General features: G+C 42.0%; 1 protein-coding gene across 4 annotated transcripts; it reads right to left on the bottom strand.

Annotated features, from left to right (window-relative positions):
• Positions 1-8,396: 8,396 nt before the first annotated feature.
• On the bottom strand, positions 8,397-37,190 carry C2H15orf39 (chromosome 2 C15orf39 homolog). Of its 4 annotated transcripts, XR_006387814.1 has the most exons (5): positions 37,009-37,190; positions 22,222-26,039; positions 13,991-14,024; positions 11,831-13,127; positions 9,329-9,459 (listed from the first exon to the last, which is right to left on the bottom strand). XR_006387814.1 is itself a non-coding variant. In XM_044279779.1 (4 exons), exons 2-4 carry the CDS (start codon positions 25,982-25,984, stop codon positions 13,100-13,102), a joined length of 3,825 nt encoding a protein of 1,274 aa, XP_044135714.1. In that variant the 5' UTR covers positions 25,985-26,039; positions 37,009-37,190; the 3' UTR covers positions 9,318-13,099. The 4 variants fall into 4 exon arrangements, 3 of the variants coding, with proteins under 3 accessions (XP_044135713.1, XP_044135714.1, XP_044135715.1); XM_044279779.1 differs by having other exon boundaries at positions 9,318-13,127; XM_044279780.1 differs by lacking the exon at positions 11,831-13,127 and having other exon boundaries at positions 9,327-9,459.
• Between the last annotated feature and the right edge of the window lie 34,899 nt (positions 37,191-72,089).

Here is a 72,089-nt window from a genome sequence, read left to right on the forward strand (position 1 = left end):
TTTTCTTGTTCACACCGATGCTTCTATGTTTGGATTGGGGGCAGTGCTGAGCCAAGTTGGGGCCGATGGCGGAGAACACCCTGTGGCTTACATCAGTCGCAAACTGTTACCCAGAGAAGTAAGCTACGCCGCCATCGAGAAGGAATGCCTGGCTGTGGTGTGGGCCCTAAAGAAGTTACAGCCGTATTTATATGGACAGGCTTTTTCCCTGCTCACGGATCACAACCCGTTAGTATGGCTGAACCGGGTGGCTGGGGACAATGCCAGGCTGCTGCGCTGGAGTTTGGCGCTGCAGCCTTTTGACTTTAATATTCAGTACCGCCCGGGCAAACAAAATGGAAACGCTGACGGGTTGTCGAGACAAACTGATTTGGAGAAATGATCCGTGAGCACCCCGGACATCCCCAAGCCGATCCGTGCTGGATCAGACTGTGTATGCCGGCTTGTGGGCAAGGGGGAGCAGTGTAGCGGATTGTATTTAGCCTGGCCTGTTTGGATCATGTAGGACGACATTCGGTTGATTGTATGGCTATGTATTGTAAACTGTAATGTTTACTGTGTTGGATGCATTGCTTTTCTGTGCCTCCTCCCCTCCCCCTTTATTTTTCCTGTCCCATTCTTTTCTCAGCAGGGTGTGGTCTCAGGGACACTGGGAGACCAGTAATCTAGCTGTTCTGTCCCTCCTCCATCTCCCATCAGCCCTTGCTATTGTCTGTCCCCACCCTTCCTTGTACCATGGTCATCTATGTGCCCCATTGTATGTAAATAAGGCTGTTGGGGGGTTTAAAGTGTGTGCCATGTCCAAATAAAGTTAGTTCTGCTCCTGATGCTGTGTGTCGTCCAGTCATTGGGATTGCTGTTGGGATATTATTGGACTATTTTGCCTGCTGGAATTACTACTCTATGGATTTATGATACTTGTTCCTGAGCCTCACTGGGATCTTAGGTGGAGATTGGCTGTGGAATATCAGCTCTCCGCTACAGTAACCAAAGGAGCAGGGGTCAGAGGAAAGGTTGTTAGGTTTAAGGGGTTGCATAAATTTGTAGAAGATTTGTACTGGGACATGGAGGTGATAATGGGGATTTGTTGAGGGGGGCCTGGATTTGGAGAGATAATCATCAGCAATAAGGAGAAGCAGAAAAAGTGTTAGTAGGTGAGAAAAAGAGAGGGGGTGAGGTATCTGTGCGTTTGGTAAGGAAGTGTTTTACGTTGCCAAACAGGTTTGTGCAAACGGTCAGATGAGTAGGTAAGATGGAGGCAGAGATTAATAGTTCCTTGCTGGGTGAATGGATGTGAGGGTATTTCAGGAGGTTGTGGAAAAGTGGGAAGAGTAAGATGAAAAAGTGAAACATTGTTTGCATTAACTATTTCTGTAATTACCTGTGGTATAAATTGGTATGTGCACTTAAAGAGTTGCACTTGAAAGATGTTGTATTGAAAAGACCTAAGGACTAAGATTTATACCACTCCGAGTTCAATCAGGTGTGAACAGAAGGGGAGGGGGCTACATATGGCCTAATCAAGGGAGGACCAGATACAGGGGTGAAAGTCAATGTAAACAAATACTCCAGCAGGGAAAAATACATTAATGGTCCAATGTAGACATACCAGGGAATGAGGAGCAATGAGGTGTGAAAAATAAAAAACTGTGGAAAAGCTGGGTGCAGCAGTTAGCTTCAATGTAGACATACCAGGGAATGAGAATGAGAGATGAGAGGTGTTGAAAATATCAGATTTATTGGAACAACCCCTGACCTCAGGCACCATTTTCAGGTACCAACAAGGAACTGCAGGCCCCCTATCCAATCTTACTGGACAGCTTTATACACTGCAACTTCTCACGTCGTCCTCTAGGATAAATCCGTCAACCTGCTCCACCTTCAGAGACAGGGACCAGACAAGCCAGTCAGAAATCTCTAGACTTTTAGCTTGGCTCAGGGGAAGCAGGGTCAGACCCCTCCTAGATTCAGCTCATCTCAGCCACTTACACATTCGTGCATTCATACGCCTAGAGACAGTTTTGCACATATAGTTGAAATTAAGAGAAACATTCACCAGAACACGGTGTAGGCGCCACGTTCACATACCACACTGAAGAACAGCGAGCAGAGCTCAGGAGACAGGCAGTAACACAATGGGTTACTTAACTGGGTCTTCTTGGGTCCTAGTCTCTGTATCGGGGTCTGCAGCTAAGAGCGTTTTTGTGGTGCCCCCATTCTCCACCAGGAAATCTTGTGGCAGACCATGGGTCAGTCACATGAGGATCGATGCCACGTGTTCAGGTGAATGACTTTGACGAAGAAAATGACAGACGTCAGCGCATAGTTCAAAACAAAAAGTGAGTCTCCTGGGCCCTTTATTTATACCCCATTCCAAGGGTGTAACCCCTTAAAGGGAACCTGTCACCGGGATTTTGGGTATAGAGCTGAGGACATGGGATGCTAGATGGCCGCTAGCACATCCGCAATACCCAGTCCCCATAGCTCTGTGTGCTTTTATTGTGTCAAAAAACTGATTTGATACATATGCAAATTAACCTGAGATGAGTCCTGTCCCTGACTCATCTCACGTACAGGACTCATCTCAGGTTAATTTGCATATGTATCAAATCGTTTTTTTGACACAATAAAAGCACACAGAGCTATGGGGACTGGGTATTCCCGAAGTGCTAGCGGCCATCTAGCAACCCATGTCCTCAGCTCTATACCCAAAGTCCCAGTGACAGGTTCCCTTTAAAGTATTGACACGACTGGTTCACAAAATACTTCTTATTGGTCAGAGCTGAATTAGGGCTGAAACGATTCAATCAAGTAATCGAGTAATTAGACACAAAAATCCTCAATGAAAATTTTTTGCTTCGAAGATTCATTTGTGTCACGTAACTACGGAGCAGGAGTGAAGTGCTTGCTATTACTCCTGCTCCGTGGTCACCTGCTAGCCTGCAATACTCACCTTTCCAGCAGGGGGCCTCCGGATACTCCACAGCACATTCATGGTCCCGGCGCTGCACTACTGACGTACACACGCCGTGACCCGACACGCTGTGTGACGTCAGACACAGAGCAGCGCGGAACAATGGGAGTGTTGGTGGCGCCCCTGCTGGAAAGGCAAGTTGGTGCAACTAAGGCTGGGCGCCTGGAGTGCACTGCGTCATAGCAACCAATGACGCTGTGTACTCCGGGTGACAGAGGGAGCGGGTGGGAGAGCTGCTGGCACTGGGGGATAGTGGAGCCGATGGCACTGGGGGGAACTGAAGCACTTGGGCTAATCACACAGGGGGGCAACGAAGGGTGTTGGGGACTGTTGGCAGGGGGTCTGATGAGTTTTAATAAAGTAAAACAGTCTATGAATTAATTTTTTCTTATTAGAATACTCGATTAATCGTAAAAATAATCGATAGAATACTCCATTTCTAAAATAATTGTTTACTGCAGCCCTAAACTGAATCCATCTATTGATTGGTTAGTATTCTATATTCTACTAACGGGTTATTGCGGAGACCATTTTTTCCTTTAGCAAGAAATGCATATTGGCTACTTAGCGCTTACAAACCTCATCTTATCTCAACACACATGGCTAACCTCTTTAGTTTTTAGCTTACACATCATTTTCTTATGGTGCACACATAAATTAAACAGTATTTTTATAATATCCAGTTTTCAGGAAAGCTGGATGATTTCCTTAACAGTACCAAATATTAATTTAATGTATGTAAACCATGTTGATGCACCTTGATGTACTATTATGTCAATGCGGATGCACAGATCCTGCCAAGTCAACTTTCACACTTGCGGCTGAGTGATCTGGCAAGCAGATCCGTCGCCGGAACTGCCAAAACGTATGCCAACTGATGGCATTAGTAAGACTGATCAGGATCCTGATCATTTTTAAAAATGCCTGATCAGTCAAAAAAAAAATGCATTGAAATGCCAGATCCGTCTTTCCGGTGTCATTCCACCTTTTTTTCAGTCTGCGCATGCAAAGGACCGGAAGGACGGATCCGGCACTAATACATGCCTATGGAAAAAAATGCCGGATCTGGCATTCAGGCAAGTCTTCAGTTTTTTTCACCGGAGATAAAACCGTAGCATGCTGCAGTTTTCTCTTTGGCCTGATCAGTCAAAATAACTGAACTGAAGACATCCTGAATGGATTACTCTCCATTCAGAATGCATAGGGATATACCTGATCAGTTATTTTCCGGCATTGAGCCCTTTTGACGGAACTCAGTGCCGGAAAAGAAAAACACTAGTGTGAACGTACCCTAACCAAGCCAACGGAATGATCTGTATTCAGTTGAATAGTCGTTTTCCCAAACTATATTGTGTGGGAAATAGAAAAAAAGCTCACAATAAGGTAGTATGTCCCAGATAATGAGACTATAAACAGAGCAAATAGAGGTTCACCTTGTAGGGTTTTGATAGAATAGGCACAACCCTATTGTAGACTTTTATATGGATCTATATTGAAACGCTGGGTATGCTGCCACAGTATGAACCCTTCAGAACGAGATGCCCAATCTTAAGTCATGTGCAACTGGAACACTGCTAGGCGCAAACAACTCCGGCCAGGACAGATAAAGAACAAATCAACTCTTTATCTTGCCTCAAGGGGAAAAAAAAGCGTTTCAGGGATGCTAAGGTCCCCTTCGTCAGGTTACAAAGCTTGATATTGAGTAACAGGGTGATTACAGGTATATATACACCAAAAAAAAAGTAAAAAAAAAAAAAACCTATCTGGGGGCTCTCCCAGCATAATAGGAACACCCACAGGTGTCTTCACATTTGCATTTGACATTTTATAGGTTAGCAAGGAAAAATTAGCAACGGGCCACGTGGGCACGCTCCCTGCGATCACGTGACCCAAAAGAAAGAGGAGAAATACGGGACAAATGTCCCACTACATTTACATAGATTTATGATTATTTTTTAGGTTTAGCACTAGCGTTTACACTATAGTCCATGATCCTACCCCAGTGATTATCTTTAATATTTTTTTTTGCTAACCTATAAAATGTATTGTCAAATGCAAATGTGAAGACACCTGTGGGCTTTTTAGATGCGTCTTTTTGGCATTTGTTTGTGTGTGTCTGTATATATGTATATACTGTAATCACCCTGTTACTCATTATCAAGCTTTGTAACCTGACGAAGGGGTCCTTGGCATCCCTGAAACGCGTAGTTTTTTCCTTGACTCATCCTATTTCATAAAAAGAAGAATTGATTTGTTCTTCATCTGTCCTGGCAGGAGTTCTTTGCGCCTAGCAGTGTTCCAGTTGCACATGACTTAAGATTGGGCATCTCGTTCTGAAGGGTTCATACTGTGGCAGCATACCCGGCGTTTCAATATAGATCCATATAAAAGTCTACAATAGGGTTGTGCCTATTCTATCAAAACCCTACAAGGTGAACCTCTATTTGCTCTGTTTATAGTCTCATTATCTGGGACATACTACCTTATTGTGAGCTTTTTTTCTATTTCCCACACAATATAGTTTGGGAAAACGACTATTCAACTGAATACAGATCATTCCGTTGGCTTGGTTAGGGTACGTTCACACCAGATCCGGCGTTCAGTCAAAGTGTTCCGGATTTTTGGCCGGAGGTAAAAATACAACATGCTACGGTTTTCTGAAAAGCCTGATCAGTAAAAAAGACTGAACTGGATGCATCCTGAACGGATTTGCTCTCCATTTAGAATGGATGGGGATAAAACTGATCAGTTCTTTTCCAGATTTGAGCCCCTAGGACAGAACACAGCGCCGGAAAAGAAAAACGCTACCCTAAACCCCATACACATTACAGACATGGCTGGAAAATATTGAAAAAGTTTATCGATCCATATAAATTCAGACAAGGGTAGGTCCAATTTTATCCTTTAATGCAATATGCACCATTATTTGACCAGGTATATAAATACAATTGTGAAAAAACAACCCTAACCATTAAAACCACATATAGCCCAAAAGAAAAATGAAAAAAATCAATTTTGTTTAAAAAAATTAAAATTATAACAAATGTGAATCTCTAGGTAGGATAAAGGGGTTTTCTGGATTTTGAAAAAATAAAATAGGTAACAGGGAAATAAACAGCATAAAAAAATAATAATAATAAAAAAAAACATTACTCAGCTCAAGCCAATTACTGGCCTTATCATAATGTCATGTACAGCACACAACTGGTGAGATCAAGAATCGCCTGCTGTGATCATACCAACCACGTGACGGGATGGGGATTTAATGAGTAATGATCCTTCTAGCTGATTTTTTTCTAATCCCTGAAAACCCCTTTAAATTGAATGGAGAGTTTATTCAATTCTAGGATTATCCACATTGAGTGTGGCAAGTTAATTTAGATAAGCTTACAGATCACAAGAAGTTGTTCCCAGCAATGAGATTACAGATGCCGTATTTTCTAACACAAGCCACCAAAATGAAAGCAATGAGCTAACCGAATACTATAGCAGTTCCTTCTTTTGGGTTTCTATTTTTAAAGGCACAATCATTGGGCAGAGTCCACTGTTTGGCTGCTTATAGATACTCAGCATCACATATAAAAAACTACAACATAACGTACAATCCATAAAGTTAGTAAGAATAAATTACCCTGATCATAGTGAAATTGGTCTAAAAACTTTATAATGCCACCAACAAATCTAAACTTTAATATCCCACCTTATAAGTTATGTTCTAAATCTTTGCCCGTCTAGAATAAAAAAGCATTGAGCCGGCATGCACAGTGACTTCGCTAGGTCACCACAGTATGCAGTGGCTGACTCAGTCACATGAAATGACATCCCAGTCAATGTAACATGACTGCTTTTCAAACATAGACAGCAGTAGATAATTAGACAGTAAGGCATATTTGAAAACATTATTTTTTTGTTTTTCAGAGTGCTGGTAACATTCCCATTTTTGTAAACTGGTCTCAGAATTGGGTTCTCACACTTACAAGCTACAACTCCATTTTAAAGGGGTTGTCTGGGTTCTAGATAGAGACGTCCAAACTCACCCATAGATTAGCTTCCAAAAGCAGAAAGCTCAGTCTACTGTGTAGGGGCTGTGCCGGGATACTGTAGCTCAGGAACACGGCACGTCACCATACAGTGGGCAGAGCCTTCTGCTTCCAGCTCCATCCACTGGTGTTATTTCTGGTGACTGCTGAAAACATGGTGAAGGCGATATTGATCTGATACTGATGATCTATTCGGAGGATAGGTGATCAATTTTTAAAGAGGACCTGTCACCACAAAATGCAATACAATCTGACAGCACCATGTTATAGAGCAGATTGATTTATAGTTTTATGGGAGTCAGTTCATTTTTCAATTTCATATCTCTGCTTTTTTTCCCCTTCTGTGAATACCTATCGGTACAGGAGGATGGGGTTATCAGCGATTCATAGGTATTCGCAGGAAGTGGAAAAAGCAAAGATATAAAACGTATAAATTATAAGTTTTACGGAATCCATACCAACAAAAATATATATAAATCTGCTCAGCTTCTCCTGCTCTAAAGCATGGTGCTTTCAGATAGAAACATTTTGTGGTAACGGCTCCTTTAAAACCTGGACAACCCTTTTAAAAGAAGTGTGAAATCCTTTTAAAACAGACCCCACTTTTAAAAACTTTTTAAAATTATAGGTCCAATACAGGAAGTTATAATGTACTGTGTATATGCCTAGTGAATGATGGACCGCCCCTCAGAACATGCACTAGGCCCAACAGAGTTCCTTTTATTCACAACTATTTTGTCACATGATTTTCTCTTCTGTGCATATTTACAGCCAAACTCTGTTGGAATATTACTATACTGCAATGCATTGTGGGAGCTCAAATGACTAATGTGGCCATACACCTTATTTAGCCGTTGTGCGATTCTTGACTCCACCATACACATGCCGACTTGGCTTGGGCGAGCATGCAGGGGTTCTCAACAGGGAAAGGAGAATTGGCCACTACGCGATACCTCTGCTAGTGCCTTATCTCCTGTGAGAACACAAGATTGGGCATACTGAAATGCAAAATGCCCGATCCTTCTTTCCCTAGACATCTGCCGTTAAGGGGAGAGTCAGGGCTTGCACATGCATAGAAGTTCAGCTAGTCCCATGAAAAGTGGCAGGTTCGGCCGACATTCACTTAAAAGGGATTCTGCACTTTGTTTAAACTGATGATCTAGCCTCTGGCTAGATCATCAGCATCTGATCGGCGGGGGTCCGACACCCGGGACCCCCGCCTATCAGCTGTTTGAGAAGGCCCAGTGATGTCAAGACTAGTATCAACTCGCCTGGGCGGGGCTAAGCTCCATTCAAGTGAACAGAGCTTAGCCCCGCCCAAGTCATTAATACTAGTCGTAATGTCACTGGGCCAGTGGTAAACAGTGAGAAGGCCACGGCGCTACTGCTTTCTCAAACAGCTGATAGGCAGGGGTCCTGGGTGTCGGACCCCCGCCGATCAGATGCTGATGATCTATCAGTTTAAAAAAAAAACGCAGAACCCCTTTAACACTTCATGCACATTTAAACATTTTGTAATTTTCTACAACGTGGGGTTATGCTTTAATATGACTGGAAATTATAGGCTATGCAACTTTTTCCACATTATCCTCTTCTAACAAAACCAATGACCTATCATCATATAATGCATATGGGAATACTAAAACATGAGGGCATTAAGGCACATTTGCATATCCAAGAGATACTTGTTCTCAGGACAAACTTTTCTATCACAGTACACTGGAATTCAGGATAGTTGGCTAAAACATACATTAAAAGTAACCCTTGAAAGTGGCACGGTGGTTACCGGAAATGTAAAGGAGGCACAATTTTTTCAATAATCCTCACAAAACGAGAATTTTACATAAAAAAATAAAAACAACAAAAAAAGCATTCAAATAAAGATTAAGCTAATCACTATGCACCAGGCCTGCCTGGGCTACAGTGTGACCACTGTTTTAAATGGACCACTTTAACCATCCAGCTGTAGCCAGCCTTTTTCGTAGTCCTGCAGTAGTTCTAAGAAATAGCGAGTGCCAGGCTCACCATCGTACCACACCTCATACTGTGTGTCACGGGGGTTACGAGAACGTTGGTGCACTCGTAGCACTCTGCCAGGGAACCAAACTTCTTGGTCACCATCATCAAACAAGTGTAGGATACGCCTCCCTACTAGATTTGGAAAGCTTTTACTCGTACGTCTACGCCTCCTTTTTGTGTAGTTTAACACTTGGCGCGCTCTGTATTGTTTCTTGTGACAAACTGGACTTTTCTGCAACATATCCTTTTTCTGGGGAGTCTTTGGTTTTTGAGTCTTATACACATGGATGCCGGAGTGTTTCCGAACTCTCTGCAGCTTTAGAATTAAGGCACTTTTAAATTTCCTGGGGGAGGCACCGAGTGGTTCCTTCTTTGACGAATCAGATAATTTGAGCTCCTCTTTTTCTAGACTTCGTGACCGTTTACCTGTGAAAATATATCAAAAGTTAGTCAGCAAAAAAATAAAAATAAAAGGAATACAGTATATGAAAATTATATTATTGCATGCTATAATAAAAGGACAACTGTGCATCTGAAGTAAAGAGAATGTAAAAGGATGAAAATGTGGATAACAATGGGTGCAGGGATAGGCAGCAGCAATGGCATGGTCTTCTCCCTCAGACCCCTTTAAAATGATCGGCTGAACAATTGTTTATAAAGAGACAAGAGTTCAGTCAAGAAACGTGCAAACTGTCAGGTGACTGGATCTTTTATGCAAGCAAAAAAAAAAAAACACTCACATTTGCCCCTGCTGACAATATGCACACTGAGTGCAGACAAATGATCAAACCAACAGTCATGAGGGGGCGGGCGGGGGATGATTGAACACCCAATAGCAGCCCGCAACAGTCACCCACAATGCTACGAAGGCTGGTCTCCGTCACGGACTGATATTGGGATCCCATGCCGGAAGAGCCAGCCGGACAAGCCTAAAGCCAGTGTGAATCGTCTATAAGAGAGCCCGGGCATTGGGGGAAGGGGGTATTTGTACTATTGGATAACACCTTTAAAGGGATCCTGTCACATTGATCATGGTATCTGAGCTACAGGCAGCATGTTTATAGAGCAGAAGGAGCTGAGCAAATTGATATATAGTTTTATGGGATAATTTTATATACATTTAATTTCCTGCTCATTTTAGGCTTTGAAGTCAAGGAGACGGTCCTAGCAGTGATTGACAGCCATCCCTCTATGACTGTGTATACAGAGATAGCTGTCAATCACCAACAGGACAGCCTTTTTTACTTCAAACCCCAGAATGAGCTGAATTTTAAATTAATAAAATCAAGTTTTACTTTTCCCACAAAAATAAATATCAGTCTGTTCAGCTCCTGCTGCCTATAGCTTTCTTTGTATTTTCATGGTGACAGGTTCCCTCTAAATACTGGAACCTAGACAACCCCATCAAAAGGACAAAAGGCTGAATGGTAAGAGATATATAGTAATATACAGGCAAGGACATTCTGTATTAAAAGCTGAAGAATTTATTGAATGAACGTCTGCAAGTCCACGTGTTCTATTATATCTAATGACCATCTGTGAAACTCAGATACTTGGGTCTCATTGTTGCAGCAGTACTTTGCATCAGTATTGGTAAGCCAAGACCAATTTTCATTATTCCACTCTTGGTTCGGTCTTTCAGATATTGATATGCAATACTGACCAAAATACTACTGTGCCAAATGCTATTTTTCAACTGGTGGCCAGAAATATGGGCGAGAAAAATGTTTTCCTTCGATTTAAGAATTATGGCAAAATATTTATAGTTTCCAAGAGAGAATGTGAAGCTGTATAATGAGATCGCACTGTGGCGTTTCTGACCACCCTCATCATTGGGTAGAGGGAGGTGGGTGGCCCCAGCTAAGGATGATAGCAGGGGTAAATACATTTAAAAAAAAAAAGAGCACGTACATTTCTTCAGTACAGCAAGCCTGGTATCTATAGTTAAAATGTATTAAATGCTCAGGGTACATGTAGGAATACGGTAGAAGAGGAAAGCAACGCACTTCAATGTGCAAAAATAGTTTGGCTCTGCTTTTAACTTGGTATAGAGAGGAATGAGCTTCTACTTCATACCTTGTCAAGTAAGCTTTCAGAGCTTGAAAGGGCATGACGTATATTGTTACTGTTTTTTCAAGATGCCGCTGTACTGAAAAGCAAAGTCAACCCTGCTTTTCAATTCGGTTAAAAAAAATAAAAAATATAAAAAATAAAAGTAGGACAGAATAGGATCTGCTGTCCTTAGTTACATCTAAAAAGACTTTTAAACTTCATATTAAGTAGGGACAACCAAAGAATCAGATATGTCGGCTTCTCAAGATGTTAGTCTATAAAGTAGCAAAAAGGACCCACTGAACGCAATGGACGTTTTCATTCATTTCATACAGGTGAAATACAACTACACTAGATTACCTTTGGGGGAAGGGTCATAAGTATATAGCAGGAGAATTCATTTCACCCCACCTACATCTTCTGTTTTGTTTGTAAATGTGCACATTTGGTAAGATTTAATTCATCACCCACTTTATAAAAAGAAAAGTGAATGGACCCTGTGAGCAGTCCCACTTAGGTGACTCAGGATGTACTGTGCCTAGAGAAGATTTATGGTTCTTTTTAAAGTGAATCCAACAATAGTTGTATATAATGCATGTATGTAATATAAAGTGTGCCTCCTAGTTTCTCCCTATGTAGGCAGACAGCCAGTAATCAACATCCTCAGATCAATTAGTCAAAATGACTGAAGACATGATATTCTAGACAACATACACTATATGGATAAAAGTTGTGGAAAACCTACACATTACACCTACAGCTTTTCTAACATCCCATTCTCAATCCATATACATTAATATGGAGTCGGTGCCCTATTTTCAGCTAAAACAGTTTCCAATCTTCTGGGAAGGCTTTCTGCAAGATTCCAGAGTGCAGCTGTGTGAACCATTCGTCCAGAGGAGCATTTGTGGGGTCAGACAGACGTTAGATGAGCACTTGGGTCACAATCTTGTTTTAGTTCATCCCAAAGGTGTTTGAGGAGAGATTGAGGTCAGGGCTCTGTGCAGGCTTGTCAAGTTCTTCCACACCAAACTCATCCAACTATGTCTTTACTCCCCCAACTGCGCCTTTAAGGACCTTGCTTTGTGCATTGGGGCACAGTCAAGCTGGAACAGAAAAGGGCCCTTCACCAACCTGTTCCCACAAAATTGGAACATATCAGAATGTCTTGCTATGCTACAGGGGTTTTCCACCTTTCAACAGAGACCTTTGGAGGGAAGCACTTACCTGCTATCCGCTGTCTGGTTCTGGCTCTTTGTTTGTGGCTCCCAGTCCATACTTATCAACATCCAAGATGGATGGGGTCACGTATGCTGCTGCAGCGGCACATGCGACTCCCATTCATACCCGACATTGTCAAGCAGGCACCGGAGTGGCGCAAACAGAAGTAGCCAGAATAGAGCAGCAAGGAGTAAGTAAGAATGCTTCCCTTTAGGGGTCTGTTGGAGTGGGGGGAGCCACTTGGAGCACCTCAGCTCCTCAACTTTCCACCCTTAGCCAATCCTCCTGCCCTTGACTGACCGGGCCAGGTGCTGTAATGCCACACATGAATTGCTTAATCTTCAGCTGGTGTATGTGTGGGGTATGTAGTTTGCATTTCAGCATCTGGGAAAGCCAAGAAATGTACTGCACATGGGCTGACTGACTATGCATAGGCACATTCAAGGGTATACAGGGCCAGACAAGAGGACTGTGACCATGCCTGCCCGTGCCAGTCAAATAATAGGGGCAGTGTCTAAGGGTGGAGAGTGGAGTAGTTGAGGTGCTCTCAGGGGCTAGAACCCACCCCTCAGTAAACTGAAGCTCTCATTAGCATAATTGATAAAAACAGCATATTATATTTTGCATAAACAGGGCCACGGATTTTAACAAGAAGTATTGTTTTAATGAGCAGGATTGACCCTACTAGGCAGTATGCCTAGTTTTATATGGTTGATCCAAATAAAAGATGTCCTTAATCAATTCTGGAGCCTGTTTTCTTAGATTTCTGGGTTATGTCATTCCTCAGTTGTTCCTATTTCACACAGTCAAGGCCAATGAAGCTGTAAGAATTATGAATAATACGTGTTAGTGTCAAGGTCCAAGAAGTATAAAAGACCGAAAGTACCATTATTATTGTATTTTTCGCCCCATAAGGGAAAAAAAAAAAAAAAAAAGGCATTGCATCTTATGGGGCAAATACTAATGAGCTCCTCTATTATGGAAGTGCTTATTAGTACTCGAGGACCAGGAAGCGGTGAAGGCTCTAAGCACCGCTTCCCGGTCCTCGGCTGTGCTGTGCTGTCACAGTACAGCCGCGGCATAAAGAAGAGCAAGAGCGCGCTGGAAGTGAGGAGCGGCAGCATCTGAAGCAAGAGAGGTAAGTGGATTTTTTATTTTGTAATCAGAGGCTGGGGGCTGCTCAAACATGGCTGGGGGCTGATATGAGGCATGGAAGGTCTCATCTGATGTCTGATTGGGGGGGGTAGATGTCTTTATATTGGGCTCTGATCTAATGTCTTATTAACATTGGGGGTCTGATCTGAGGTCTAATGAAAAATATTTTTTCTTACTGTCCTCTTAAACCGGTGGGTCTTATAGGGCGAAAAATACGGTACATAGAAATGCCAATAATACATCTAGACACATATGTACCAGTAGTATTGTTTCGATCTTTTATACATGCTTGAACTTTTTTTCTAAGAAAAGATGCTTCCAAAATAGATTACTAGAATGGACATTCATGGAGAGCAGACAGATCTTCAAAACTTTGTATTTGTAAAGAAACACAAATGATTTAATAAAATAACAGGTCAGCCAACCAAGAGGAACATGCAGATATACACATAGATGTGTACACAATGGCACACACAAACACTCTTCTACAATCCCCAAGTAGTGTGATTGGCAAAGATCGCATACGTACTTGAGTGTATGCAGCCCAGACTGTGTGCGGGAACCTGGAAGATATAAAGTTTAGGGACATGAGCCCAAAGGGAATAGGAAAGACAGGAAAACCCCTGTGGTCAGTCACAGGGCACACAACTCCAGGCATTTATATTCTTCTTTAGCCAAATGTGTAGGGTTAAGAATGATTGATAGGTCTGTTAGTAATTAAAAGATTGAGATAAAGATTTCATGCAGAAAGTTAAACGCTGGAGTTGTACACCCAGATCCCCTATTACCAAGTGTACCAGAAAGATACAGCAGTGTCATGCAGCGGTCTGCCTGGGAACTATATGGAGGACTAGCCATAGATGTAGATGGAAGCAAGAGCAGACAAGAGACTGAGCGCACGTGAATGAAGGTCACAAATCTATAAGAGCACTAAAGCTAAATTAAACGCCATCTATATGCTACGAGGCTCAAGTAGTGCAAGCAAAATTACATGACCAAGAAAGGTTTACAAATGTTCAAAAAAAAAAAAATGCTATTAAAATTAGTTACACCCCTAATTCCACAAATGTATGGATACAGAGTATTAAAAGAGGCCCTGCCACCTGCACGGACATCTTTTCATTACTCTATTATTCCTGAATTGCCAGCAGTCTGCAATAAAGGTCCAACTAGGCGTTATCAGTTGTGGGTGTGTCCCTTCATAGATTGGCACTATCCACTCAGTGTTTTCAAGGGCAAACTATGCACTGACACGCACCGAACGGGTAACACCCAGCTGGATCTTTCTTGCAGAACGCTGGCAAGGCTTTCATAAACTTCTAATTGGTACAACTGAGGGTTGGCACATGGGGAACAAATCACTTACTAAAACATTCATTGGAAAATTATCTGCAGATGGAAACTTGCGAAAGCAGAAATAAAAGTTGTTTTAGATGTAGCAGGTCCAGTCAAATAAAAATGACTCCCATTTAGTAGATCATGGGTCATGTAATATTCCCACCAACATAAAGCAGTTATACTGAATATTTCTCCACAAAACTACATGTTGTGCTCGGCTTCTCCTGCTCCACAACATGCTGCCTTCTGGCAGGTTATTCTGGCATAAAATGCAGTGAATTGGCAGGACAAACCAGTGCACACATTTGCCGGGTTTCTGACGGATTCTATTATAGTTAATCCAGCAGTAACAGAACAGCCTGCCGTATCTGTAAACGCTAGTCCGCAGTAATGGCTAACCTCTGGCACTCCAGCTGTGGTGAAACTACGACTCCCAGCATGCTCCATTCATTTCTGTTAAGTAAGAAGAACAGCCAAGCAACTGTGCATCTAGTGTGGAACCAGCCTTAGCCTCCATTTACAGTCATCCCCAGAGGAATACGAAATCTGAGGATTTTACAACTGAGGACATAAAGCATATGCTCTGGGGTTCATATTTTGAGACCATTATTTTATTGTTTTTGGAATATCAATTTTCTTTGGAGCCGATCTAAAGTTGCTCTACTCTACAAACCACTGTAATAACCATAGACTATTATTGCAGCCATAGAAGAAGGGCAAAGATATGTGACACATTATGTTCATCAATGCAATACTTTTCTGTGGACATCTTTATCTAGGCCTATCAATAAACCAAACAATAGAGCTGTCACACTGTAATACCCATTCTACACCTGATATTACAATAATATTACCTTGCAGATAACATCCTCCCCACAGGGCAGCAAACCGACATTGGACTGCCTATCAATATATCTATCTACGAAGGCTAATCATTACTGTTAAGTGCTACAGAAGAACAATATTTTGTATTTAAAGGGGTTGTGCCAAGTTTATAAGTTATCCCCTATCCACAGTATGGAGGATAACTAGCCGATCACTGGGGGTCCCGTTCTGATGGAGCAGCAGGTTGTGCATGCACACCACCACCATCCACTCTATGGGAGCGCTGGAGATAGCCAAGTACGGAGCTCAACTATCTATAGCCCTCCCACAGAGAATGAGTAGAGTAGCAGGGCACAAGCTTGACCTGTTGGTTCATCAGATTGATACAACAGGACCCCTGTTCTCAGAATCGGTGGGGGTCTCAGTGTTCAAACCCTAGCAATCAGCAGGTTATACCCTATCCTGTGGTCAAGAGTTTCATTTTCACAAAGTTTGCCGCTTTAGTTTTTATGATGACGATCTGCATTAGCTTTAGATGAATTTCAGCCCTGCCACAAAATGCCCTGCTAACACCATTTCAGAGATCTGCTAGTTAGCTCAGGAGAAAGTGTTAATGAGGAGAAGGCAGCTAATATCACTCTGTCATTCTGACTAAATTGGAATAGCAAATTGGTTCCTTTAAAAGGAGGTGCTTGAAATAGTCTTTTTCTGGTTACCTCCAACAAAACAAGTGCTTTGCATCAAAAGGACTTCATAGGCAAGGATGTTGCTGCTTGTAAGATGGCACCTAAATCAATCAGGTCATCAAGAACTTCAAGAATAGAGATTCAATTGCAATGAAGAAGGCTCCAGGCCCCCCTAGAAAGTTGAGCAGGTTCCAGGACAGTCTCCTAAAGAGGATTCAGCTACTAGATTGGTTTGCCACCAGTGCAGAACCTGTTCAGGAATGGGAGCGGGCAGGTGTGACTGCATCCACATGCACAGTGAGGCAAAGGCTTTTGGAGGGTGGTCTGGTGTTAAGGGCAGCAAAGAAACGATTTATCTCCAAGAACAACCTCAAGGACAGACTGGCATTCTGCAACAAATACAGGGATTGGACTGCAGAGGACTGGGGTAAAGTTATTCTCTTTGATAAAGCCCTTTCAGACTGTTTGGGACATATGGAAAGATGAATGTCTGGAGAAGAAAAGGTGAGCACTACCATGAGTCCTGTATCATGCCAACAGTAAAGCACTCTGAGAATAATCATGTGTGGGGTTACTTTTCATCCAAGGGAGTGGGCTCACTCACAATTTTGTCCAAGAACGTTATAAAAAAAAATCGTCCAAGAGCAACTTTTCCCGATGGACAAGGAGCAATTTATTGAAGAATAATGCTTTCTCCAACATGATGTAGCACCATGCCACAAGGCAAAAGTGGTAACTAAGAGGCTTGGTGAACTAAACATTGACATTTTGGGTCCAAAGTCAGGACACTCCCCAGATCTTTTTCCTATTGAGAACTTGTGGCCAGTCCTCAAAATATGAGTGGACAAACAAAAACATAGAAATTGCCTTAAACTCCAAGCACTAATTAGGCAAGAATGGTTGAGCATCAGTCAAGATGTGGCCCAGAAGCTGATATCCAGCATGCCAGGGAAAATAAAGAAGTCTTGAAAAAGAAGGGTCAACACTAAGTACTGAGACTTTTATTAACATATACATTAAATGTATAAAATGTTAAAAACCTCCTGAAATGCTTACAAAATTGTAAGTCAAAAAATCTAAAACGCTGAAGCAAACTTTGTGAAAGCCAACATTTGCGTCATTTCTGTGACCTTGATTCTGAAATAACCTTGCTAATAAAATCCAGAATTGCTCACCTACATGACTTTAGGATCTTAAGACCCTCTTAAACAGGCAACGATCAGGCGAGTGAACCTTTGCTTCAGATCACTGGTGTACAGATGTCCACCAATCAGCCAGCAATTGAGTAAGCGCTAATTTATCAGCAGAACATCTCAAATGCAAACTATATATGGACATACAAGCATACAAACATACACTACAATCATCTGCTATTAAAGAGGACCTGTCGTCTCTTCAGTAACTACATGCATATCCCATGTAATAATTCTGGAGAATCTTATTATGACTATGCTGTGTCATTCCTTTACTAGTCTTGCTAGAAGTTATGAATTAATTGCTACCGGTTTGCAGATTAGTATTACTGATACTAGCTAATCAGTGCTGTCAGTGTCAGACCTCTCCAACTGGTAACATCCATGTGGACCTTCACTAAGTATCTAGCAATTCATTCAAAACTTCTAGCAGGCATACTAAAAAGGAAAGGCATCAAGTGTTGTCAATTCTCTAAAGGTATGAAAACTGTATTCTGTAAAATGCAATTACAAGACACAAAAAGATGATGATTGAGCAAAATGTTTGGTGGTGCAACAATCTGCTGTAGATCTACAAGCTAAAGAATACTAAAGAAAGGTGTTAGTTTCCTGTCCTCAAAAGATCACCAAAATATATTTGCAAAGAAGCTCAACATTTAGCATTTTACATTTTGTATAGTTAGTATGGCACTATTGTATTTAATTTATTATTAGTGTTTGCAGAGTGCTGTTGCATTGTTTGTTTTTGCTTTTATGCTTCCAGCCATGGCAATGTGCACATGGGATGTGCTGACCTATGAATGTTTGAAGCAGTTTGACAAATTTTCAGCATGCAGCTCGAAAGAATGACAAAACTAAACTGTGCAGTCATTTTTATGCAGTTGGACTTCTCTCTAGTTCTTTAAAAAGTTCTAATTTTGTTGCCTTCTGTAAAAGGCCCCTTACAGGGGTCGACACAGCAGGCAATTATACGAAATGAACCACACATTCTGGGTAATTGCTTGCAAGAGGAGGTCAGCAATGAATCTACAAAGTAACCTTGTCTCCTCTGCATAGGGACGAGTGATCGCTAATCCCAGTAGAGAAGCATTGTGTTTGGGCAGTAGATCCCAGTTTACACAGGACAATGTGCTGCTCAGAAACGATGCGATGACATCAGCAATGCGGTGTTGCATGGTGATCAGCAGCACCTTTACACAGGGCAGCTAACGAGAACGAGTTTCTAGGAACGCTCATTCCTCATAATTGCTACAATTGTTGGCCTGTGTTAAAGCGGCTGTGTCACCAGGGCCTATTAAGCAAGACATAGTGGCTGGAATCATCAAGCTGATTAAAACCATCAGCATTGTATTCATATGCAAATTAGACGTTGAAGCACCAGGTGGTGGGGCTGAACCCTTTGAGCACTGCTTTGTAACACCCGCTGTGCTCTGTACAGTCCCTTCTTCCAATGATTGACAAGGCTAGACATGCTGAGGGCAGAGCTGTGTCCTGGCATGTAGCTATCATATACTCAATGCTCTATAGCTTCACCACACTGAGATCTGCTCAGCAAACTAATATTACTGTTTTATTCATATTCAGCTTATAAAGTACAGAAAAAATATATGCATCTCTGTGGTAATGCTATAGCTTTGTAGAGATCCCAGGTTTAAATAATGGGAGAGACTTCCAGTTTTTTTTTTCTTCCACATTTAACCTATAATAAAAGTCTATATCCTTATCATATTGAGAATAATGTTTTTAGGCTTAAAAAGCTAAGAAATATTGTGGTTTTCTTTATAATCATATATTGTGTTTGAATAAACTAGTAATAGTTTTCAGGCTTCTAAGCAAAAAATAAATACATAAAACATTCGCAATACAGTAAAGTCTTCTATTGTTATTATATGGTTCTATATTATTTATTGTAGTATAGCCTTTTATTATTGGTTAATTAAAACTAATTACATAAAAACAATGTACCAATGTAAGAAAAAAAATATTTTGATTGGGTTTTGAACTAATGGTGGTCTGTGGATGGCACTGTCATGGTGGTCTGTGGATGGGGGGGGGGGGGGGGGAAATGACACATATATAGCATCTTATCTAATGTGTCATCCACAGATCCCCCATAACAGGGTCCCTGTGTAGTGAATGGGGGCCGGCATCTGGTTTTGTAATGGCAGCAGGGCCCGGTGCAGTCACTTTATTCTACTTCACCGGGCCCCGCTCACAGTAGTATCATCATATCTAAGGCTACTTTCACACTGGCGTTTCTGGGTCCGCTCGTGAAATCCGTTTCAGGGCTCTCACAAGCGCCCCAATGCTTTCTGAATGGATAAGGATCCGTTCAGAAACCATCAGTTTGCCTCCGTTCAGCCTCCATTCCGCTCTGGAGGCGGACACCAAAACACTGCCTGCAGCGTTTTGATGTCCGTCTGACGAAACTGAGCCAAACGGATGCGTCCTGACTTACAATGCAAGTCAATAGGGACGGATCAGTTTTCACTGACACAATTCGGTGCAATTGAAAACCATACAATTTTTTTTTTTTGTTCATGGTAATGCAAACGGATCCGTTCTGAATGGATACAAGCGTTTGCATTATAGGTGCAGATCCGTCTGTGCAGATACCAGACGGATCCGCACCTAACGCAGGTGTGAAAGTAGCCTAACTTGTAGGTATTGTTAAACTATTCAAATATCATCTGAAATCCAGCGCTTTACTTACTACTAACTTCGAAGCAGCCAGGAGCGTGACTCATTACGTCACGCACCTGCGCTGCCTGCTTCATTTTTAAATTGGGCAGAGCAGGTGCGTGACATAGTGAGTTACGCTGCCGCCCGCCCGGCCTCCTGACTGCTACGAAGTTAGTAGAAAGTAAAGCGCTGGATTTCAGAGGATATTTGAATAGTTTAACAATACCTACAAGTTACCGTATTTATCGGCGTATAACACGCACTTTTTCCCCCTGAAAATAGGGGGCAAATGATGTATGCGTGTTATACGCCGATTAGGGCTGAAACGTGTCCTCCGGAGGCCAGAGAGGCAGGACTGAGCCGGCCGGCACAGCGGAGGGAGGAGGAAGGAGTCCCTCCCTCCCCACTGTGCGCGGCTGCCGCTGAAGACCAACGAGGACAGAGTAGGAGGAGGAGGGGAGGGACTGTGGCCACTGCGCCACCAATGAATGTGCCGGCCATATCCCACAGGGCCCCCCTCCTCCCCCCATCATTGGTGGCAGTTTGCAGTTCCTATCGGAGCCCCAGCAGTGTAATGCTGGGGCTCCGATCGCTTACCATGGCAGCCAGGAGTCACGCTACTGAAGTCCTGGCTGCCATGGTATGTTAGTGAGCAGAGAGCAGCGCATTATACTCACGTGCGCTGTGGCCGCCGGTCGCTCCTTCTTCTGTCTGTGCGGCGGATTGCTAATGCTTATAGCATTAGCAATGCGCCGCACAGACCTATGAGAAGGAGCGACCGGCGGCCACAGCGCACGTGAGTACAATGCGCTGCTCTCTGCTCACTAACATACCATGGCAGCCAGGACTTCAGTAGCGTGACTCCTGGCTGCCATGGTAAGCGATCGGAGCCCCAGCATTACACTGCTGGGGCTCCGATAGGAACTGACACTGCCACCAATGATGGGGGGGGGGGGGGGGGGGGGGGAGGGGGACCCTGTGGCCACTGCCACCAATGATTAATACTGGGAAGGGGGGGGGGGGGGAGGGGTTTGCGTTACCAGAGGGGGCAGATCAGAGGCTTTATTTGAAATTTAATTTTTTTTCCTGAAATTTCCCTCTAAAATGAAGGTGCGTGTTATACGCCGATAAATACGGTAAGTATGATGATACTACTGTGAGCGGGGCCCGGTGTAGTATAATACAGTGACCGCACCGGGCCCCGCTGCCATTACAGAACCAGATGCCGCCCCATAAGACGCACTGCTATTCCCTTCCCCCACACACACTTTGTGCATCTTATAGGGCAAAAAATACGGTAAGTCGCTCCCAGGATTGAAACTTGGGATCTCTACATGCAAAGCAATACACTTCTAGCCATAGCATTACCCCATAGAGATGCATGTTTTTTTCTATGCTTATAAGCTAACACATATTACTGGCGTCTATAATCGTATATTGTGCTTGTAAGCAGTAATATGTTTATTAGCTTTCTAAGCAGGTCTCAGTGTGGTTAAGCTATAGTACGTAGTGTATAGGATATGTAGATAGGACACAGTTCTTCCCTCAGCCTGTCTAGCCATGTCAATCAAAGCAGTACTCAAAGGATTCCGCCACACCTCCTGGTGTTCAAACTTCATTTGCATATAAACTAAAAACGCAGATATCTCTGCATACAAACAAAAGAAAGGCATTTTTTTAAATCAGCAAGATGAGCCCTACCAGCCAGGATGTCTGGTTCAATAGAGTTGATCCTGGTGACAGAGCTGCTTTCAAGTGCTCTGACCCTCCTATGGAATAATTTTTAAAGCAATTTCGCTAAAAGAATTTTTTTCTCCCCTCTATGTGGGAGTACCAAGTAGCCACAATAGGCAAATACAAATGTTCAGTGGCAAATTTAATGGAAGAAATAAAAAAAGGATCACTACTCAATACGTTAAGCTATTATTTCTAACAAAACACTGTAAATTGTGCAAAGCATACTGCCTTTGAATGAAACTGAACAGTTAGTTTGCAGGCAAGCAATTGTAGAGCAACACCAGAGAAATTATACTTACCAAGCTCCTGCTGTATTGTGTGTCTGCAAAAATGACACAGCAAGTCTGGATAAATGTCAGGAAGCTGTTTAAGGGCAAGTAGTTTTAACATGCGGGAAGGGCAGTCTTTCAGCTTGGTCTCTCTGAGGAGTTTTTCTTCAGATAAAGTAGTGGGCCGCAGTTCTACTTTGTGCTTCTGCAAAACTCTATCAACAGCAGGACCCGGCAACTCTGGAAACAAGACTTCCTTAACTAGATGGATAGGAATAAAGATTGCACCTGCTCGTATGACATGAGGAAAAGGGCATTTCCGAGTAAACATGAAAGTTTCCAACTGGGATAGCAGCTTATGAAGACGTAAACGAACCCCATCAAAAGCAAGCCATATGTCTTCTCCGGGCAAATCTGAGGATGGATCATTTGATCTAAAATTATTCTTATTCTTCCCTGGCATCTTGCTCATCTCTTCCTCCTTGGTTTTTGATAGCCAGTCCTCAAGCAAGCTGAAATGAGATCTAGCAACAGAACTAGTGATAGCTCTGTGCACAGAGCGGTGAAGTTCAGAGAACTGGTGACCAGAACTACTTCGAGAAGGTTCATTTACACTTGCCAAAGACACATTAGCTTCCCCTAGAGCTGGAGAGGATTCAGGAGCACTAGGAGGCAGAGACTGCACTGTATCAGATGGAAATGGATTAGACACATTTTGGGAAACAGAGTCAGTACTGGCCCTACAGGGCTCCTCCTCAGACGAAGATAACTTCTTCATTTTGTACTTCCGAAACATGAATGATTTTGAACTGTGAAATCCGTTACTTTCATTTTCTGAACCCGAGGGTGAAGACAATGATTGGCTTGATTCAAGGGGTTTCCTTGAATTTTGCACAGGTCTCTTTATAGATGGTGGTTGGGAGGTATGCAGTGCTATACTATTAGTGAAGTAAATAGTAGGAGAAGCAAGCATAACAGGCACAATGGTGGTTTGAGTTTGCATAGTATTCACAAAGACTGAAAAATTTGAGTGACTGGGATGTTGTACTAAAGTATGAGCAGGTAAAGTCTGTAAGGTCTGACTTGAAAGGTCTTGTTGTCGAAAGTTTTTAGAAGAACATTTATCCTGAGGTTGGTGGGGCAGACCTTTGTTGGAATGCGATTTACCACTGCCCTGAATGTTATGGGAACTGCTCTTAAAGACTTGAGAGAGGTGATTCTTCTCAAGTTGGTGTGTTAAGCATTCAGTCATCTGAGATGGGGGATTGTTTTGATTCTGACTGGGCAATCTCTTAGTATCTTGGGGATGGCCAACTTCCTGATTTCGATTGGACGATCTTTTGTGGGCCAAAGACATGGAGTTTTCCTGTGCATTGTTCTTTTGCGTTTCTGTAGCTACAGACTGGCAATATTCCTGAACCTGCCAAGAAAAGGTCTTTGGGGACTGAGAAATATTTTTCTGCCTCTGGCAGATTAACTTTTCACTTGACAGTCTTTTCTCTTGGCCCGAGGACAGTCTGTCATAGGAGACAGGTGAGCAATTATTTTCACTTGACTCAAGCATTTTGCTAGATGCTTGAGAGGAAAAGCTTTTCTGATCAAAGGTGTACATTTGACTAGTGTCTGAAAACATTTTACTCTCTGTACCCTGTATCTGTTTTTCAGCTTTACCCAGGCAATTTTCTGCAGCAATAGTGTGCAGAGTACCCTTGTCCTGGCAAGAAGAATCAGGCTGGCCACAAGAAGAGGAACCAGTTTGAGGTAACTTTTTCAAACTTAGGTCTAGAACACCAAATTCCACATCTGTATTTTGCATAGAGACTACATCTTCACCAGTTTGCACAGTCTCTTTATTTCGATTTTTTTCAACATTTTCATCATTGACTACGCTAGCAATACCAGAATTTCCTTCAAGTTTTTCTGTCCTGCCTTCAGTAAGTGGAGCCTCTAAGAAAGCTGAGGCAAAAGCTATGTTTTCCACTTCAGATTCCTGATTGGTAGCAAAAGGATGTGGTGCTTTTCCTTCCAAATAAGCACGGTACGGGGCAAGGCTAAACACATCATTAATAACTGGCATTGGTGGGGATTTTGGATTATCAAAACACACATCCTCACTGATAGATGCAGATTTCGGGTCAGCAATATCAACCATATTGCTACCTGAAAGTTCACAGTTTGGGGGCAATAATGTAGCTGCATCATATCTTGATCTCACATTGTTATGATTCATTTGATATTGGCTGTCAACTCTGGATACAGAGGGTCTAGGTACAGTTGATTCTGCATGTTTGAGATGTACATTTGATACACTGCTATGACTTTCTGTAGTGTTTTCTACTGTTTGAGTGCCTGTAACCCGACGGTCTTCAAAAGCGTGGATTGAGCTATACAGTGAAGAGGTTTCTAACGCAATTGAATGCCTACTGGCATGATGGCCAGAAATAAATTCATGACTGGAGACAATTGGGGTTGCACTAGAACTGCTACCCTGTTGATCAAAACTGGCATGTGCACTCTGTTCTTGATAGGCAGACCTTTCTTGCAAACTCCTATTTGTTGGGGATGAGTCAAACTGTGGCTTGTCTGCTCTGCTAGACATCACACATACATATCTATTCATCTGACCAGAGCACACTGGGATATCTGTAATTGTCTTGTGTGTACTTGGGTTTCCTTGGAAAGGTCTCTCACTTGGTTGTAGAGTTCTATCATGGTGAGGTGTTTGAGATCTTAGCTCTGAATTCACATAGCCGGAGTGCATACGATTCTCTCGCTGTGGATAAATTGAACTCCCCCTTAAACTTTGTGGTGATTCTCTCAAGTCTGTACTGCAAGATAATTCTGTGGATCTATGATGGATACTGTCTGTTGCATTACTGTTAAAATTCTTTGAATATGAATTGCCCAGTCGATGGTCAAGGCTACCTTGGTAGGCACTAGGTTTATTATTACTATGTTTTGGAGAGGGCGTGGTGAAGGCAGAACTTCTTTGTCGTCCTAAAGGTACATTGCTTTCAGCGTACAGAAGATGGACATTTTGTTGAGCGACAGAGTGATGGGCATCTGTGAAAATGTCTTTTTGGGGATATGCTGAAGAAACACCTACTGAACGACTTGTATCAGCTCTGTGTCTATAAACATAGTTTTGCTCCTGTAAGCCCTGAGACATGGACGATGGGCTCCCAGCTACCTCAGGGTAAGTGGTTGGGGTGGAGAAATGTTTTTTTGTCCCAGAGTCATGTAATGGAGAAGATGGTTGGGCAAATCTTGCAGAAGTCCATTCCACAGCAGGTGGACATAGGGGTTGAGAAGACAGAGATTGAAAACCTCTTGTACCATATGCTGCATCCATAAAATTACTTTGACTCCTGTAAACAGGCCTGGGCATTGCAATTGAAGGGCATGCACGTGGACATGCCATATGGTAACCACGTACTGGGGAACTGTGATGAACTGGAACCTGATTACTTGAATTATCTGACAGCTGCAATGGATTATGCGGTCGTTCGACATGTGGTCTTTGATGCTTCACTGATGCTTCCCTAGTTTGCAGATGCTCATTTTGTACACTGTCTGTATATTGCATATATGCAGCTGTAGTGCTCCAGGGATTAAATGATCCATGGCCATCAGTATTAGGCATAGAATAGGCCATGAAGTTCTGACATGTCTGCAAATCCTGTGCAGATGCAAGCCCAAAACAAGCTGCAGAACGCTGTGAAGCCAACTCCAAACGGGCTAACTTATTGTGCATCACATGATCCATGCTGCCAAAGTGTCTTTTTCCAGCCATTTCAAATACAAGTGGATATTTTTTTTCAAGTCCTGCTTGTGGGTTAACTCTTTACCTGTAAAAGTGAAAATAAATACTGTTGTAAAAAGACATTCCCAAAAATTATTAACGACTAAGCAAGTTGTATAATATTACTATGGAATTATTAGGCAGGAAAATAATACCCCTCATTAAGACTACCGTTTTAGATGACTGTCTTAATCCCACTTGAACTGGTGGTGGATGCGTCGAAGTTACATACAGAGAATGTCCTCTACGTAACTTGGGCGCATCCACCGGCAGCCTAAATCTATGCCAGCTCCCTTGGTTGCATATATTTAGACCATTTTCTAAGTCTAAAATAGGCGTAGAAAATGATAAACGAGATGGGAAGGCCAGCCCACCCCTTCCCCTTTTTTAGACCTTCTGCGAGCAGGAATAAATGTTGTATATCGGTTAGTAAATGACCCCCACCGTTTGCATTTTTTTTTTTAAAAGGGAGCAGAGTACATTGGCAAAAATCTTTGATAAGAAAAAACAAAACAAGAAAAGCTGCTTTGAAATACAGAAAACTACGAGCTAACAAACCACTTATACTGCAACATCATCTTAAGCTCTTTGTCCCCTGTTTAAGCCCAATTCACACGTCAGTGTTCCACGGACGCGTGCTGTACGTCTTCTCCACGGACATCGCACATACCCATTCATTTTAATGTGTGTATTCACATATATGTGTTTTAGCACAGTATATTTCTTTAGCACGGATGCATGATCCATTTTGTATGTGTTAACGGATCCATGACGACCATTTAATAATCTATGGGTCAGTGAAAACCATGGATGCAACATGGATACCATCCCTGTTTCACGGATCTTTAAGAAGATATGCTTGAAATTATTTTTATTTAAATCTGATTTTTTTTTTTATATAAAATGCATTTTGAGGAAAATATATTACCATCCAAAGGTTATTCTATCATGAAATAAAAATGTGTTTTTTAATTATGTAGAATAATCTTCCAGAGGTTTTTGTAAAATTATTGGGCAGTTTCTCTGCCTACAAGTTATCACAGATGCTTGAATTTGACTCAGCAGAGATCACACGCCTCTTCACAGCAAAAATGTTATAACATGAACAGTTGAGAAAAATACCTTAATCCTAACTTCTACAAACCTATGAATACAGAATCAACCTAATCAAACTAATATGAAAAGTTGTTATTCTAAAAATCTTCATCTACTTGCATATTATAAGTTATACCAGCAAGAATTAGTTTAGTTTATGTAGAAAACTATGATTTAAATCAAGTCTTACTGACTAGTGATTTAAATCAGTTTGATTTAAATCAATCCACCCTGAAATAAACAGATGAGTTGTATTACAGATACGCCCAAAACGCGAGTGTGAAAGTCGCCTTAGGGTGAATAGGACTTTACACTCTCCCTGCTGCCCTGTGCTTTGACACCCCCCCCCCATCCCATGTAATTGACCAATAAATTACTGGCAGGTTCTGAAACATGAACCAATGTATAAAGGTATAAAACAAAAAGGGTTCATATTTTCCAAGGACAGTCAGCTTACCATGGCAGCCAGGGTTTCAGCAGTGTCCTGGCTGCCATGGTAACCGACCGGAGCCCAGCAATTACACTGCTGGGGCTCCGATGGGAACTGCCACCAAAGAGGAGGGGGGAGGGGACACTGTGGTCACTGCCACCAATGACTTTAATACTGGGGGGGGGGGGGGGGGGGGTTGGGGGGTGCACTGCACTGTGCTACACCTGAGGGGTTAACTGCCGCGGATCGCAGCTTTCTGTCATAGAGGTCAGTTGCCGGGGCTATACGATTCTGCAGCCGGCACCCGCCTCCTGTATTTGAATTCATGGGCGAGTTATCTTCATTGGTAGCGCAGTAGCCACAGCCCCTCCCCTCTGTCTTCGATAATTCGATACCTGGTGCAACCCTAACTGGTCACAAATGGATTAAACTTTGTGTGTGTGCTGGACCATGCGGCCCGAGCAGTGGGAGTTCGTCTCTTGGCTAGTACAAAGACTGAAAAGTGGCACCCAAGACTGGATCCCCTCACCTTCAAAGAACATCATGGGCTTCTATTTTCACAAATTGACCCACCCATCCCCATCCCATGTAATTGACTAATAAATTACTGGCAGGTTCTGAAACATGAACCAATGTATGAAGGCATAACACAATAAGGGTTCATATTTTCCAAGGTCAGTCAACGTTGAATGTTAATTGGTCGCCCTCTCACCCTCAGGGGCACAGAAGGCTGGCAAGTGTTTAGTCTTCTGTGATCTTCTCCCTTTTATTTTAGCATTTTATTTTAAGGTTTGTCATTTTATTTTGTCTCCTTTTTCATATTTTGGAAATCCCTGTACCTTTCTGTATTAAAGCTTTAAAACATTACTGTTCAGTCCTTGCAGCTCTAATAACCTATAGATGTTTGAAGAGTGCCAGCGGACTTGGCATCTTGTAAGGCTACTTTCACACTCGTTTTTGGTGCGGATCCATCAAGGATCTACACAAACTAATCCATTCAGATAATACAACTGTCTGCATCCGTTCAGAATTGATCAGTTTATATCATCTTTAAAATACCCAAGACGGATCCGTCTTGAACACCATTGAAAGTCAATGGAGGATGGATCTGTTTTCTATTGTGCTAGATTATGTCATAGAAAAATCCATCCCTATTGACTTACATTGTGTGTTGGAATGGATCCGTTTGGCTCAGTTTCATCAGATGGGCACCAAAGCGCTGAAAGCAGCATTTCGGTGTCCGCCTCCAAAGCGGAACGGAGGCAAACTGGTGCATTCTGAGCGGATACTTTTCTTTTTGCATTAGGGCAGTGATGGGCTAACTGTGGCTCCCCAGCTGTTTTAAAACTACAAATCCCATCATGCCCTGCTGTAGGCTGATAGCTGTAGGCAGACTGGGCATACTGGGAGTTGTAGTTCTATAACAGCTGGAGAATACATCTCACAAACTGAAAGCCAAAATGCCAGCTTGAAAGTAGCCTTAGCTGTAACGGGTGCCAGCAGCGTCTATTTTGGAATGCGATTTATGCTCGATTTGCGGTCTGAAGTTGAAGGTGGTTGCAGGATTGAGCGAGTGGAAACAAATCAACCCCTTGCAGTAACACATTACATAATGGGACAGTACATACACAACTGTCCCATTACAACAACTTATCCACAGGAGAGGGGATAAGTGTCTGATCAGCAAGGGTCCAATTTCTGGCACCCCCTGTCGATCACTAGGATGCCGCTGCCCCTGACCCCAACCCCCCGGCTTGAAACAAGCAATGGATGCACAAGTGTGATGCCGCTCCGTTCAACTTCTGAATTATGGCAAAACCAAACAATTGCCTATGATTTGTATCAAACATTCATGGGCAATTATTTTATGAATTACATTGGTGAACTATTTATAATTTATGATAGGATTATTGGTTTATTTATTAGAAGTTAAAGCCCATTCTTCCTATCCTTTGAACTGAACACTACATGCAAGTGGAAGGGTATGGTTTACAGTGTACAGTGGCCACTTTGCTTATAAAGTCGGCTCCAATATGTGGATAGTAAAGAAACGTTATACACTCACGTATGACATCCTAGGGGTATACAGGACACTGGGCAAATGAGCCTACAAGGGGCTACAAGACCAGCATCTTAGATAACCCCAACTTACTACAGAAAGAAGGAACATATAGAAAGCGTACACGTTGTTAACAAAGTCGGCTGGCACACTTTCACAAGTCTGGATAGCAAAGATGCCCTCAGGATTTAAGGTTGGATCCCATGATAGTTTGGAATCAAAACAAAGTCTAATCTAGTCAAGGAAACAAAGACAAAGACTGAACGCAAAATGTCTGTAAAGAGCTGCGGAATATGTCAGCGCTATATAAGGGCATAAGATTAAAATAAGTACAGCCACGTAGGTGTTTTTATGTAACCCAAAAGAATACTGTTATAGCAAAATACACACCATACATGTAAATGCTCTGGAGAAAAATGGAGATAAATCTAAACTAGATTAGCAGGATTCCCGGTTCACATGGAACGATCATGCTGCATCCTACTAATTACAACCGCACTGATGGCTCTCTCTTCATTGGTAATGGCTGTAAAGTCTTTCAGGGTTACCAAATGAAGACAGAAGAAACAATGCAGGTGTAATTAGTTAATAAGATGCAACTATGGCTTGTACGGCAGCATGGTACTTGGCCACAGACGACTGCATCCCAAGCGCAGCACCCAAAAGGTATTTATAAAAAAAAAAAAAAAAAAAAAAAAACACCCTCGGACAATGGCTGCCATGGACGGGTGTGGCTTATACACACACAACAGTTGTTTGCTTGCGGATACCGGCCGTGTGCGTTCCACATTTTGCAGAACGGAATGGCCGGCCCATAATAGAACAGTCCTATACTTGTCTGTAAAGCAACAGGACAGGTTTTTTTTTTTTTTTTCCTCAGAGCGGCCATGGAACGCACAGAAATTTCTGTTTTTTGCGGCCCCATTCACGCGAACAGTTCCGCATAAAAAAATAAAATAAAAAAAATGAACGGACACAGACAAAAAATATGTTTCTGTGCATGAGCCCTAAGACATGGAGATAAAGCCCATTTTCATCTCAAGTTAAATGTGCAGAATCTTCACAGAGGTCAGGCCAAGTGTGCGGGCACCTCCTCACAGTGGCGTCAGGCGGGGAACTGTACAGAACACAAAGTTGCCTAATATGTTCTGCAGAGTTCTCGGTTGCTTCTATCACACTTCAGTGCCAGGCTTGTTGTCCTCTCTGTTACTGTCCTCTGATCTTCCTAATAGCTGAGCCCATATGCCAGGTTCAGAGACTGGCACAAATCTGTTATGCCATCTGCTCTAACCATGCACATAGCTGGATATTCAGCAGTGTGATGCAGGCCACCATCTTCCTGATGATTTACATTCTGAAGGGTCAGTGATCAGTGTATTCACAACCCACACTAATTCTGGTCATCAACACATGGCCTTTTCCACAACGCAACACAAACAGATGGAGTGAGTGGGGGAACAGCCCCGATGCCTGTGATAGAGAAGTGAATATCATTCAGTTTTCCTTACTCAGCTTCTGCTCAAAAGAACAGAAGAAAATGGCTTCCACAGACAAAATGGCTCCCATATCTGGCTAGAGCTTCTGTTCACCTCAAGCAAGCAGCTTCAAGCAAACAAAGAAACAAAAGACTAACAACTTAACAACTTCACCCATCTGGCAAGGAAGGGGGGGGGGGGGGGAGACTTTCTCTCTGCACACGGATGTGGCAGAAAATAGATATATGTATCTATGCAGTGCTTTTGGCCAATAGTGAAGATATACGCCACCCTACATTCCCCCCACTTCTTCCTTTTCTATATTTGCAATAAAGTTGAGAAGTTACTTTGACCATACCCGAGTCAGTATGATTTCTTCTGCGCATGCACATATACCGGAAATACCATTTTAATTTGGAGCAACATAGCAAATCCTAATTGCCCTGTTTAGGGGGTGACTAAAACCCGTCTCTGCTGGGACCACCCAAGGGCAGACAGGAGGCTTAGTGATGTCTCACTGCTGCTTGACTTTATGGAGCTGCTAGGAAGCACTTGAGATCTAAGAACTAAGATATATGGGAATGAGTAGAATCAGCCTGGCAACACTACTGTCCATGTCCTAACCCTAACTGCAGGCCCAGATAGCCTGTATGAAGAGTGCAGAACTGTATACATCAGAAGTATGCAGAGACCCCCAGACCCTCCCCACTTAGTTGGTGCAGCTCTGAATCCGTTTCCAGCTACCCTCAGCTCTGGATACAGAAACCAAGGAGCTAGAAGCCTGCATTAAACATGTATGGATTGAAGGAAGAGCTATTTCACCGGTAGCAGTGGCCAAGATACAGGAGAAACAATGGACTTCAGGCACAAAATATATGAGACAATGTTCATAGTGGTGAATTGCCCTATTAATACAGGGAAGGTTGTCTATAATGGAAGGTACACTTTAAAGAACGTTATGTGCTGTGTTGAAAGAAACTGTAACTTATCCACACAAAGAATGTGACATGTCCTCTGACAACCACGAGCATGCAAGGCCTTGAATGTTCTCTTCGTGTCTAATAAGGCGTCCAATATCTCCAACTGTGGGGGCCAAAGTTGTACTCACTTACATCCCGAGATCCAAGCTGAGGTCTATGTGGTGAGAATTATCCATGATAATTAGGGCTCAGACAGCCGTAGTGTTTACCAGCCGCGTGTCCGCATTTTGTGGACCACACATGGCCGGCACACTACGATAGAAATGACTATTCTTGTCTGCAAGAATAGGACTTCCTCTATCTTTTTTTGCAGGGCTGTGTAACGGAACTACGGATGCAGACAGCACACAGTGTTCTGTCCACATTTTTTGTGGCCCCACTGAAATGAATTGGTCCGAAAAATTGCAGAACGGATGCAGACCCATTCATATAATCGTCTGAATGAGCCCTTACTGTCTCACTTCACTGCTGGATTCACATCTACACTGCTGTATAGTATTTTCAACTATTGCTTCTGCTTCTGAGGGTGTGCTACAGAGGGCAGCTAAGAAGGGTCCCCTGTTTTTTCATGTTTAGTGTACAGGCAGACATGATACTAGCTACCTCCACCTTCTAACTCAAACTAAATATTACAGATTGCACAGGGAAATACTGCCAGATGCAAGTCATATAATGACCAAAAATACTGCCATTTCTTATGTACACCCACATGGCAACTTATTTAGAAAAATTACCCGAAACGAAAATTGTACAGTAAGACATGTGGCCATGTGAGACTTCCAGAGCAAGGCAGCAGGCATCTGACTGGGAAACCAGAATCTTTGGTTTTTAAATGAAATTTCTGGCCTAATGTCATCAGGGAGTCTCAGTACAAATAAATGCAATAACTTAAAGGGGTTGTCCGGGCTGAACCTGGATATATTCTTCATTATTTTCCTACATATGAGTGGAGCATTTCTAGCGCTGACGCCTTGCGCTGCATATCGCAGGGCAAGGTCTGTTTGTTGGGAGCCAGTGACATACCGGGCTTCTCCTCATCCTCACTATGCTAGGCACAGAGGTCACCGGCACAGCCGGAGCTGGGCACCTTTTCTTTTTGGAACAAAGGAGCCCTATAAGTGTGCATTGTGAAGGGACTGAAATAAGCTACTGTCAAAGAAGTCTGGCAGCAGTTTATATCCTGGGGACAACGGATGAGGCATACTAAACTCCATCAGCTGCCTTCATAAACATTAGTTGCGGGTGTGGACGCTAAAGGCAATGGGATGAGCACAACCGAAATAACTTTATTAACAAATACAGCAATGGTTACGGGTTTCCATACCGGATTGGTATCTGTCTCGGGCCACCAGATACAGAAGCAAATGTGAAATAGTACAGACAAAAGCATGACTAGCATATGACTGATATGTAAATTAATGGTAATGAAGAGGGCAGTGACGAACTGAATGTGTCAACATACCACAAAAGGTACATCAAAGTACATAAGGAGCCACCATGTACATAATAAACTATAGGACAAAGTGGCAGAGATAAAAGAAGAGAACCTTCATGTACATACTAATGGATGGATGTCATTCAGGGGCTGAAATGCAGGAGAAGAACAGAGGAGTTGCATGTACATTCAAGGTTGAGCTGCAGTACCAGGCACGGCCACTGGTAAACGGGTCACACCACTAGAGCAGAGACCCCTTCAGTCAGCTGACCGGTGAAGGAGCCAGAGGCTGCACCACCATCTATTGATGACCTACTCTAAGGATATCCCAGACAATCACTTCAAGACATCACCACCCTGAGCTAAGCATCCAAGTCATTGAATGGTCCCCTCTATACTCCCTGCTGCCTTAGGCTACATTCACACAACATCGAAAAAACTGATAAACAGTCAGTTTGTCGTGAACATTTTGTATCAGTGCGCGAATCCATTCTCTGGCCATCCGTTTTTAACAGACGATAGATAAGTGTACTCCTGCCTATATGGGCAATAAAACTGGGCCGATTTCAACGGGGTCTGTCTGGCCGTGAAAAATCGGACATGTCTAATGACTAGCACCATAGACCATAAAGGGGTTGTCTGGGTTCAGAGCTGAACCCGGACATATCCCCCTCCCCCACTTCCCTCTCAGCCCCTCTGACATGAGCATCAGAGCATTTCATGCTCCAATGCTCTCCCTTGCCATGCACTGAACCGCACAAGACAAGGGCTTTTTAATTTATTAGATCCGGTGATGTACCTGGTCTCTGCTAGGCAGAGGCTTCAGCCTAGCACTGTTGCTGATGGATGGGCTTTAGCGCTGCCCTAGCCCGCCCGCCCATAAGTGCTGGTGACAGTACCGGGAACACTGCTAGGCAGAATCCTCTGCCTAGCAGAAACCCGGTATGTCACCAGATCTAATGAAAAAGCCCTTGCCAAGGGAGAGTATCGGAGCATGAAATCTTCTGACGCTCATCTCACGGGCGGCCGAGTGTGGTGGAGAAGGGAATATCAGAAATGAACCTGGACATCCCCTTTAACTGATTCATGTGACAGCGGTTTCTCATGGAGTCGTAGTTTTTAGCCCCTAGTATACCTCCATGCTGCCCTTTGTCCCCCCCCCCATATTCTGAGCCAACCATTCCCATTGATAAATACATCTTTTCTTCCTAGGTCCGCATTGAGCCTCTGAGCTTGTGTTTGAGTCCTGAGATCCCCGCCAGCTTCACATCGCCCCAAACAGTTTTCTAAACTCTGCTTTCCCCTGCCTCCTCTGTAGGCTGGCGGGTAGGGTCATACGGCATCGATTACGCTACAACGTTTCCAAACTACCCCTCTGTTTCCTGACGGTGGCGCATATTTAAAGCTTTCAGTTTCCTTTGATCTCCTGTATAGGTGTCTATGCACATCAGCATTAGTAGGTAGCACAAATGCCTGTGTCTCCTTTTATTTCTGCCCCTTCATCCTTTGCATATGCTTTATTATGTAGATTGTGGCTTCTCATTTACTTTGATGTACCTTTTGTCACTGCTTATTTTGACACCTTCTGCTTATTTTACTGCGCACTTTATTACCACACATTTACATGCCAGTCACATGCTGATGACACTTTTTTTTTTTTTTAGGAACCACATAAGACACAGCATTTTCGAGCAGCCACCTCCAGGGGGAGCTCAGTGAAAAGAGATTTTAGCTTCCACTGCAGTCAATGGTAGCTGTTTACATTCACTGAGCTCCCCCTAGTGGTGGCTACAGAGAGATACACTGTATGAGGGACATAGACCTATAGATTTGAGGTAATTTTGCCAGTTGACTTGTATTAATACATTGAGAAATATACTGCTCAGAATGACAGCCATATATTTTTAAGCACCTATCGCACTTTTGCCTGGCATAGAAGTCAGATAACTTCTGCATAATTAAAAAACATGTAAATTCTTCAGTAATCAGGGGTGTTGTGCTCTGCATTCTGCATTACCTGGGATAGTAGAGGCACGCATACGGGAAACTGGGTGGCGGGGGTCTATACTATGTTACGATATGGGACCCTGTCAGATCTGTGTAGGCCCTTGGTCATTAGGCAAGCAAATAAACTTCTCTGAATATCCTAGAGATTATGGGAATACCCACCATAATGCATCCCTTCAGTTCAGGGGGTCAGCGTTAACATTTCATTTCCTTATAAATTGCGCTTACATGGTACTCAGGCGAAGGCAGTATTCTAAATCTCCTCGCATTGATTCTGCTGACAACCCACATGTCTTCATCTGCACAGACGGTATTGAGTATTTTCAGCACAGACAACATTCAGTTTGCATTTAAAAAAGCAGCGGCTCTATAAATATGGTACATGTCATAGGCCATTAGGGATTTAAAAATGAAGGGCCTGTCTTTATTCTGGCGGTTTGACCTCTGGGACTCTAGGCAATCAGTATTATAGAGGGATGCTGCCCCCTTCTTCCTTGTATACAGGCGTACATCTAGAGCCATAGTAAAGACCTATCCTACAAATCTAAGTACCATATTACCCCTCTGAAGTCACCTCTAACCCCTTAGTGACCACTAATACGCCTTTTTACACGCGGGGGGGGGGGGGGGGGGGTATTTTTTTTATTTTATGCACTTATATAGCACTACTATATTCCGCAGCGCTTTACAGTCATCAGCATCACACTGTCCCCAATGGGGCTCACAGTCTAAGGTCCCTATCAGTATGTCTTTGGAGTGTTGGAGGAAACCAGAGAACCCGGAGGAAATCCATGTAAACACGGGGAGAAGATACAAACTCCATGCAGATGTTGTCTTTGGTCGGATTCAAACCTAGGACCCCAGCGCTGCAAGTCAACAGTGCTAACCACTGAGCCACCAGGCTGCCCCTAAACTGCTGTCATTTGCTATCATTTCATGTTCCCAAAATGGTGCATTAAAAACTGGTGCAAAAAAATAAGACCTCATACAAGTACATTGATGAAAGAAAAAAAAAAAAGACAGCCCTAGTGCTGGGAGGAAGCCCCCCCCCCCCCCCCCATCACGTGCTGCACACATGTATACACACACTGATGTGGACAGCATGCCAGTGCTGGGCACCACTACTGGGTCCTGTGGGGGTCACACCCCATACACAGTAGGCTGCAGCATGGGGCTTCTCACAGACAGAACATGAAGACAGCTCTAGTGCTGGGAGGAAGCCCCCATCATGTGCTGCACACATGTATATACACACACTGATGTGGACAGCATGCCAGTGCTGGGCACCACTACTGGGTCCTGTGGGGGTCACACCCCATACACAGTAGGCTGCAGCATGGGGCTTCTCACAGACAGAACATGAAGACAGCCCTAGTGCTGGGAGGAAGCCCCCATCATGTGCTGCACACATGTATATACACACTGATGTGGACAGCATGCCAGTGGTGGGTACCACTAGTGGGTCCTGTGGGGGTCACACCCCATACACAGTAGGCTGCAGCATGGGGCTTCCCACAGACAGAACAGTACTCACATGGGGCGTGCGGGCTCCTCACAAGTCTCCCTCAGCTCCTCCACTCGATGCCAATGGCTGGGAAGCTTTCTCCTATATCCCGAGCAACGGGCGGCTGACTTCGTGCTGGTCGCCGGGGAACGTCTCATATTGTCCGGGCCACGAGTCACCACAACATCGCTGTGTACATCCCGCACGTTGTCACCCAGCAGAGCGACTGACTGTGAAGGGGAGGGCGCGGGCGGCTGGTGAGGGAGAGGGGGAGGGGCGCACATGTGGGGGAGGAAGAGGGAACGGCAAGACTCTGGGGAGATGCAGTGTGGATGGAGGCTCAGCCGGTGATTATGACATCCCCCTCAGGGCGCACTGCTTCAGACTACGTGCACAGAGCGCGTTTTCTTTGCGTATTTGCATGTATACAAATGTCCGTAGGGTGGGCTGGTGGCTGCTAAATGTACTCGCCCACATTGAATCCTGAAAGACCGCGGCATATCGGTCTGTCATCCGCCCCATTCACCGTCTAGGTGAAGCTGTGCGGTGCGGACACGCTTTTAAGACCTGGATTACCGTATGACACTAGTATAGAAAGTGCGAGACCCGTGACGGCAGTGGGCGCGGTTCTGGATGTAGTTGGGTCGTTCTCGGGACACGGTGTGTACTGTTCACACTGCGCGGTATTCACTCCAGAAAAGCTCCTGCGCCTTCAGTTCATTCTCCTGCCTATTTCTATGCATCAGACTAAATTCACTTTGGGGCTGGGCAGGAGCTTTATATATAATAAGGGGGTGATTTCTCAAAACTAGTGTAGTTGCCCCTAGCAACCAATCAGATTCCACCTTACATTTTCCAAAGGACTAAGGCTACTTTCACACTCGCGTTTTGGGCGGATCCGTCATGGGTCTCCAAAAACTGATCCGTTACAATAATACAACCGCATGCATCCGTCATGAACGGATCCGTTTGTATTATCTGTAACATAGCCAAGACGGATCCGCCATGAACTCCATTGAAAGTCAATGGGAAGCGGATCCGTTTTCTATTGTGTCAGTGAAAACGGATCTGTCCCCATTTACTTACATTGTGTGCCAGGACGGATCCGTTTGGCTCAGTTTCGTCAGACGGACAGAGCGGAATAGAGGCGGAACGGAGGCAAACTGATGCATTCTGAGCAGATCCTTTTCCATTCAGAATGCATTAGGGCAAAACTGATCCGTTTTGGACCGCTTGTGAGAGCCCTGAATGGATCTCAGAAACGGAAAGCCAAAACGCCAGTGTGAAAGTAGTCTAAGCCACCTTTCCTCTAAGCCAGTTTTCATAAATCTTCCCCTAATGCATCAGGTGGCTGCTATACTATTGCCTACATTTACTAATGTGCCTGCGCCGATAAAAAAGTGGTGCAATTTTCTGAATTTAGGGGGTAATTTATTTTAACCCCTCTGCACTGGGTTCCGTGTGACATAGTTTAAACTACGCCAGCTCCATTGCTGGTGTAGTTTAAGACCATTTTCCACGCCATAAACTGACATAGAAAATGGTAAATGAGACCATGCAGCCCACCCATGCTACAACCCCTTTTTCTGCCACCTCGGAAAAGTGGCGTGACCAGGGAAAAGTCGCAGGATATGCTGCAAAACATCTTTGCGACAAAATCAGTGCCTTAAATGCTCCAAAAAGTGGTTGTTAAAGAAATTCTCCAGCTTTTCTGAAAGTGGATATTTTAAAGGACTTTGGGCCAGATTTATCATTAGCTCAAGTCAGAATAATGGAGTGAAAAAGTCGTAAACTTTTGCACAATCGCTAAAACTGCGCACAAATTTATGACTTTTTTCTGCTCTGCACTATGCGCGCCAGTTTTCTGAAAGTGGCCGTGTTTTCTTATGTAACTGAATCTCTAGACAGATTTACTATTGGGACTATTTAAAAAGTCGCCCAAAAAAGTGCCATTTCACTCCAGTGAGGACCATGCTTATCTATGAGACTTTTTAATAGAACATGCAACTTTTTCGTAAAGACGTGCTACTTTTGTAAAGCTGCTTACTGACGGATAAACTGCTACCGTCAAACCACATTTATTACAGTCTTAAAGGGCCGATCATGTCGGGGGCAGGGCCAGAATGAGTTTTGCCCCTTATGGTGTCATTGAAAACACAGTATGTTTTTGTGGTATTCCCCCCTCCTTCCCTATCTTTTCTTAAATTTCTCCTCAGGTTTTCAGTAAGCCGGTGACAAGTCAGGCAGCTTCTGGATTGGTCAATTTTGGTTGCTAGATGGTTGCTGGGCAAGTTTGCCCAGCGTGGCTATTGGTTAATTGGTTGCTGGGCATATTTTCTATTTTTAGATTGAACATTGATTGGTTATGAGCCCTTTGTGGCGGGAATTTCAGCTATTTATGGAGCAGTACTTACATTGAGGACTCAGTCAGCGTGTCAAGATTCAAGCTGGAAGTTCGTCCATCTCCTTCTGTAGAAGAATCGGTGGCGGTGTTGGCGGCTTTGAGGATTTGTCGGCAGCTCCGGCATTGAAGAGTGAGCGGCGGCTTGAAGTTTTTCCAGACATTGGGACTAGAGAAGTAAGCGGCTGTGAAGGCAGAAGAGCGGCGCTGAAGTTATCGGACCATCTCCAAGCAAGTTGCCAGAGGAAGAACATGGAACCCGGCAGCGTTGAGGCTCTCCTCAGCCAGATTCACAAAAGAGCTCTTACCTGTGGCGGCGAGGAATGGCTGCGCAGGTTACTGGCTGAGGAGGCGCCGATATTGCCTATGTCCGGTGCAACTTCTTCAGTGGATGGCGCAGCTGATCCCGTACAAGACGTCACGCCTGGAAGTTCTTTAGTGTCTAGGCCGGTACCGGAAGTGGCTGTCCCTACTGGAGATTGTCATCGGGAAACGCCGGCCAGATCGTCTACCAGGAAGAAGAGGCCGAGGGTCGTTTATTCGCCACAGAGGAATGCAGGAGCAGGCAGGCACCATCGGTCTCCTCCTAGTTCGGCGGTCTCACAGCCTGGTCCTGAGGAGATAGCTAGGTCGCCGCTAGAAGACCTGGAGCAGCAGTACTGTGGTGAGAATAGTGGCAGGCATTCATTGCTGCCAGATAACCAAAATATTTCTTTTTTTTAGGGTTTAGCTAGAATTTTTTCAGATTTGGCCCAGGGTGTAGCTGTTAGGGAGTAGCCAGCGTTGTCTTCGCCGGCTGTAGCATGGGCTGACCATCCTTCAGCGGCAGCATCTGTTTCTGCTGCTGAGTTGGGGCCAGCCCTTGAGAATGCAGTAGGGGTTAATGAGGTTTGTTTAAAGGAAGCTTTGTCCTGCGAGTCTTCACCCTTGGGTTTTGATCTAACTAGTGCTGTAAAAGAGAAGATTTGGTGACGCGAGTATGTGGACATTTTATCGCTTTTCCCGTCAGCAAAAGAGATCTATAGAGTTGATAAAAAGATGGATGAGAGGTCAGAGGATGAAAGAAGGAGAATCGTACGCAGATCTTTTAACAATTGGTTGCAGGCATATTATATATATGCTTCTATTTTAGTAGTAAAGCAGCCTCATTTGTGTGTGGGATTGTTTCAGCATATTGATACGATTTTGGAAGCTTACCGTAACTTCGGTGGGTTTTCATGGTTTCAATATGATGAAACTTTTCGCCAGAAGTTAGCAGTTCACCCAGGTCTGAAGTGGGGAAGCAAGGATGTAGGATTATGGCTCAGTTTGATGCTTCCTCAGAGGTCAGCTGTTTCAACATAACAGCAGAGTGGGGGAGTTCAAAATATTATCAAGAAGGGTTTATGTTTTGCCTTTAATGAGTCTGTGTGTAAATGGTTAAATTCATGTAGGTATAAGCACGAATGTTCAGTCTGTTTGGGTCCACACCCTATGTTCAGGTGTTTTAAAAGGGCTTCTGGACCTCAACAGACCTTCAATAGGGAATTTTTAAAAAGCGCCGACTCCGGTGAATTTAACAAACATGCTTCCGTGGTTAGAAACATATCCAAATCGGGAGAAGGCGGAGCTTCTGCTTAATGGTTTTAGTAAGGGTTTCATGGTTCCCGGTTTTAAAGGCCCACAATGTATTTGGACTGAGAATTTAAATTCTGTCCATTTAAATTTAGACGTGGTAAGGGACTAAATTAATAAAGAAGTGATAGCAGGTAGAGTGGCGGGTCCTTTTTTGGATCCGCCATTCAAGAATTTCCGTATTTCCCCTCTAGGTCTCATACCTAAGAAAGCTTCTAATTAGTTTAGGTTGATCCATCACTTATAGTACCCTGATAAATATTCGCTTAATGATGAAATAGATAGTCAGTTATGTTCTGTTTCTTATAGTTCTTTTGATGAGGCAGTCAAATTATTTAATTTCGTAAGGATCGTTTATTGGCCAAAGCAGATATAAAATCAGCCTTTCGTTTATTGCCAGTGTGTCCGGAAGGGTTTAATTCGTTAGGCTTCCAATTTGAGGGACAATATTACTTTGATAACTGTTTGCTGGTGGGTTTTTCGTTATTATGTTTTTATTTTGAATCCTTTTCTAGTTTCATTAATTGGGTTTGTATGTATTTAGTTAAAGAAGGTGGTTTATTACATTATCTTGATGATTTTTTTGTTTATCGGTCTGCCTAGTTCAGATGTTTGCTTTTTGTTATTGAATCGTTTTTATGAAGTTTGTAGGCATTTTAGTATCCCTTTAGCAGAGGAGAAAACTGTTTTTCCATGTCGTTTAATAGAATTTTTAGGTATAACAATAGATACGACATCAATGGAATTTAGGCTTCCCGTTGAATAGGTGAACAGGTTATTATAATTGATCAGAAGGATAATAGTGGTTAAGAAAACAACATTGCAGGAATTACAGAGTCTTTTGGGGCTTTTTGCTTTCGCTTCTAGAGTAATACCTATTGGGAGAATATTTTCAAGAAGGTTATACATGGCTACTAGTGGCCTTAAATCTCCATCATCGCATGTGAGATTATCTAGGGAGTTAAAAGATGACCTCAAAGTATGAGTTTCTGATTCACTTTAACGGTACTAATATTTGGCAACGGGAGTTTATAGATGGGCGTAGTAGTAAGAAGGTATATGTTTCGTCAAACTGTAAATTGACAGGTACCACGCCCCCTTTTATACAGATACCCCCGCCCCTTTTACAATTGCTTGATATTAAATTTATATTGCTTGATATTAAATTTATATTGCAAGATATTAATTTAATATAATAGCATTAAAAATCGATGACAAATTTAATTCGTTTTAAAAAGCTTTATTAATTTTCCTTATTTACAACAGTCCCGTAGGGACTGACACATTTGATTGTAATTACAGCATCGTATACATAAGCGTTTCATGTGTTTTGTTAAAAATGAGCGCACAATACGGTAATTTTTCTAAAATCGTTAGTGAACATTTTTAACACATTTTCAAAAGACATTCCTTTAGCAAGACATTGTAAGATATAGATACAGTAATAACCGCAGACCGTACTAACGGCGTCTTGTATTTGTCTGTTTTGATACCTTAAAGTCTTAGAATTTTTATATAAAAACTGCATAAAGTCGCCAGGAAATATTTCATTTGCGGGTGATAAACCATAACTATAAAAAAAAATAGATTTATCATTAGGGTATAGTATAATTAAAATCCAATGCTTCCCCCGCTGATACGAATTATCCGTATTTACAATGTAGGCCGCGTGCCTGTTGATGATTTTACCCCCCGGTAATAAATCGCATGGAAATACACCTTTAAATATGCGCCTGGCGTTAATATGAGCTTTAATAACACAGGCAATTTCATAATTATTCATGTTTATTGAATATAATACCTCCCGCCGATCATTTATTTCAATAATATTTTCATGAACTGAATATACAATCATGTTAATTGTGTTTGCAATCGGTTCGGCAAATCTAATTTCAGCTCTCAGATTGCCAGTTTTTACTAGAGAGAAATGACCGCCGGGCTCTTGATCCGGCGATAAATCAAAAGCGAACAAAGTGTAACCATTCAAAAACTCGTGCCGATCCACGGATAAAGTGTTGTCGGCCTTGTGTTTCCCCGAAATATGTACTAGGGCCATATATTCACAAACAGCTGATTCGTCTTGGAAGTTAGGTTGAAAAGGTTTTGCCGGTATCTGTTGACCATCCAAATATAAGGCTGCATAATTCACATTATAGTGGTTGAAGCACAAAGGATTTCTTTGGTAACTCCTGGAAAATGATTCTAGTATTACTGTTTTTGGTAGGTTTCCGAGAAAAAGATTCTCGTGGTTAGCTACTCGAGTACCGGCGGGTACGCTATACACTTTAAGCGACGCCCGATCGATCGAGTACTTTGCGTTAGCTGTTAACAGAGCGCAACTGTGACCGATTCTTACAGTGGGCGATACTTGTACTCTTTTGACAAACAGGGAAGCGTGCTGTATTTGGACTTTAAAATGGGGCACCTCGGCCGACATAAGGCAGAAAGTGTCTTTGTTTCTGGCCAATTTTATCTTTAGCTCTAAACCGTTCAGTATTAACTTCGGTTGATTAAATATATTGGCGTAAATGGGTCCCATTAATTTCACACTTCTAGAGCGTGCGGAATACTGTGCTCTCTTGCTGAAACCGACATTACGCCCGTCGAGAACCCGGTCATCATGATGTCCCTCTGTGTCTTTATAGAATAAACCGGCTGTAAATTGGGACGCTAAAGTTTGTGAATTATAATTTATTAGGGCCTCTATATACGCTCTATATGTATAAAGTTTGTCGCTTCTTGAAATCGTGTCGCCGAGCGTTATATATCCAGTTGATTAAAAAGACTCGCTATAGGGTAGTTAATAAGTGCAACGCGGGATCCTTCTGGTATGGGTGTGTTATCAGGACTAACGATTCTCCAACGACATGTAACAATGTGTTATTAAGGTTATAATAATATTCACCGCTGCCCGTGATGTAGAATTCCAAAGGTGCATTTTCAGTGATTGCGGCGATTGGTTGCACCTCTACATAAAGCGATTTTTCAATTCTTGTTTGTGTAGGCGGTATTTGAAAGACGTCCAACTCTGATTTGATGTACTCGGCGGATGCGTCATGCACGAAAGCCATAGCGTCTGACTAGAAGATGACGCTCGGTGAACAACTTCTTGTTTTCTGGCGGCGACGTCTCTTAGGTTGTGATACTTTATTCATAAAAGTTGGTAAGACAATGGCAGCGCGTTCACGTTTTCTTTTACGTGTTTTTTTTACATATTTGTACGACACCAGAGCCCTCCTGGCCTTTATACGATCCATAAAGGCCGTCAACGCCGTAGTGACAACGTCTTTAGCGATGTTATGGGCGGCTGTTTTCACGTGCGGCTTTACAAGCTCCACGCCTTTCTTAAATAGGGGAACGACACGCCGGAACAGACCCAGAAATAACCCGGCGAGGCCAGAACCATGCATGAATTCGGTACCGTGAAATCCGTCCAAACCATGACCGGCTTGCGTTATGTAATAATGCGTATATGCGTCTGGGTCACTGTACACTCTCTGGGGCACCATTTTAGTGCGTCATCACAGCGCGCGGTCTAAAGTGTAATCGCACAATAGTCTGGCCGTATTTGAATTTAACAGGTTTAGCCTGATCCGTGAGTATCGATATTGTAACAGTGTCAAAATGATGTTTACAAACAGGTATATAGTCCGGCCGGTGATACTTTTGCGTGACTATCTCACCATTTTTACCGCCTAACTCGACAGTTCTTCAAAGTTGTACGTAACTATCGGCAACAAGTTGATGTTGGACGATATCTGTACAAACAAACATTGTATAAAAACCGGCTTTAATATCAGGATTCATTTTTTTCTCTTCTGATGAAACTAGAGCAAGCCTCTTTATACCACCAGCATGATGTTCTAAAACAGGTAAGCCGGGTCCTTTGTAGCGGAGAGTGATGTGCTCGGTGTCTACATTCTTGAGCGACGTTGCTTGCGAATACCCCGGCAGCCCCAAAATATTTCCCAACTTCACACAAGGCATGAACTTGTATAATGGTGAATTCAGTACATAAACGGTTCTGTCAATATCGTTGTATATTAGACACAGTTGATCGGGAGGTATTTTTATAGTTTCAAGTTTGCTATTAATTACTTTGATGAGATCATGCATATTGGAGTAATAACCCGATTTAACAAAAAGCTCGCTGATCAGCTCGTCGCGCTGCGCAACGTAGAATACACCATTTCCAGGGCCAAAGGTTTCCCACGTATGTGGATACTGAATCTCCACTAAAACCACTTTGTAAGGGCCGCGAAAATTGACCGCTTTTGCTAACTTAGTGGTATAAACGGCGATGTTGTTTTCGGGATAAAGTTTGGCGAAGGCGTTGCAGGGCAGCGTGATAAAAAACGATCCGTCCTCCATAGTTTACAGACGCATCAACTGTTTTTCAGGCACCCAAGAGTTAAACTTGTCAGGGTATCCTATCCACTTTACAAAACACAACGTTTTACCCCGAACTTTCTTCTTTTTCAGTATTTTTTTCTATCCTGTAAACTCGTAGCTTGTCGAGAGTTACTTTTTGGACTTCCTCCGGGTAGAACAAGCCTTCAATGAACTCATCGGACAGGTCTTTCAACTTATAAAGGGGTCTGAGGCCCCTAGTGTTTACAGCGTGAATTTTAAATATCTTGTCCGTATAGGTTTGTTCATACCCCTTTGTAAAAAAAAAACTTATAACGCACAATTCTGACGTGATCACCTATATTTAATACCGGTTTAACTTTTTTAATAGTATCGTAATACCCGTAGATATTTTTCCAAACGGCTAAAGAGTTCTCTTTTGTCACATCGACGGGGCGCCGCCTTATAGTTATGTGGTATGTGCGGTTATAACTATACACCAGGTCTTGTAACTTGTCGATGTACCTGTACGTGTTTTGTTCTCTAAGATAGCGGCACATTTTAGTTTTCAGCGTTCTATTAAAACGTTCGACCAACGCTGCCTTAACAGCATTTGTAGTTAAAAAATTATGTATTTTATAGGTTTCACAAAGACGCCTCATAGGTTTGTTTATGAACTCACGGCCCCGATCAGTCTGGAGCTTTCTGGGGGTTCGACTGCTTAACTTAAATATCTGATCAAAAGCGGAAGCCACTGTAGCGCCGGACTTATTTGAAAGGCCCGACACCCAACCATATTTAGATAGAATATCAATGACCGTCAGCAGGTATTTTACACCATTATTTTCTTTAGAAAAATCCATCATCGACACGAGATCTGCCTGCCATTGATCATCTATATCAGACACCATAACCTTGTTTCTTGTAAAGGATTTTTTAACAGGTTTGTACAATGTGTAAGTATCCTCATTGCTCAACCAGTTTTTTACAGAGTCTTTTCTTATTCCAAATTTCCGGACTTCTCTGAATAAGGATTCTACGCCCCATAAGAGCCGACAGCTTTTGGCGTGTAGTACTGTTTTCTCAATATTTTGCTATTTGCAGGCATTTTAGCAGTGTTTTAAACAGCGTCTACTCAACAACGCGTCCTAACTGTTTATACAATTTTAAATAATCAAGCTATTATATTGATTGTAACAAGAAAAAACAGACTACATTTTATTTAAAACAGTTTATGTGTAGTAAATAAAACATTATAAGACATTACACACAAATAAATTTTATATACATGCAAAGTAAAAATGTATGTAAAACAAAAACATTATAAGATGTTTAATACAAAGAAAATTTATATACAATCGCCAAAGTAAGAAAATTTACAACGTTAACCAAGCAGCTTACAACAAAGGCGAGAGCCTCTTTTGAGGTAGTAATAAGCCACGCGTCGACACAGTAGGCAATGTTAATAACACCTGCGGTGTAAAAGGGCTTCGAGCCTCGTCAAAGGGCTCACTCAGCGACCGCTTTTTCAAATTATCGAAAAGTTATCTTGTTCTTGTATTACCGATAACCGTTGACGGGGCATTCAGCTGTGTGATAGTCTCCATAAAATAGTCCCAACCGTGAGGTTTAATCTTAGGCAACCCATGACTCTGGGTAGCTGTTCGAATCAGGTCAATAATGTTGGAACCGGGTACAGTTTGTTCTTTGTAAATGAATTCACCCATAGCGTTCCAGTAAGGCTTATTACCCGAACGGTACAGTTTACTTAACAATAGTTCGGCATTTTTTCTATAACGTGTATTAATACTGTCAAGTATCTCGTTAGTATCTGTGCTGATTGAGGTTGCATTTGACAATCGTTTTGCGGCTGTGTAATCAGGGTTATAGCCGACATTTCTTTACCGGACTGTTTGTTGAGCATTAAGTACCTCTGTAACACGGCTGTGTATCTCTTAATTTTTTCATCATCTGAAAGGTCATTTCTGTGTAGTATTTAGCTAATCTCATCATCTAATCACCATATGGCGGTTTGGCGTATATCTGTTGCATCTACGGATGCTTTTTAAGCCTGTCCATTTCATTTTTGGAAGCCAGGAACATTTTCTCTGCATACTGCATTATGAACCACCGGCTGTATTAGCTATCAGGCTAGTGATTAAAGGTATTGCAAAGCTCCTATAAAACCGCCGCTCTGGTTCGCAATGCACTTCTTTCCTTTAATGGAGTACTTTTTATCGCTTAATTTCTTTATAGCCCTACGCCATTTTTAAATATATTTTTTAGGCGCTCTTTAGGAGGGATCTTTCCTTTAAGGATATTGAGAGCGATCCCGCCAATAGCCGATATCAAATCATTACTGGTGTTACGTAATATTGATTTTCGGGCCTTCAGATTTGTTTTGACTAATGCTTTTAAAAGATACCAATTACGCCGGATCCTGTTCGACATCCTTACAGCACCAGCTACGCTAACAAAAATATCCATAAAGATGTGAGATACCTCATTTTAGAGCTTCTTTTTGCACACATAAGCCACCAGCAGATCTGGTGGGAACAGACCGGTTCTGAGTCGTAGGTCCTCAGGCATGTCAGATCTTAAATCTACAAGTAAATAGCCGTAAGGCTTGTGTGTAGCATCTTCAAAAGCTTCTAAAAAGAAACGTGTTTTACCGGGGTACATCTGCCGAGCCAACGTAATAACCTGTAATTTATCACGAGGGTTGTTAAAAAGGACCATGTATTTAGTGTTTAAATTTATGGTTCGGCTTTTCTTACCCTGACAAAAAACGTTTTGAACGAGATACATAATGCTCAAATTTCTGTGGTGTACGTATATGGTGAATGCATTTTGTATTTCAAGATTTTCACAAGCCGCCTCCATAAGATCATCAACAACAGCCAAATTTACCTTGTCCATTGGAAATAGATCAGCATCTGTAAAATTTTGCGGGACCCCCTCGATAAACCTGATATTTGTAAACAAACGGGTTAGTTCATCATACAATTTCTGCCAACATGCGTAAAACCAAATGACATTATAAGGTTTATGTGACATTAACGTATCCTTGTGCATTAACACATTTTTAACAAAACAACTCTTTCCGGAATTTGAGGGTCCGGCTAGAATACACGAAAAAGGGTGTTGAAATTGCGCAGTCATGTTTAATAGCCAAAAGGCAACATTGTAAAGTCAGCCGTCAGCTGTCTCTTTGTGTAGACGCACTTTTGCGTTTTACGTTACGGTCTTGTCTCTATGGTCAAGCACTTCCTATTTCTGAAAATGTGTCTTTCTCGATACCTATTGTTTTCTGCGTCTCGGGGTCGGTGTTGTGTGAGTAATCCAACACAAGGTCTTTTAAATTGTCAAAATTAACAAGCCGTGTGTTAGCAACATTGAGTGTTATACCCTTAACCTTCAATACGGTTTTCCCGTTGTTAAGTTTGTAGCCGTAAGTCTTTGGGCCAGCGGATACAAACTCGGTAATGTGGGCGTCGTCGGGTATTTTACTAGTTAGTTCACCGAGAAAATCACCCAAGGGTGGAGTCCATTCAGACCCCTTACTCACGAATATGACGGAGTCTGTGTCGTGATAAAGGCAACGTTCTTGTAGCCTGTCTAGGAGCTTGTATAATTCGAGTCTGGCATAGGCGGTTGTAAAACAGACTATAAAAATGTTTGTGTTTTTTTGTGGGTGTAGCGCTCTTTTACATGGCGCCAATTGACTACTGCTGTATCGTCATCGATGAAATTAACCTTGGAGAGGTCGTAGTACGGCACAAAAGCTCATTTGAAAAGTTTGTCAGGGTCCGTGACTATGCTGGTACGCGACAAGTTAGAACGCTGGCCAAACTTACCCCACAAAGAGTTAAGGGACAGTTTTGAAATTTGTCTTTTTGCTGGGTTTACAGCTATCTTATCAGAGCGCAAGCATACATCTTCTTTTTTTTAAAAATGCCGATATGTAAGCCGTTTTTTCAGAATCCGTTTTACACAAACTGGGATAACCGGAAGCCTCCTGTTTATCTCTGAGGTGTAATTTGATGTACGGGGCGAACAGGTCGTCTGTTGTGTTCGGATAGTTCTATGGTGCACCATGTACCGGTTAGGGAACGCTCATCGTCTGTGTGGCTGCAAATGTCTTTCCAACAGTTCAAGGCACATGTGTAACATAGCGGAAACATTCGTTTTTTATTTAGCTTTACAGGCAGGACCGGAAAAAATAAATCTCTGGGCGGGTACACTTTAACTCTGGCAATGCCAAAGTATTTTTTGATGTAGCCAAAATGATAATAAATGATTTTTGGGTGTCCTACAGGGTAAGTCTTAGTTTTATTAACAAAAGGGTACAGACTGGTGAAATCGAAATAATGCACTGTTTCATCGGACTGCACCTTGTGATAAAGTTTAATGGCGTTAGTGTGCCCGCCGTAAAGCGCGTCACGAGGATCCAAAGGAGTCGGGAATTTCATTATAATCAGAAAGTCTATAATCATCAGTTTTTTTCTTACAAAGAGCTTTATCACTAAGTGCCAGGTTTCTATGTGTTTCAAAACAATCCTCTGAACGACAATACGTCCTACATATCGGGCAACATGTATTATTAGACTGTTCAACACAATTCGGGCTCTGGCACGCTTTACAAAACTGCATACAACCGTGTTGATATTTATGTTTGTATACAGTGCAACAAACATCGCAAAAATAGTCGAAACCGATAAAGGCTTTTAGATTTTTTATGCCATAATAATGCTTATCATGGTGCAATATATAGACGGTCTTTTCTTTAGCTGTGTGGGCTGTGTGATAACGCCACTGCCCCCTGTTGTGGTAAAAAAAAAAATTAAATTTTTTTTTCAAATTCAGCAACGTCAGTAAAAGACACCAAATACCGCTCAGGTATTTGTAAGTCTCTATGCAGTTGTCGATCTTTCTCTAACAATGCAACGTCGCTCAAAGCAGCACCCTCCAAAATAGCGTAAACACTAGCGGCCAGACAGACGTTATTATCGTAATTATTAAAATCGTATAAATGTTGTTTTTTACGATTAATAATACGACTATACGCGACATCACCCAAATGTCTTCTGGCCCTACCACGACGACACCTGATAATGATGACAACTAGTTTAAGTGTATTACCGGCTATGCACTCCGCGTTACTCTGTAAAGCGTTAGCGATTATGTCCAAAATTGTTTCGGCTCTAAATCCATCTCTAGAATACCTATTACAAAAAATCGAATCAAACGTTTCGCCGCCGTCTAAACGCAATTGTATGAAATCACCCAGATCGGCGTCCCGTAAAACCCTATCTAACAATGTCTGTATAGAAGCGTGTATTGCATCAAGAGAGTCAACAAATGAGCGAATGGCTTTGAGGTTAGCGAATCTGAAGTGTTCCGTGTACATGGTACAAACCGGATTCCAAAAAAGTTGGGACACTATACAAATCGTGAATAAAAACTGAATGCAATGATGTGGAGGTGCCAACTTCTAATATTTTATTCAGAATAGAACAGAAATCACGGAACAAAAGTTTAAACTGAGAAAATGTACCATTTTAAGGGAAAAATATGTTGAATCAGAATTTCATGGTGTCAACTAATCCCCAAAAAGTTGGGACAAGGCCATTTTCACCACTGTGTGGCATTTCCCCTTCTTTTTACAACACTCAACAGACGTCTGGGGACCGAGGAGACCAGTTTCTCAAGTTTAGAAATAGGAATGCTCTCCCATTTTTGTCTAATACAGGCCTCTAACTGTTCAATCGTCTTGGACCTTCTTTGTTGCACCTTCCTCTTTATGATGCGCCAAATGTTCTCTATAGGTGAAAGATCTGGACTGCAGACTGGCCATTTCAGTACCCGGATCCTTCTCCTACGCAGCCATGATGTTGTGATTGATGCAGAATGTGGTCTGGCATTATCTTGTTGAAAAATGCAGGGTCTTCCCTGAAAGAGATGACATCTGGATGGGAGCATATGTTGTTCTAGAACCTGAATATATTTTTCTGCATTGATGGTGCCTTTCCAGACATGCAAGCTGCCCATGCCACACGCACTCATGCAACCCCATACCATCAGAGATGCAGGCTTCTGAACTGAGCGTTGATAACAACTTGGGTTGTCCTTGTCCTCTTTGGTCCGGATGACATGGCGTCCCAGATTTCCAAAAAGAACTTCGAATCGTGACTCATCTGACCACAGAACAGTCTTCCATTTTGCCACACTCCATTTTAAATGATCCCTGGTCCAGTGAAAACGCCTGAGCTTGTGAATCTTGCTTAGAAATGGCTTCTTCTTTGCACTGTAGAGTTTCAGCTGGCAACGGCAGATGGCACGGTGGATTGTGTTCACTGACAATGGTTTCTGGAAGTATTCCTGAGCCCATTCTGTGATTTCCTTTACAGTAGCATTCCTGTTTGTGGTGCAGTGTCGTTTAAGGGCCCAGAGATCATGGGCATCCAGTATGGTTTTACGGCCTTGACCCTTACGCACAGAGATTGTTCCAGATTCTCTGAATCTTCGGATGATGTTATGCACAGTTGATGATGATAGATGCAAAGTCTTTGCAATTTTTCGCTGGGTAACACTTTTCTGATATTGCTCCACTATCTTTCTGCGCAACATTGTGGGAATTGGTGATCCTCTACCCATCTTGGCTTCTGAGAGACACTGCCACTCTGAGAAGCTTTGCCCCGCTTGCGACGCTTTTGTAGGGCATCATCGGAGAGTGTCGCGATGTCATCAATTGTATACACTTTTCTTTCCAGCACTGCATTTTAAAAAGTGTATTAGAAATATTGATAATGTTTAAAACAGCCAACATCAAAGAAGTCGATCGAGCCTTACGTGTTCTGGCTAGCCTGGTCGTCTGTTTCATTTCAGGTCGCCCTGGGGTTGTGAGATCGATAACTCGTGACGGATCGTTCTTCTTTAGTTCGTCAGAATTGTTGTTGCTAGTAACTTCAATGTTTGAATGTTCTGTATTTTCAGTATCAACGTCTCTGTTCACAATTCTTAAAATGTCTAGGATTTGCTCGTCTGTAATAAACGTGCATGAAATATAACTAGCTCTAAAACTATATAGGTAATAAAAGCATAGGATGGTTATACTTACCGACCAGGCAAGGAGACGTCGGATTGTAATCGGGTTTGCTTGAAATATCAGTATGAGCTAGCGCCATACTGGGCGACTCGTCTGAAAGCAATTGTGCCCCACCGCCGCTAATGTACAAATCATAGAAATCATCGGCCACGATAAGCAGCTGTGCATCGGGTATAATGTCATCTCCCCATAAATTTTGGTAAGAATCCATCTAAACGAAATGTATTGTTAGTTAAAATATAGCAACATTTGTATGCGGTAAAAGAAAAAGACATTTAGTTAGTGAAGCATTACGAATTATAAATAAGCACAGTTACATAGATGCAGATAACATAAGTCATATTCAATAAATAGTGAAAGATATTGTTAGTTAAAATATAGCAACATTTGTATGCAGTAAAAGAAAAGACATTTAGTTAGTGAAGCATTACGAACTACAAATAAGCACAGTTACATAGATAACATAAATCATATTAAAAAAATAGTGAAAGAATTAAAAGCATAACGGACAAATGGTGCTTACCTTTTTAAGTGTTTTTATGTCTTGGTGGCCTATGCCTCTCCTTGCATAAGTATCTCTGTGCTTTCAATGCACAGACTGGGCCCTGTTTATATAGGCTGTTCATGTTGTAAACTATATCATGTGGTAACGATTAGCATATTAATTAGTTGATGTAGCTTGAATAGTTAGATTATGTTTTATAAGAATTTATATGTTCATATCTTTTATATCAAAAGCTTATCAATGTTATAAATGGGGTTATCAATAAGATTTTATGAAATGAAACTTATCAAACTGTATAAATTGATATGAATTCATATCAAAGTGGGTAGCTTTTATATCAAAAGCTTATCAATGTTATAAATGGGGGTTATCAAAAAGATTTTATGATATGAAACTTATCAAACTGTATAAATTGATATCAATTCATATCAAAGTGGGTAGCTTTTATATCAAAAGCTTATCAATGTTATAAATGGGGGTTATCAAAAAGATTTTATGAAATGAAATTTATCAACTGTATAAATTGATATAAATTCATATCAAAGTGGGTAGCTTTTATATCAAAATGTTATAAAATTACAAAATTTATTTATAAAGCCGCAATGAAATATTTCCTGGCGACTTTATGAAGTTTATATAAAACTTCTAAGACTATAAGGTATCGAAACGGACAAATACAAGACAGCGGGCATTACTGTACGATTTATATGTTTATTATAGGCCTGTAAGAATTTTATAAGGGGAATAAAATCAATGACAAGAATACATCCTGTGGCATGTCCAGACAGTTTTCATGTGCATGGCAGTAGAAAGCCTAAACAGATGTCACGACCTTGTAGAACACAGCCTTAGTAGTAAGATGTCATGACCTTTGCATTAGAAACGTCTGGATTTTAAACAGATGTGCTTTTGTCTTCATTTGTACACTGAAGGCTCCTAGTAATCTGTCATACTTTTAACCACATAAACATATTTTTAAGCACATAATCGAAACCATTTGCTAAAGTGTGAAGGATATTAGTAATCTATCATACTTTTAAACACATAATCGAATCCATTTGCTAAAGTCCGGCTTTAAAAACTGTGCTTTTGATGTACATGACAGATGTCATGACCTTGTAGAACACATCCTGTGACGGGTCTAAGAAAGTCTTGATTTAAGCAATGTGCTTTTGCCTGCATTTGTGAACTGACTGATATTAGCAGGGATCTGAGAAGTGATATTTGATTTTTAATACTATTATATTAAATTAATATCAGGCCCTATAAATTTTAATATCAAACACTATACATTTAATATCAAGCACTATACATTTTAATAGCAAACAATATAAATTTTAATAGCTAGCACTATAAATTTCATATCAAGCACTATGAATTTTAATATCAAACAATATAAATTTTAATAGCAAACACTATGAATTTAATATAAAGCGATATGAACTTAATATCAAGCAATATAAAAGGGGCGTGGTATCTGTATAAAAGGGGGCGTGGTACCTGTCACTTTGATGAAACATATACCCTCTTACTACTCCTGTCCGATTCATTTTTGGAAACCAGGAACATTTTCTCTGCATACTGCATTATGAACCACCGGCTGTATTAGCTATCAGGCTAGTGATTAAAGGTATTGCAAAGCCGAGCAAAGCTCCTATAAGCTCCTATAAAACCGCCGCTCTGGTTCACAGTGCGCTTCTTTCCTTTAATGGAGTACTTTTTATCGCTTAATTTCTTTATAGCCCCATTTTTTCAATATATTTTTTTGGCGCTCTTTAAGGGGGATCTTTCCTTTAAAGGGAGCCTGTCACCAGTTTTATGGTGTCCTAACTAAGGGCAACATAAATAAGTGACTGATTCGCTTATCAAAATGCTGGGTCCCTTTCTTTAATTGACCCAGTCAATCTGCCAACATCTTGTATTGAAAAGCTCCAGCTGATAATGATGAGTCATGAATATTCATGAGCTCCTGACTCTCCCCGCCCACCTGCTGCTGAGTGACAGTTTGTTGCCATAGGAATCAGCAGCAGGTGGGCAGGGGAGTGGCTATAGCTCTGAATTAAATATACGCTGGACTCGATGACCTCACGCCGGACTCGAAACAGCTCATTAGCATGTGGCATGCGGCATCTTTGTGTGTATATTATGAGGTAACCATCTGTCACACCAGTAAGTGAATACATCTAAGGCACTTTTTAATAGGTAATGATTGTATATAATTAGTTAGATTATAATCAAATATCCACATGACAGGTTCCCTTTAAGGATATTGAGAACGATCTCGCCAATAGTTGATATCAAATCATTACTGGCATTACGTAATATTGATTTTCGAGCCTTCAGATTTGTTTTGACTAATGCTTTTAAAAGATCCCAATTACGCCGGATCCTTTTCGACATCCTTACAGCACCAGCGACGCTAAAAAAATAACCATAAAGATGTGAGATACCTCATTTTAGAGCTTTTTTTTGCACACATAAGCCACCGGCAGATCTGGTGGGAACAGACCGGTTCTGAGTCGTAGGTCCTCAGGCGTGTCAGATCTTAAATCTACAAGTAAATAGCCGTAAGGCTTGTGTGTAGCATCTTCAAAAGCTTCTAAAAAGAAACGTGTTTTACCGGGGTACATCTGCCGAGCCAACGTAATAACCTGTAATTTATCACGAGAGTTCTTAAAAAGGACCATGTACTTAGTGTTAAAATTTATGGTTCAGCTTTTCTTACCCTGACAAAAAACATTTTGAACGAGATACATAATGCTCAAATTTCTGTGGTGTACGTATTTGGTGAATGCGTTTTGTATTTCAAGATTTTCACAAGCCGCCTCCATAAGATCATCAACAACAGCCAAATTTACCTTGTCCGTTGGAAATAGATCAGCGTCTATTTAATTTTGCGGGACCCCCTCGATAAACCTGATATTTGTAAACAAACGGGTTAGTTCATCATACAATTTCTGTCAACACGCGTAAAACCAAATGACATTATCAGGTTTATGCGACATTAATGTATCCTTGTGTATTAATACATTTTTAACAAAACTCTTTCTGGAATTTGAGGGTCCAGCTAGAATACACGAAAAAGGGTGTTGAAATTGCGCAGTCATGTTTAATAGCCAAAAGGCAACGTTGTAAAGTCAGCCGGTCTTGTCTCTATGGTCAAGCGCTTCCTATTTCTAAAAATGCCGTCTTGTTCGATACCTATTGTTTTCTGCGTCATGGGGTTGGTATTGTGTGAGTAATCCAACACAAGGTCTTTTAAACTTTCAGAATTTACAAGCCGTGTGTTAGCAACATTGAGTGTTATGCCCTTAACCTTCAATACGGTTTTCCCGTTGTTAAGTTTGTAGCCGTAAGTCTTTGGGCCAGCGGATACAAACTCGGTAATGTGGGCGTCGTCGGGTATTTCACTAGTTAGTTTACCAAGAAAATCACCCAAGGGTGGAGCCCATTCAGACCCCTTACTCACAAATATGACGGAGTCTGTGTCGTGATAAAGACAACGTTCCTGTAGTCTGTCTAGGAGCTTGTATAATTCGAGTCTGGCATAGGCGGTTGTAAAACAGGCTATAAAAATGTTTGTGCTTTTGTTGTGGATGTAGCGCTCTTTTACATAGCGCCAATTGACTACGGCCGTATCGTCATCGATGAAATTAACCTCGGAGAGGTCGTAGTATGGCACAAAAGCTAATTTGAAAAGTTCGTCAGGGTCAGTGACTATGCTGGTACGTGACAAGTTAGAACGCTGTCCAAACTTACCCCACAAAGAGTTTAGGAACAGTTTTGAAATTTGTCTTTTTGCTGGGTTTACAGCTATCTTTAATTTTAAAAAGGCATCTATGCCTTTTTTTTTCAGAATCCGTTTTACACTAACTGGGATAACTGGAATCCTCCTGTTTATCTCTGAGGTGTAATTTGATGTACGGGGCGAACAGATCGTCTGTTGTGTTCAGAAAATGCCAGATCTCGTAGATCTCGGGAATCCTGTAACCTTTTTCAACAGCTAAAACTAGTTCTATGGTGCACTATGTACCGGTCAGGGAACGCTCATTGTCTGTGTGGCTGCAAATGTCTTTCTGACAGTTCGAGATGCATGTGTAACATAGCGGAAACATTAGTTTTTTATCTAGCTTTACAGGCAGGACCGGAAAAAATAAATCTCTGTTCAATGTACATGAGCCACGGTATAGCGGGTGTTGAAAATCGTTTCTGGGTCTTGTGGTAATTATCTGCAGGGACAATCGCTATGGTATTTTTGGGTAGAAATTTAAACCGCTACATAGCCATGCACACGGATGCCAATGTGATAAGTTGGAGCAGATCAATACATTTAGTGACCGTTCTGTATTTCTTTTCACGTTTAATGTATTGCAGAACTTTTTGTTCTGTCATGGCCATAATCGTGTCCCTGTAACACAAGCCCTTCTCAAAACCTCAACATACTGCTTACAGTAAGCTTTTAACTCTTCCTGAAAATTAAAGGTGTAATTTTTATGTTTCTCGTACCAATCTTTTAATTCTTTTTTCTCACCAGGCATCATGTAGCCGTAATACCTAGCGGCCGGTAGGATGCCTATGTAGTTTTGATTTTCTGCCGTGTTTAAAAAATGCAGGAAGTGACCCTTAGCGCCTGAAAAACCCATAGCCTCGAGCGTCTTGCTGAGCTTCATAGGCATGAAATTCTGTGAGTCTATGAATCAAATTTTTAAGTCATTCAGGGTAACGCACATTAACCGACTTTACCAAATTTTTCATTAATCAACTCCTGTAAAACAAAATAAGCGTCGTAGCATCCTGCATTGTGAGCTATGAACGCGTAACCCAAAAACTTACCGTCGGCAAAAAATCGCACAAAGTCACGAGTACAGGATTTTCCGCTAAAATGCCAGGAGTTTAGGCTGTATAGTGTGGTTGTTTAAATGAAATTGGGTATATGCAAGCCTGTTTCTTGTATGCATTCAAAATCGTAAAAGATATCCTTGTCAGTCTTTTTTGGGGGTTGTATGGCTGCATGTAACAAACATGGTCGTCAAATTTGTCAACCTGTCTGCCGCAGATAGTGCATTTTAAACCGTTACATTTGTGCTCATCGCCGCAGTCTATATATTTGTAACAAAATCTGCAAAAAGTTATTTTTTTACAAAGAGCTTTATCACTAAGTGCCAGGTTTCTATGTGTTTCAAAACAATCTTTTGAATGACAATACATCCTACATATCGGGCAACGTGTATTATTAGACTGCTCAACACAATTCGGTCTCTGGCACGCTTTACAAAACTGCATACACCCATGTCGATATTTATGTTTTTATACAGTGCAACAAACGTCGCAAAAATAATCGAAACCGATAAAAGCTTTTAGATTTTTTATGCCATAATAATGCTTACGGTCTTTTCTTTAGCTGTGTGGGCTGTGTGATAATAATGCCACTGCCCCCTATTGTGGTACATTTTTATTGTGATGTTTAATTTTTTTTCAAATTCAGCAACGTCAGTGAAAGACACCAAATACCCCTCGGGTATTTGTAAGTCTCTATGCAGTTGTCGAGCTTTCTCTAACAATGCAACGTCGCTCAAAGCACCACCCTCCAAAATAGAGTAAACACTAGTGGCCAGACAGACGTTATTATCGTAATTATTAAAATCGTATAAATGTTGTTTTTTACGATCAATAATCCGACTGTACGCGACACCGCCCAAACACCTTCTGGCCCCACCACGGCGACACCTGACAATGATGATAACCAGTATAAGTGTATTACCGGCTATGCACTCCGCGTTACTCTGTAAAGCATTAGCGATATTGTCCAAAAATGTTTGGGCTCTAAATCCATCACTAGAATACCTATTAGAAAAAATTAAATCAAACGTTTCGCCGCCGTCTAAACGCAATTGTATGAAATCACCCCGATCGGCATCCCGTAAAACCCTATCTAATAATGTCTGTATAGAAGCGTGTATTGCATCAAGAGAGTCAACAAATGAGCGAATGGCTTTGAGGTTAACGAATCTGAAGTGTTCCGTGTACATGGTACTATTAAAATTCGCTAAGTCACACTGTTGATGGTATACACGTTCTAGATAAACGGATCTAATGTTTTTTGGTACAGGGGGTTCGTCTGTAATATCCGTGTTATAGGTCATGTCGTCATTTTGTGGGTCGCCTGACTGAATACGCTTTGATTGCGTATTTGAAGGTCTGTTAGTGTGCGACCTGTTTGGACGACTGTAGGGTGATCACATTTGTTTGGTTCTCCCAATGAGGGGACTAGGACATGGAGTCACTTCACGGTGACATCTATGTTCGCTGGACCCAATACAGTCTGCTGCCTCTGATATGGCTTTCCAGGCGGAGGCCACACACACAGGGAGTACAGGTGTGAAATTGTATGCTGCACGGACCTTTAAGGCAATAATTTTAACCCTTTCATGACCAAGGGTCATTGATGCCCCAGTGTCCAGGTCAAAATTTACAAATCTGACAGGCGTCACTTTATGTGGTAATAGCTTTGGAACACTTTTACTTATCCACGCCATTCTGAGATTGTTTTCTCGTGACACATTGTACTTCATGATAGTCATATATTTGAGTCAATATATTTCACCTTTATTTATGAAAAAATCCCAAATTTACCAAAAATTAGGAAAAATTCTCAATTTTCCAAATTTCCATTTCTCTGCGTCTAAAACAGAAAGTGATACCTAATAAAATATTTATTACTTAACATTCCCCATATGTCTACTTTATGTTGGCATCATTTTGGAAATGTAATTTTATTTTTTTAGGGCGTTAGAAGGCTTAGAAGTTTAGAAGCAATTCTTAAAATTTTTAAGAAAATTTCCAAAACCCACTTTTTAAGGACCAGTTCAGGTCTGAAGTCCCTTTGTGGGGCTTACATAGTGGAAACCCCCATAAATGACCCCATTATAGAAACTACACCCCTCAAGTTACTCAAAACTGATTTTACAAACTTTGTTAACCCTTTAGGCGTTCCACAAGAATTAAAGGAAAATGGAGATGAAATTTAACAATTTCACTTTTTTGGCAGATTTTCCATTTTATATATTTTTTTTCTTTAACACATCGAGGGTTAACAGCCAAACAAAACTCAATATTTATTACCCTGATTCCGCGGTTTACAGAAACACCCCACATGTGGTCGTAAACTGCTGTACGGGCACACGGCAGGGCGCAGAAGGAAAGGAATGCCATACGGTTTTTGGAAGGCAGATTGTGCTGGATTGGTTTTCTGAACGCCATATGTTTTTTATTTTTCTGCCTATCGTCTTGTGCAGGGGCTCGTTTTTTGCAGAAAGTGTTGAGGTTTTTATTGGTATCATTTTTAGGTACATAGGATTTTTTGATCATTCATTATTACACTTTATGGGGCAAGGTGACCCAAAAATTGGCTGTTTTGGAATAGTTTTCATTTATTTATTTTCACAGCGTTCATCTGAGGAGTTAGGTCATGTGATAGTTTTATAGAGAAGATCGTTACGGACGTGGCAATACCTAATATGTATACTTTTTCTTATTTATTTAAGTTTTACACAATAATAGCATTTCTGAAACCAAAAAAATGATGTTTTAGTGTCTCTATAGTCTGAGAGCCATAGCTTTTTTATTTTCTGGGCGATTGTCTTAAATAGGGTATCATATTTTGCGGGACGAAGTGATGGTTTGATTGGTACTATTTTGGGGGTCATAAGCCTTTTTGATCGCTTGCTGTTGCACTTTTTGTGATGTAAGGTGACAAAAATAGCTTTTTTGGCACTGTTTTTTTTAAATTTATTTTTATGGTGTTTATCGGACGGGGTCCATCACGTGATATATTTATAGAGACGGTCGTTACGGACGCGGTGACACCTAATATGTGTATTTTATTTTATTTTTTCATTTTTTTATAGGAAAAGGCAATGTCTTTTTTTTATTTACATTTTTATTTATTTATTGATTTATTTTTACTTTTATTATTTTCACTTTTTTTTATCAGTTCCCTCTTGGATCTTGAAGATCCAGTGGGGCTGATAGTTGTACTATACTTTGCAATGCTCTTGCATTGCAAAGTATAATACTTCCAGACTGCCTGTAGGTGGCAGCACTGGACGCCTTTGCCATGGCAACCGGACGCTTTTGCAAAGCGTCCGGTTGCCATGGCAACCATCGGGCGCTGCAATCACAGCGCTGCAGCCCCGATGGTGGAGAGGGGGAGCCCCCTCCCTCTGTTAACCCGATGGATGCCGCAACCGCAGCATCTATGGGGTTACAGGAGAGTGTCAGCATAGAGCTGACACTCTCTGCTGATGGCGGCGGCTCAGGAATGGAGCCGCCGCCATCGCACACAGAATGGGGAATCGGGGGCAGCGCTGGGGGGGGGGGCGGCCAGAAAATTAATGCAGGGGGTGGGGAAGGGGCGGACCGCATCAGGGCAGGAAGGAGATCAGCGCAGCTGCGCAGGAGGCACAGATCGGCGTGGCAGAGGTGGCACAGGTCAGCGGGGCACAGAGGGGCACCAAAGGCGGGCACCAAAGGCTTGGAGGATCGGGGGGCACGAGGACACCTTACCGATTTCAGGCTCTGATCTGCAGAGCGCAGATCAGAGCCAGAAACCGGCATTTTAACGCTGCCGCGATCCGATTGGTTAGTCTGCACAGACTAACCAATCGGATCGATTGCCGGCAAGGGGCCACTCTGATTGGTCCCTTGCCGGCATTACTGCACTGTATGCTGTCCGTGACAGCATACAGGGCAGGGGCAGAAGCTTTAATCCAAGCGCTTTGCAGCGCTTGGATTAAAGAGCTGCCAGAACGTATATATACGTGGTAGCTGCACGGGGTATGTGCAGCTATCACGTATATATACAGATTGCAGACGTGAAAGGGTTAAGTATATAAATATGGGGATGAGGTGGTAGAGTGTGAGAGTGGCGTTTGCCATTGATTTGTAATACACCGCTGGACCCCCTTTGTTACGGTTGAGTAACTAAGTAATCAACAGTATAACAGGTCCCTTGTTAGGTATGAGTGTCAGGTGATTGGTCACATGACTGTTGTGTCTGCTTGTCTATGCCCGCCTAGTTTTGGGAGCGAGCATGCTCAGTCTGAGTGTGTTGCCGCGCGGCCATCTTGACTGTGGGCTGCTGGTTACTGCATTACATAGATAGTCTTGCGGGACAAAATATTCCCCGCGCAGGTCATGTTCCGGACGCCGAGTGAGTCCTGCGGTCTTCAGAGATATATGAGATATCCACAAGTAAATTAATTTTTTAATTAACACAATCATGGGCACCTGTAAGAGATTATTAATCGATCATGATTATGCACTATAACTGTATGTATTGTTGATCTTATTTATTACACTTGGCACTTCTTTTGGTAATCTGCAGTGTATGGCTATTATTATTTGGAATGTAATTATGTAATCACATTGTATTAATTTTGTATGCTTTATAAGCACCTGACTTTGCACTAAGCATTATGGCTTGACAAAGGCTCCATAGAGAGAGCTGAAATGTTGCTGTTCACATATGGGTGAATAAAATACCCTTTTGCTTTTCACGGATACTTGTCTGCTGCCTTGGGTTCTTTTTCTAGATAGATAGATAATTGATAGATAGAAGTATTGATAGGTAGATAAATTGATAGAATTTATATAGATGGGGTATATGGCTGTATAGATACATAGATAGATAACAGATAGATGGATAGACTATAGATAGGTATATAGAAAGATGGATAGATATGTCATTATGACTTTTATTAAAAAATTAAAGACAAGCAGCAAGATATAAGTATTAAGTACTTCAAGCGTGCTAATTAAAGCATAGCGCCGCGTAATATTAACTTACGGGCATCAGGACAGCGGATAATCGGCATTGCTGGATTTTCAGACCGCCAACTGTCGCGGGCGCTGGTGCATGGCTCTGGTGGTTCTGGGAATGAAGCAGTTCTGTTGACACTTGCGCCACTACCAGGCATCTGAAAATTTTTATATGACAAGGTTTGGTTAAACAGCATTGTTTATACACGCTTAAAAGTTATAGACATTGTTGTTTGATCGGATGTAGAGGGAGCCTTACCCGTTGTGTTAGATTTCTTTGATGCCGCTTTGGAGACCCCGGTCGTGGCCATTTTTCTTTTCAGCGCTGCATTTAAAAAAAGTATTAGACTTATAGACAATGTTTAAATATATTAAAGCAACAATGCGTTTTGGTCCTTACGCTCTTTGCCCCGCTTGCGACGCTTTTGTAGAGAATCATCGGCGAGTGTCGCGATGTCATCAATTGTATACACTTTTCTTTTCAGCGCTGCGTTTTAAAAAAAGTGTATTAGAAATATAGATAATGTTTAAAACCGACAACATCAAAGACGGCGATCGAGCCTTACGTGGTCTGGCTAGTCGGGTCGTCTGTTTCATTTCAGGTCGCCCTGGGGTTGTGAGATCGATAAGTCGCGCCGGATCGTTCTCCTTTAGATCGTCAGAATTGTTGTTGCTAGTAACTGCCATGTTTGAATGTCTGGTATTTTCAGTATTAATGTTTCCGTTCACAATTCTTAAAATGTCTCGGATTTGATTGTCTGTAATAAACGAGTATGAAATATAACTAGCACTAAAACTATATACGTAATAAAAGCATAAGATGGTTACACTTACCGATCAGGCAAGTAGTCGACGGATTGTAATCGGGTTCGCTTGAAATGTCAGTATGAGCTATCGCTATACTGGGCGACTCATCTGAAGGCATTTGTGCCCCACCACCGCTAATATACGAATCATAAAAATCATCGGCCGCCATAAGCAGCTGCGCGTCGGATATAATGTCATCTCCCCATAAATTTGAGTAAGAATCCATCTAAACAAATTGTATATTGTTAGTTAAAATATAGTAACATTTGTATGCTCTAAAAGAAAGACATTTAGTTAGTATAGCCTTACGCACTATAAATAAGCACAGTTACATAGATACAGATAACATGAATCATATTCAATAAATAGTGAAAGATTCAAAAGCATAACAGACAAATGGTGCTTACATTTTTAAGTGTTTTATGTCTTGTGGCCTATGCCTGTCCTTGCATACGTATCTCTGAGTTATCAATGCACAGAATGGGCCCTGTTTATATAGGCTGTTCATGTTGTAACTATACCATGTGGTAATGATTAGCATATTAATTAGTTGATGTAGCTCAAATAGTTAGATTATGTTTTATAAGAATTTATATGTTTATTATAGGCCTTTTTTATGCCCAAATCTTAATTTTATATCAAAAGCTTATCAAAATGTTATAAATGGGCTTATCAAAGTGGGTGGCTTTTATATCAAAAGCTTATCAAATGTTATAAATTACAAAATGTATCTATAAAGCCGCAATGAAATATTTCCTGGCGACTTTTATATAAATACTTCTAAGACTATAAGGTATCAAAACAGACAAATACAAGACGCGGTTAGTACGGTCTGTGGCCATTACTGTACAATTTATATGTTTATTATAGGCCTGTAAGATTTTATAAGGGGAATAAAATCAATGACAAGAATACAGCCTGTGGCATGTCCAGACAGCTTTCATGAGCATGGCAGTAGAAAGTCTAAACAGATGTGCTTTTGATGTTCATGACAGATGTCACAACCTTGTAGAACACAGCCTGGGTAGTAAGATGTCATGACCTTTGCATTAGAAAAGTCTTGATTTAAACAGATGTGCTTTTTGCCTTTATTTGTAAACTGAAGGATATTAGCAGGAATCTGAGAAGTGATAAGCAATATAAACTTAATATCAAGCAATATAAACTTAATGTCAAGCAATATAAAAGGGACGGGGGTCTCTGTATAAATGGGGGTGTGGTACCTGTCACTTTGCAGTTTGACGAAACATATACCCTCTTACTACTAGTTCCCAATCCACACACGCTGTTAAACCAAGTGCCTATAGATGCCACATCTTTTACTGTCATTGATCTTGCAAATGCTTTCTTCTCTGTCCTTTCACATGAAGAATGCTGGCCCTATTTTGCTTTCACTTTCTGTCACAAGCAGTATGCATGGGTCATTTTTACAAGGGGCTGCCAAATCTCCTGATATTTTCTCTACTGCTCTACATTCTGGGTTGCAGTCCTGGCAGCCGGTGTTCCGTTATATTTTCCTACCTCGTGAGATTTCCCTACCCTCATCACTTCCGGCCGCACCGGACATGACGTGAGGAGGTGCACAACGACAGGGTAGGGAAATTTCACAGTAGAGTGCGCATGCGCCGGGAGCCTCACCAGCGGTTAGGGTAGGGAAAAATTACGGGCCAGTGTGCAGGCTCGGTGATCGGATAGATGTTCTCAGCTGGACACCGGCCGACACTGCGAATGCGCCGGGAGCCTCAATAGCAGTTAGGGAAGGGAAAAATTACGGGCCAGTGCTTTTTCCCTACCCTAATCGCTGGTGAGGCTCCCAGCGCATGCACAGTGTTGGCATACCTCCTCATGTCATGTCCGGTGAGGCCGGGAGGGTAGGGAAATCTCACAAGGTAGGGAAATATAATGGAACACTGGCCTATCCGGACACTGTTCTTTTACAATATATAGATGATCTGTTACTTTGTTGTCACAGTCCTGAACAGTGTAAAGAGGAGACTTTATCTTTGCTTATTTTCCTTCCAAAGAGAAGCTGCAACTTTGTAGATCTACTGTGATTTTCCTAGGTCACTATTTCTCCAGGTACTAAGCACCTTACATCTGAGAGGGTTACTGCTATACAGCAGCACCCCCTGCCAAGTACTCCAAGGGCTCTGCATGCCTTTATTGGCCTTGTCAGTTACTGTCACTCCTGGAGGTTGCTCTCAGATGATGCAACCACTATATGGCTGCCTCAAAGTAGAGACTTTTGTACTAACACCAGAAGCTGGGAGTGCATTTCATGCATTGAAACTAACTCCCACCACAGCACCAGCATTGGGCATCCCCAATTACAAACAAAATTTCACATTGTATTGTCATGAGCAAGGGGGATTTGCTTCAGGTGTACTGACACAGAAACACGGGGACCGTATGCAGCCCATAGCATGCTATTCTACCGATCTAGATAGTATTGCTAGAGCACTACCCACTTGTTTCAGAGCTGTCACCGCAGCCTCTGAATTAATGCTAATAACAGAAGACTTGGTACTATGTCAGAACTTTTGAGTATAAAAAGAGTCCATCATATAAGGCCTATACAGGTATAGGAATAGGAACATTAAAGTTTAACTGTCATATATTTTTTTTTTGGCGTATTGGATTGTGGTGATTAATATCTCCTCGGTGGCCCTATTTCAACTTTTCACTGTGTACTCAATTACCCCTTAATTCCACAGTTTAGTTCCCTGTACTGCCTACTTTTACCTGTGCTTAAAATCAGGTTGCTATGCAGGGTCCGTCTATATGTTGAAGGACGGAGGACGCAGAAGCAGGCAGCGTGCATGCTCACATTACTGACAGCCAGGGACTGTAAGTAAATGATTAAAGCCAGGTCCTCCCCAGCAGCTGATAACAGTGCCTGGGCTGTGTGCACTTCTCCCTGTCCCTGCGCTTGGCAGACGCTCCCTCACTCAGCAGACTGGGACAATGCAGAGTCGAAGCAGCGCAGAGCAGGGAAGGAAGATCTGCCATCTGCTCAGTGTATAAATGAAAGCATCATGTGGTAAGAGGACCCCTTTGTGCTGCAGTAGATTAACCCTTTAAGGGGGAGGGCTCTGGTTACTGACACTTTTGGGGGGCTATTGTTACTGGCTAGTGAGGGCAGACGGGATTAGCCTCAGGGGGAGGGCAGTGGCGGCCATCTTAACTGAATAGTGAAATTGCAGTTTTATGCAGACTGGTTGCTACCCTAAATATGGGGTAAGTCAGTCTAATAGTAACTGATTCTGGAATATCATGTTATTAGTAACTACATATGAAAATTGAAATTAGCGTCTGTGTGACAGTTATCCTTTAAGGGAAGCCATTTTGGTCTGATTTTGTCTTATTCAAGAGGGTAATAGAAGTTCAAACCTTTGTGAACTTAGAATTACTAACTCAGATTAAACTTCTGTAAAGACTTGTTTATAAACCTTAGGAGGGTTTGCATAGTCTGCTCTTGTGTGAAAAGAAATGTAGGCAGGTCTAATAAAATGTATTTACCCAGATAAGACACTGAAGTAGAAATGTATGAGTTTTAGGTTAGTTGAAATGGATAGAAAGAGACTCTAATTTTCTTTGGTTTTTATATTAATCAATGTATAAGTGGATTTTGATTTTTATATCATCGATTGTGACCATGGCATCTCAGAGCACAAAAGTACAGAAGCACACGCTTCCAGGCGCGCATTGGCTTCAGATAGCAGAGATAGGTGGAGTCAGATAGTGTGTGCTGCAGCCTTAGTCCACCTGAATGATCCAAGGCTGCCACACATTAATTCCTATGGAGCCCCAGCCTGTGGGGGTCATTTAATAAGATTGGCATTTTAGACGCTGGTCTTAAAGGAAATCTGTCACCTGGATCATCGTCATTCAGGTAAAAATATTGCCTAATTTCACACAGTACCTCATTTCCAGATGTACCTTTATTTCTGTGATTCTTGTTTTCTATCTTTAGTAAAGCCACTTTGTTCAGTATGCAACTCAGCCAGTAAGGTGCCCAGAGGAGTGTTATTTTCTCTTGAAGGAGCCCAGGCACAACTCCATCTAGTGCCCAAGCCCGCCCTCATGCAGAGACCATTTCCTTGCATCATCTCTTCCAAATCTCACGCATATGCAGTGGCAAACACTGCCTGTGCCTGCACTCCTCCTCTCCAACTGAGGGCATCTGCCTCAACTATGGAACTGGGCATGTGCCGAGCAAGAAAATGGTCAGCGGGGTTATGGTGTGATTCTGACCAAGCAGTGGGGTAGGCGGACACCGTGCAGCAGGGGCATCATATCTGAGTGAGGAGGAGGCGTCTTGGGCTCTGCATGACCCAGAGAATGAAAGTAACAGGTCAGTTTTACCACTAAGGGAATTAAAGCCACCTGCACACTTTGCGGAATACGCTTGTTTTTTCACATGGGTACTGTAATTGCAGGTACTGTTCTGGATTTGCATTGCAGCATGAGCGGCAGAAATTACACGCCAGAGGTGACATTTTGCATTCCACCATGGAACAGGAAGGAGGAGGAGCTTTCAGCATACGAAGTTGGTGCACGCCTTACAAAAGAGTACGCCGGCCAGCCACCATGGGAAGGGTCATTAGTAGAACCAGCAAGTCACTGAAAAGTGACTTATTTCCTTCCCCAAACAAGTGCTGTCTTTGGCAACAATGCAGAAGGAAGGAGAGATGGTGCAGGCATGGAGAGACGGGATCAGGGATCAGGACCCAGAGACTGGCACGGTATTCCTGGTGGGGTAAGAGGGGATGTACCTCATCTCCTCTTTTGAGGGGAGTTGTTTCTATTGATCATATCTTAATGTGGGGCTATACATTAATGCAAGTAACTAAGGATATCCCCAGAAAAGCTACACACAAGACAATGAGAGATATGCAGAAGAACGTTAAGCCCGTCTTACCCTAAATTGTGTTGTCATGCATGTTTGGATAGAGTGGTTGTGGAGGAGTCCCCATCTTTATTCCAGAACATACAGGATCTAATTAAAACTGAGGTCAGCTCATCTTTGGAGCATTCAAAAAAGTCTTTACCCACCTCATCTAAACAGAAGAAGATCCAGACTCAGAAGAGGAAGGTCAATTAGAGGGATCAGATTTGTGGTCAGAGGACCTTACAGGAAGGCCGCTATTCAAAGTAGAAAACACTGACCTATTGTTAAGGGCGGTTAGGTCCACTATGGAGGTGGAAGAAGAAAAATAATCCAGGTCCAGAAAGGATCTCATGTTTAAGAGCCTTAACCCCTTCGCACATTATGATGTACAGCTACGTATGGAGTGGGCCTGCTCCATGCAAGGCTAGTGATGGCTGTATCATAGAACCGGCACCCGCCTGCATTAACAGAAAGCGGCGCCCCTTTCATGTAACCCTTCAGGTGCCGCGATCAATGCTGATCGCAGAACCTGTGAGTGAAGGTAGAGGGATGCGACTCCCTCTGCCTTCCGATCAGAGCCCCAATCGCGGGGCTCCGATCGGTTGCCATGGCTGCCTGGATGCTGCTGAAGCGCTCTATGCCGGCCGTAGCTTTCTCCATACTGAGCTATGCACGAGACATAGCTCAGAATGGAGAGTGTAAAAATCCTATTCACCCTAAGAACTCATGCACAGGGCCGTTGCTCAGCCCAGTAGTTTTCACTTAAAAAATGTATTACCAAAGTTATTCAACGAAGTCATGAACAACTTTGTAAATAACTAATTTCGGCTCATCAGAGCCAATACATTTGAATACTGTTTGGAGACGAATCTCCGTACAGTATTATTCCCAAGTTTTGAACAAAGCAACATTGGATGAAGCATCCGAAGCTCGCTTCGCTCATCACTAGTCAGAATATGGCAATTTTTTTTATTTATTTTTTTAAAGTAGTAAAACAAAAAAACCTATACAAATTTGGGATCACCGCCTTCGTATTGAGCTGCAGAATAAGGATGGCAGGTCATTTTTAGCGCACAGTGAACACTGTGATGTCAAAACCCCCAAAACCTTGGTGGAATTAAGTTGTTGTTTTTTGCCACACAAAGCATTTTTTTCCCATTTTCCAATATGAGATATGGTAAATGAAATAGTGGCATTAAAAATGCATCTTGTCCCACAAAAAATAAGCCATCATATAGCTATGTGAGCGGAAAAATAAAATAGTTATGGTTATTGAAAGGTGGGAAGAAAAAATGCTAAATTGAAAATAGACCTCGACGCCAAAGAGTTAAACCAAGAAAGTCTAGGGACTTTCCTGTGCAGGAGAGTATTCATTAGATCGCCCAACCGGGATAAATGCCCTGTCTCAATCTTGGGGAAAGATATGTGTTATGCCTTCCCTCTTCTTTGCCTGTTACCCAGAGTAATACAAAAAAATCAGGGGAGAGAAAGCAACTGTAATTCTAATAGCCCCATATTGGCCAAGGATAGTGTGGTTCTCATGGCTGAGGAAATTATCCCTGTCAGATCCCTCGGTGCTTCCCGAGAGGAAAGATTTGTTATTTCAGGGCCCTCTTTTTCATCAGGAGGTGGAAAATCTGCATCATGCAGCTTGGATATTGAAAGAGGGTTCTAAAGATTTTTGAACAAGTTATTAACAGGAGTAGTGAAGCGTACATATAAGTCATCAAAAGTGACAGGTGCCCCACCCCACTCGTCAACACGCCCCTTTCATCCTCTTGACAGGTCCCCCTCCCACCTTTGCCCTCTCCCAAATCTGAATAATGCATGCCTGGACATGTCGAGAGAGAAGTTCACCATACCCCTTAATGTCAGTATACAAATTGAGCACAAAAAAAAACGCTGCATTTTAAAAAGTTTATTGAGCAGATAAACAACATACAGAAATACGATGCGATGTTACAACATAAACACATAAATGTAAAGAGATGCACCACTTACATATAAATTCAAGCATTCATGTTACAGCCGTGGTGATATAATAAATTCCTACACAAGTTCCCACATCATGTTCCCAGCCTCAGATGCAATGAGCGTGACCTGTGACCTATGCATTATACACCTAAATGGTTTCATCTAATAACGTTCCCAGACTCAGATAATGCAATAAACGTAACTAAACATCCCCTATCATGTTCCCAGCCTCAGATAATGCAATGAGTGTGACTAAAGAAGCCATAAATGGCTGACCTTTGATCTAAAAAGTAAAACACACACCAACAATGAGATTTAAACTTTTGTTGGTAAATAATTGAGACCATTAAAGGGTTTCTGTCACCAGATTGAACCCTATTAAGCTAGCGATGTGCTAATGTCAGCTAAACCTAACTAGCCTATTCCTACTTTTATCTATGCCCCCGTTAAGCCAGACATTCTCATCATGAAACAGCTTTTCTGAAGACATCTTTTTTCGTTGTAGATTGCATGTTACATGAAGAATTTCACTCCCTATGAAGAAAAGCAGTATCATTATTTTGGTACATACAATTTGCATTGATCAACATGTACCCACAATTTTTGTTGTCTGAGAGTATTCTTTAAAGCATTCGGTGCTCTTTGAACCAAAATCAAACTAAATGGCATTGTTATTCCTGTCATCAATTCAAATGGAGTATATTGTGTCGTAGAGGAAACAGTTCCTCTTATACTCATCAGTAAAAAGGGTACTGCATCAACCCCTGTATTCCCTTTGTCTAATAACATTTTTGCAATCCTTGTCTTAATTGTTCTGTTCATTCTTTCCACAATGCCTGCAGATTGTGGGTGATACGATACATGGAACCGTTGTTGTACCCCAAGAATAGCACAAACTATTTGCATGATTTTACCTGTCAAATGACTTCATCTGTCAGAGGTAATCATTCTTGGGATCCCCCAAGTACAAAACATATGATTCACCAATGCCTTTGCTGTAGATAGAGCATCATCTTTCCTGACAGGTAAGAACTCTACCCATTTTGAAAATCTATCTACCACCACCACTAATGCATACCTGAGTCCATGTTTACCTGTAGGTAGAGGACCTGTGTAGTCTATCTGTAATGTAGACCTAGGACCATCTGCAGGTGCAATTCATAAAAGTGAAGGCTTTTGTCCTTTAGGTCGTGGGTTGACTTGAGCAAAAAAGGAGACATGACTGAACAACATCTTGGACAGTCTTCTCTATTTTGTACCAGTAAAATTTCTCTTTGAGAACTCCTAAAAAAAAATCCTGACCCAAATGACCTAAACTCTCATGATTGTATTTGGTGAATTCAGTTTGTAAGTGTTTTGGGACAACAGGACACAGTTCCCCCTTACAGTCATGACACAAACCCCCGTTTTCACAAACAAAGGGAGGTTTTGTATCAACCTGAGAAGTAGCAATGGATGAATCCTTTGCTTGTTCTTCTGCAAAAGAAGACGAATTTGTGTCTGTTTTCCTAACTGAAAACCTTTCAGTTTCTCCCTCCAACTCTCCTGTTATAGCTGCTTCCTTAGCCAATGCATCTACTGTGTTGTTTCCAATAACTAGCTCATGTTTGCCTTTCTTATGTGCTGGGACTTTGACTATAGC

The sequence above is a fragment of the Bufo gargarizans genome, chromosome 2 (genome assembly GCF_014858855.1).
Source record: "Bufo gargarizans isolate SCDJY-AF-19 chromosome 2, ASM1485885v1, whole genome shotgun sequence".
Classification (NCBI taxonomy): Eukaryota; Metazoa; Chordata; class Amphibia; order Anura; family Bufonidae; genus Bufo; species Bufo gargarizans.

What these genes read in the sequence shown, in the direction of transcription:
- C2H15orf39 (XM_044279778.1), bottom strand. Translation starts at nt 25,984, where the DNA reads ATGGCTGGAAAAAGACACTTTGGCAGCATGGATCATGTGATGCACAAT. An exon ending in CACAATACAGCAGGAGCTTG is followed by an intron (nt 9,460 to 22,221) that starts GTAAGTATAATT and finishes ATATTTTCACAG; the next exon opens with GTAAACGGTCACGAAGTCTA.